This window comes from Rattus norvegicus, chromosome 13 (genome assembly GCF_036323735.1).
Source record: "Rattus norvegicus strain BN/NHsdMcwi chromosome 13, GRCr8, whole genome shotgun sequence".
NCBI lineage: Eukaryota > Metazoa > Chordata > Mammalia > Rodentia > Muridae > Rattus > Rattus norvegicus.
The window spans coordinates 49,857,450-49,928,962 of record NC_086031.1 but is presented as its reverse complement, the minus strand read 5'-3'; the positions used below and the strand labels follow the sequence as shown (position 1 = coordinate 49,928,962).

The following is a 71,513-nucleotide window of genomic DNA, read 5'->3' as shown; positions in this document are numbered from 1 at the left end:
TGAGCCATCTCTCCAGCCCCTTATTTTGCTTCTTGATTCTATGCTTGCACCCTTGATAATTTCACATAGTTTTTGATTCTCTGTAATGAAATCTCATCAGGACTTTATGTCTCTGCAAGACTCCCACATGCACCCCAACCTTCTTCGTTTAAAGGTAAACAATTCTCCTGCCATGGGTTATGGGAAGCCTGGATGTGGTAGAGGCTGCACTGTTGGGAAGTCAACGACCATATGTCAAATGCTACACCCTCTGACCCTAAACACTGTCCCCACAAAAAGAAAAAGAGGTGGCGACCACCTTCTGCTTTTTTCCCTTTACAAATAATATTCCTACCTCAGAAAGTTGATAAAAGTAGACCCACTCAGGTGGACTTGGGCTTGAGAAGCTCCTAGTTCACACTCCAGGAGCTTCCTTGCCCAGCCCTGTAGCTCTAGATGGCTTCAGTACGACCCTTGAGCTCTAAGACACACCCATGGCAAACCACCCTTGCTGAAAGCAGGAAGCACGGTGGTGGCTAGGCTCTTCCCTGAAGGGCAGTCCGGGGGGGAGGAGAGGGGGACCAAGTCTCCAGTGATTGCCCACAAGGTGTCAGGAGTCTTGGGATTCATTTCATTCTCATGACCATCTGTGAGCACGCGTCCCCACATAGTTTCATAGATGTGGAGGTTTGCTCAGAGGGCAAGGAGGGATGCACCCCGCATGACATGGCTGCTAGCAACAGAAACCCAGGCCCCCAGGAATGTGTGCTCACGGTGAGGAATCTAGCAGAGAGAGAAAGCCGATCCAGCTGGCCATGACTATGGCGTCAGGAAACTGATGTCACTGAACAGTCACTCGGCAAGCATTCCAGACATGAAGTGGGATGGCGGTGTCATGGCAACATGGAGTAGACTGCGACCAGTGACTGTGACCATCAGGAGACCTAACTACTGCCCTTTCTCCTCCCTAGGATGACACCATGTTGGACTTCCCATCCTTCAGGAAGACTGTGGGAAGGCAGACGGGCTTGCTGTCTGGGAGAGGGAAGATCCTATGTCACTGTGGTGGGTGGCTAGATTCCTGAGTGGAATCTAATGGACTGGGTTTCACATGCCATGTTCTATATGGGTGGTTCTACTCTCATCTGTTTATATTTTAGGGTTCCTGGCCAAGGAAAGATAGAGAACTCCTTGGGCTCTCTCTCTCTGGGGTCTCTAGACCTCAGGCTCTTCCAGACCCATGTGAGGCCTCATACACAACCACAAGGGGTTTCCTCTGAAAAACAAGCTTGTGAGGCCAGAGATTGCCTGACTCACCCACCATGCCTTCTAGGGCCCTTCACTGGGCTACCATTCTCCATACATGTCGAGAGGGGTCAGGGATGGGGGGAGGGGATGTTTGGCTTGTTCCTATGCTCCTAGATCTTCCAGAGACAGAGTTCCAGGGGGTCTTGTCTCTGGCCTCCTTAGACATTTTCCTGCCTGGGTAAGGGAACCTGCTGAGAGTTATGAAAGGATTAATTCATTAGTTAGTTAATTAATTAATTTCTTATTGTGCGTCTTTGATCCACACCAATCTCCCTTTGATTTCTTTGCGTTAAAAATTGTGCTGTGGGCTGGAGAGATGGCTCAGTGACTAAGAGCACTGACTGCTCTTCCAGAGGTCCTGAGTTCAATTCCCAGCAACCACATGCACCTATAAGGGCTCACAACCATCTATAAAGGTCTCTGATGCCCTCTTTTGGCACTCAGGTGTCCATGCAGACAGAGCACTCATATATACCTATATATTATATGTAATAAAAAATTTTAAATGTTTAAAAAAAGATCTGTGCTGTACAATACCAGACATGGTTAAAGGGCCTGGATTTCAAACATTTCATAGGATCAAAATGTCTCAATAATTTTATATTAAATCTATATAAAATATTAATATATATTAATATTAATATATAAATAAAATATTAATTTTATATTAAATATCGAAATATTATCAAATATCATTTTGGTATATTGACTTATATAAAAAATTAATTAATTTTTGTGTGGCATTACTGGAAATTTTCAAATTGCATGCATGGTTCACATTCTATTTCTTTTGGACTGCCTACAAGCTTGGTCAGACAGCCAGAGCCCAAGAAGTCAGGCTGGACTCACGGCTAGTCGTAGCCGGTTAAAGCCAGTGAAGAGCTGAGCCCAGAGAGGAAGGCTGACTGTGCCAGGCTCCTTGATGCACCCAGTCTGAGGAGGGCCAGGAATGGGAGGGATATGCAATAATCAGAAAGGAGGCCTCTGGTGCACCTTACCATACACCACCCTGTCTCAACACCATGACAGACATATGGAAGTCATAATCTCACTTCTATTTCATGTCAAAAGAAACTGAGGCTCTCGGCGGTTGACACAACTTGCTGGGTCACAGGGAGTAGTAAATGGCAAAGCAATGGTGGGAATCAAGCCTCCATTCTTCACCTCCAGCTTGTCCTGTGAGGCAGTTTGGAAGTGAGATTTAGGACTTCTGTCTCTGAAAGAAAACGAGCTTCACTGCTCAAAGCAGATGGGCAGTCACTTACTGTGTCCCTCTGTCCCGGTCTAGAATCCTGCCCTGCCATTTGTGCTGGGAATTGCTGGATGGCTTTTCCACGATTCTGTATGCAGGACTGGAGTTCAAGGCTGGAATGCCTGTGCTATGATAGAAGTACTAAGTGACCAGATGCATGCAGGGCATCAAAGCCAGGACACAGCAAGGTACCTGGTTCAAAACAAAAGCCTTGGGTTGTGGGTCCTGAGGCCTTGGGCTCTGGGGAAGATGAGGAATACTGGGGCCATTTTATTGCCACTTGCTATGTAATTAATGACTTAATGATCTTTTGGAAGGCACAAGGAGCTGGAGAGACATTTATGACCTCGAGAGCATGACCCCAATTGAGAGCTGAGTCTCTATGCCCTGCAGGTCCAGTGGGTAGAGACATCACCATGGCCTTTGCCTCAGTCCTTATCTCTCCTCTCTCAGGCATGAACAACTCCACGAAAGACTGCAGTCAAAACCAGGGACTGCTCACAGTTGCTGGAAGCTGGTCCCCACTGCCCAGCCCCGTGGATAGGCCATGCAATGTTGCATGGGAGAGTGGACACTACGTGCTCTTATGGGGTGGTGCCAATCACTGCTCCTTTCCCTCTCTGGTCTCAGCACTATGGACTAGTTCTGAAGCTATCCCCTCTTGTCCCCTCACACACAGTTACAGGGCCCCACCTTTGAGGCTTTGTCAGGTACCTCTCTCCCTTCAGCTGAGGCTCTCCCCTCCTCAGCGCTCCGGACGATTACTGGTTTGGACGGTAGGTCCACACACTGCCAGTTAGCTTCTCTGATGTACTCAACCTCCCAGAATACTTTATGCTTCTATCTAGAAGGCTCTTTACCTTTTCCTCTCTGGCCTTAGCTATTTTTATAGCCACAACATAGAATCCACACTCCATCCATAGATGTAGAAAGGGTAAAAGGGAAACAAAGTAAAACAAAAACAAAACAGGTCTGGCCAAAGAGACACCCCCTCTGACCAGCCTGCCCTGTCCCACCAGGCCAAGTCCAAACCTCATGTGCTCCAAAAGCCTCCCACCCATTCTGCCTTCAGAGGGTCAAGAGGGCTCAGTAGAGTCTGTGTGTCCAGCCTATTCCTTAATTTCACCTAGTCTCTGGTATTTCTAAGCTGAGCAGTGACTCTGTCAAAAACTGTTTATTGTAATAAATCACCCCAAACCCTGTAATTCATAGTAAACTATATGAATATTAACTGAAGGTTATTTCTCTAAAGATACAGGTAGAATGGTGGACAGATAAATAGTCTTATAATTTTATGATCATATAATACAATTTAAACGGTGTGGAAGTATTATTTATTTGCATCCATAAATAAGGTCAGGAAAAAAGAAAAAGAAAAATGAAAGCGTTCTTCGGCCTTTGATAAATTGCCTCATAACCACAAGAGATATTTGTTCCTGCAAGATGTTTGACTAAAAAATATTTTAAGAAATTATATTTTTTAAGATGCTTTCATTTCCGGTGGTCTGGCAGATGACCTTGAACGAAGAGGAAATGGCTGGCTCCTTCCGCTTCCTCCCAGCCCCCCTTCTCCCATCCCCTGCATTTTCCCCGCTCAGGTGATTTTTCATCTTCTCAGAAGTTTTGCTCTTTCTATCCCCTCTGTAAAGCTGTGTGCTTGAATGGAGGTGAAGCTCAATGCCAGCCCTGGGGTCTCGGTTCTGGACATCCACGATCAAATCTTTCAGAGCTCACGGAATGAACCAGGACCTTGTGCAGGCTCCACTGTTGAGCCCCACTCCATCCATCCCACCCAGTGTGTTTTAAGGGGGGCCCTCGCTCCTGAGGGTCTGCTGTTGGCTTCATACTGGAACACTACTGACCTGAACTGGCTGTCTTCCATTCTGCTTTGGGGGACATCACTGTCTTCTGGAATGAGGGTCAGTCTGGGCTGAACCTAGGTTTTTCCTCTTGTGTGATTTTCTGGCTGGACACCTGAGAAATTCTTTATGCGCTCAAGTTCAAGAACTCAGACCAGCTGTGTCTCTGCCAATCTCCAGCCTTCTCTGCTGTAACCTGCACGCCTTTCTGTGCTCAGTTGTCCTCTATTAACTACACCCTGAACACCTTTTCTGATTCATTTGCATGCCTTCAGGAATAATGACTATTCTCACATACCAGGTCTTCAGTCACTTTTGTCCTCCAAACTTACTGTGGTCTCTCCTGTTGCTCTCGGTCTCCGCCTTGTTTCCTCTGCAACGATGATGATGGCCTGGGCTTTCTGGTATGTTATTCTGTTCTAGGCCTCGGGTGTCATTTCTAAACCTTAGTGAACATGTAACCTATATATCTAATTATTACATTCGTAATTGTATTTGGTTCTCCATTTGTTTTCCTAAGCCCGTCACCTTCCTTTGTCTCCTTCAGTTTGGTGATGATCTGGTCTTTAAAATCAAATCGCATGAACCCTCTTGGAAACAAGAGACGCTGGGGGTGGGGGGGAGCCTGTATCTGGCTTTGCTGGCTTCTGCTTGGGACCTCCCTGCACCACAGTGGGTCCTTCGCCCCACTCTTCAGGCTGCGCTCCTTCCTTGCTCCCTCCCCGCCCCGCTGTGTGTTTTTACAGTTGATGCACCATTCCTTTTCATATTGCTTATGCTAACATGAGCAGCTCTGTCCACACCCTCCATTTGCTTTGATATAAAGCGGATGAATCACATCTGTCTTGTATTGTTCCCTGGATTGCCTCATGCCTGTAAATCTTGCCTCATGCCTGAGGCCTCCTCAGAAACAAGGCTGTACTTCAGTCCTGCCTAGCTTCAGTGCCTCTCCCTGGCACATGCTGGGCGCGGGCACATAAAACTGGTGTCTGAGTGTGGACAGAGGGGAGGGGAAACTGGAGCAGTGCTAGCTCCTTCTCAGGCCTTAAAGGCTTTCTGTGTTTTAATCTAAATACAGCGGGCTCTGAACAGTTCTGAGAACTTACTGAGGAAAACCTAAACCCATTGAGAAAACAACTTTGTCAAGGGAAAAGAATGGTGTCTAGCACATAGTAGGTGTCCAGCACAGAGTAGGTCTACTATGTGTGGCGGAACGACTTCAGAAATATTCCCCTGAAAAAAATATGATGCACAGGGCTTTGCAGAGCAAGCTGCACCCAGAGAGGATGAAAAGTATAGACATCCCTATGGCATGGCAGCACTAGTCTACGCTAGGGACAGGCAGACTCTTGCAATTCAGTGAGTCCTCATCCTTGGAAGATAGAAATTGAGAAAGCATTGCCCATATCACGGTGGGGGGGCGGGGGAGGGCACCATTGTGAGGAATGCCAAAGGGATTTGGATAGATGCCCAAAAGATCTGAAATCAGGAACTTGACCAGACATTTGTATACCCAAGTTGACAGCAGCATTCTTTGCAGTAACCAAAGGATGGAAACAAGCCAAGTGTCTGGGACAGATGAGTGGACAAGACTGTATGTGCACGCAATGGAATATTACTCCAAAAGGACGGCGAGTCCAGGACATGATATAACACGAACGGGGTTGGATAGCATTTTACGTTAAGTGAAATAAACTATGCCACACAGGTGCTGTGGAGTCTAACATTACAGGTTCCTAAAGTAGCCAGATCACAGGAGCAGAAAGCAGAAGGGACTAGAGAGATGGCTCAGCTGTTAAGAGCTCATACAGAAGACTGGGGTTTGGTTCTCAGCACCCACTTAGTAGCTCACAATCACCAGTAACTCCATTTCAAAGGGGGCCAACACCCTCTTCTGACCTCCACGGGCTCCTGCACTCACACGTTGCACATATATACACTCAGGCACACACACATAAAGTAAATGAAGGAACAACATTTAAATTAACAAAAGAGAAATTAGGATGTAGTTAGCAGGGGCTGAGGGAAGGGATGAGGGTGTTCCAGTGTGGGATGACCAAATGGTTCTGGAGTTGAACCGTAGGCATGGCACGAGCAGTCAAGGATGCATTTGTGGTATTCTTCAAAATGGTTTGGGTGGAATATTTTGCCAAGGTAGGAAAATATTCAAAATGCTAATCGGACTTGAAATTGTATATTCTTTAGCCTCAGAATAGGCCAGGTAGTTAGACCCTTGAAATGTGTCCCCTTCAGGAGAAGGTTGCCGAGGACAGAAGGTAGAGTCTTGAACTTGTTCATCAAGCACTCTAGCCCTGAGCTATAGCCTCAACCTGTGAAATGTACCTGAGGCGTAAAGTCCTGATAGGTATTTTTTTATGTTATCTAACCGGAACCTAAGCAGAGATAGACAATTGAAAGGTGACCAGCAACTAGGCCAGAGGCGCTTGTGTAAATGACGATAAGCCAGACCTAAGAGTCTTCTAGAAACATGTACCATCGTCATCTACGTGCTAGTCCCAGGCTGCAAGCTTAGCAACTTGCCCTTTCCAGTAACCTATATGTCTGCCACAGCAGCAGCAGCAGCAGCAGAAGGGCAATAGAGAGAGAAAGGACCCTTCAGCCCACCCTTGCCACTACCCAGAGCTGTTCCCAGAGTTAGAGGAACTCACGGTGGGAAATGCCAACCCTGCTTTTGACTCCTTTCATGGCCATAGGATTCCCTCATACCTGGACCTCCCATGTCTGGGACTCAACATGACTCATTGTCCACAGAGATTTCAACCACAGGGAAGTGTCCATTGGAAGCACTGGGGAAAGGATGGACACTGGCTGATGGCCAGAGGGACCATGCACCATCCTAAGAGCAGAATGGATGGATCCATCCGGCAAGTGGGGATGCTGTCATTACTGGTTCTCTTCTTCATGGACCAAGCTCCTCCCCCTTTGCTAGAGTGGATCAGGGTTTTAGCTACCATGATTCCTAAGCAGGAACATGCTGCCAGCTTGCCTGAGTGGCTAGCCCGGAATGAGATTCGAAGTCTGGGAAATTTGTTTTACCTTTCTCCTCACCCTCTCTCTCCTTCTCACTCTGCAATGGATTCATGGATCCTCCATGCAAGGCAACATGGTGAAGGGGCAGCCATGTACAGGTGTGTAAGAGGGTGGGGTGAGTCAGGCAGGCTGGAAACCTAAGGAACCCAGAGCATTTGTGTGGCCTGGGTATGTGTTTCTCTGCATGGCGTGTTGCACAATCTGCCCACAATTCACCTCCAAATGCCTCTGTGCCTACTCTTTCTGCCTAGGAAAGGCAGAACCAGACAGCAACAGTTGGGACAGAAACCAGCTCTTCTCACTCCAAGTCCTAGCGTGTCCTCTCCCCAAGCTTGCTTTGAGTTTTCTGGACGATACACCTGATGGCTTTTAAATCTCTTCTGTGTGTCATCCAGAATTTTTTTTCTTCCTTTCCCCGAAGCTCTTCTGTGATTAAACTAACCAGGGAGGTGCATCATCCAGGAAAGGGTGTTGAAGGAGGACGAGAAAGAGACCGGGAGCTGAGAGAAAGCGCTAGATACAACCCAAGCATTCTGCAACCTAGAAACAGGCCAGGGAGGGTTTGCGAGGAGGATGAAGGCTGACCCCTCCTGCAATGTCAAAATCAAGGTGAAGCCCTTTCAGGACAGAGACCTCTATATAGGAGTGCTGCTCTTCACCTCTCACGGTGCAGAAAACCAAAAGTCCCTAGAAAGGGGAGACAGCCACTGTCTCTGGGGACCACCACATCCCTCAGCAGAGTACTCTAAAAATAGGGCAAAGGACCCTTCCCCCAACACCACTCTCCCAGGAGTGTTCATCTGGGCAGGAAGGAAGGAGTACAGGGAACGCATCAGCTGGGCAGGAAGGGTCCTGCAGTGGTTACTCACACGGTGACATTGAAGGCTTCCGAAGAAGACTGTTACAAATAATCCAGTACTTACTTTAAACAGGAAAGTTCAGTTTTTTTCCCCATCGTCATCATCAACAGAACTATGAATAATATGGTAATTTGCCCTTCCCTGCACATTTAAGTATATTATATAAAATGTGCGCATCAGCAAACCTGAACCCTCCTCTCTGGAAACTAAGACCTACGGATCACACCCAAAGGCTCCTAGCCTACTGTGGGGCACCGTGGATCTGGAGACGTGGACAGACTGTGCGCTTCCACACTCTGGCTCTACCTCTCCAGAGGCTTGGGCCCTACAGCTGCTTGCTGTTCATGGCCGTGTGAATGAGTAATGCTAGCCTACTGTCTGACCAATGATGACAGGATAATTAGCACAAACAGCAATTAGGGTAATTGTTCTGTTTAGACACAACCAGACTTCACTGCTACGGGTTGGGAGAGAGTCAGTACCTAAGTCCTATCCACGGGGCTATGCACTGTGGGTTTTGGCTGTCCACAGAATCTGCCTGCGAATGGCTCGGGCTAGGGTAGATGGTTCAGAAGGAAGAAGCCACTGCTTGGGAGGAGGGCCCTTAGATGCATCTCCCAAGCCAAAGGTGGGTGGGAGGCTAGGCTGAATGGGGAATCCCACAAGCTTTCCATCACCATGGAAACTGTCCATCCTTGGTGCCAAGCCTCAGACACTTCAGACAGCAGGTGGTTTCCCAGGGGAAAAGATGTGCAGATCCCCCTGACTCCCTGCCAGCTACACTCCCAACTGTTAGCAGAGACCACAGCTTCTCCAGCAGCTGCACGAGTATAGTCAAGGGACAGAGAGACTGGAGATCTAATCTCCAGGACTGTAGGAAGGTGGGGGATCCTGGGGCCCCATGGGAGGCCTTAGGGCCAAATTAGATGAAGTTCAGTTGTGGGGAGCAAGGGAAGGTGCAGGTGGATGCCTCAGGTTCCCAGCAACTGCTCCATCCTCCATCTTGGATAGTGACTCTGGGGAGAATTGATGTTTGTCATTGTACACAGGATCTCCTGCATCTAGAGCTCAATGGTCCCATCTCATCTTACTCTCCCAAAAGGCATGTGAGGTTGATATGCTCGCCCATTCCCCCCGACCCCCCATTCCACAGGCATGGGGAGTGGAATGCTCATGGAGGATTAAAAAGTGTTAGGACTTGACCTTGAGGCCAGTCCGCTGGTTTCGAGCACCAAGTCTTAATCATATTATGGGAGCCCTTTTGTGTTCGTAGAAGGCCTTGCAGCTTATAAAGTCCTCTTACACATGCTAGCCTATTTGTTTTGTTCCGGCTACTACCCTGAGGACGGTGGTGACAATGAGTCGATGGCATTTTACAGACCACGATTAGCTAACTCGCTCCAAGTGTGCAACCTACAGCATGGCCTACCCCTGGGAGCTTGTTAGAAATGCAGAGCCTCGGGCCCCGCCCCATACCTGCTCCACCACAATCTGTGTTTTAACAAGATTCCTCAGGGATTAGATGCACCTGAAGGTCTAAGAATTACTGACTTAGAGCATCTACGCCCACCTGCTCCTTTTTATAAGCAAGCAAACCGAAACTCAGACAAGGCCAGCGGATTGTCCAAAGTCACACAGCAGATTAGTAGCCAAGCCAGGTCCTGAACTCTGCATCCTATATGGTCAAATGAAGAACAAAGACCTGTATAGAGCAACGCTTCTATCTCAGGATCACCTCTGCCCACCAGCCCTTAGTGCCTCATCAAGTTGGACAGGCTGGCTGGACCCCATTCTGGTCATCTCTAAGAAGATACCAATCCAGAAAAAAAGTAAACAAGCAAAAGTTGTTTTCTGCCTGACACAGGGGAGCCAGACGGCTTTCAGAACCACACACTCCAATGAGTAACCTGTCAGGCCCCATGCTGGCTCTACCCTTGGACAAGACCTCAGTCTCCCCATTATAAAGTAACAAGTGGCCTCCCCAGAGCCTGACTGCCGTCTGAGTTCTCAATGAAAGGCCCACAGAAAGACAAAGTCCTATTATGTTTTGTGTTGTGTTTAATTGTGGCTGTGTTGCTCTGACTGCCTGCAGACATCCCATTAAGTAGGAAAGTATGAAAATGATGGGCCGCCAGGCTGAGAGACTGGCAGTTATTAGAGGCTAGGCCCCTCCGACTTCCTGGCAGAGAGGTGTAACCGGCTTCATAAATTCCTCCTGGCGGAAAAGTGACTTCTCCAGGGCCGCTTCGGTTTGCCGAGAGTCACTGGGCATCATTCTTCTCTCAGTACCGAGTGAAACCAAGCATCAAGGCGAGGGATGGGGGTTCAGGGAGTAAGGGGTTAGCTTCCTGGTACTGGGCAAGAGAAACCAGGGAGTTTCAGTTCATCATCAATATCAGTTTCTTGAGCTCAATTTCTCTATCCTTGGACAAGGTATTTCTCACAAATACTATTCTCTCCCACTCGGAGATGCCATAAGCCCAGAACCATCCATCTGCGGGTCTGTTTCATTTTTCTTTGTCTCCAGTGGCTTTTGCATCCCAGGATCTTCTGTCTGCATGTGGTCTCCTCTATGGCTCAGACCTCCATTCACCTTTCTCTAAGGAAACCCTTCATCTCAGCTGTAATCCTGCAAAGAACCCTTTCCAAAGCTCACCACGCTCACAGGCTCCAGTGGTAAGGGATGTCGATATTGATCAGCGACACAACTCCACCCACTAAAATGTCCCCTGAAGACTATGTCCTCTGGCAGCTCTTTCCTCCCAGAGATGTTTCAAATCGTGTGTGGTGCTGTGTGGAGAAAAACAATTTGTCTGGGGATCACACTGCGCACCTTGAGATCCAGCTCTGCCACTAAGCGATGTTAGCTCTGAGCAAGTCATAGCCTTTCTCCAAGACTCGGTTCCTCATCCTCCCCGGGAGTGGGGAGGGGCGTGATAATGAGGCAATTTGTCAAGGAACCAAGAGGAAGATCCCAGGGGACACAGCACAAGAACCCAAGACCATAAAGCACTAGACAGAGGTAAACGGACGTTCAGGCAAATTCACCTGAACCAACAAGTAGTCTCGAAAGTGTTTATACTCTGAGAATGCAAATGATCGCCCCTTGTAACAATAAAACCAAAATTCTTTGCCCTAAACATCAAGCCTACCTTCTCCATTTCTGCGCTCTCTCCAGTATTCTCTGGTTCCTGTGAGTCCTCCAAATCCTGTTCCCATATCACCAGCCATTCCCAGTGCTCTCCTACCCTCAGCCTGAGCTCCACAGCCATAGAGCCGGGATATCTGCTTAAGAGATCTCAGGAGTCAACAAGAGAGGCCTAGGTTCACACCTCTTGCCACTCAGCTCCATTTTATTGATCAGCTTCCAAGAGAGTAGGAGTGGGGGTGAAACCCTCTTGTGATGAAGGCCACTTGGCCTTTGTTGGCACAGCAAAGGCTCTCAGAGCACGCCAGTCAAGGTAGGACTGGCAGGTAAATAGCACATCCAGAGGCTGCTTTGCTTCCAAAGCGAGAAGCCTCCTTCTCAGCTCTCCTGCTCCTCTCCTCTACGCCCTTAGTAGCTATGAGAACATGGAGCCCAAAGTCTGGAGAGGATTAGAAGAATAGGGTAACAACAGACTCCCCTCAAATCCTCGATGACTCTGTCAAAATAGGTCCAAGTCTTGCCTGTACCCCAGGAGGATCTAAGGTGAAGGTCATCGTGGCTGTTTTCCAAGATGGGGTCTGGTGACAGGGATGTCATAACAACATATGAATGGAATGTGGGTTGCCTAACTAGGCATTTATCAAGCCATTTAAATATTCAGAGTGCAGTAGTGGGTGTGCTGGTGATACAAAGAGCTTAGAGTGCAGAGGGACAGTATGATGTACCAAAGTGGGCAAGGGGTTGGCAATGTGCTATAAGGCTTGTGGGAGGGAGGGAGGAAAAAGGAAGGGGAGGAGGAAGAGGAAGAAGGAGGGAAGGAAGGAGGGGAGGAGGGAGGGGTTCTCTAGTGTGAAGGCATCTTGAAGATTAGGGAGAAGTTTGAAATGGACCCCAATGGACAGAGCTGATTTGGTGGGCTCTGGTGCAATGACAACTATGTCTGACAGAGAGAGCCACAGTGACCAGGCATAGCTCCGACTTAGGGCCAGTAGGTAGGAGACTCTAGGCCCTTGGTTGCAGCCCACAGCTTGGGTGTTACTGAACGTAGGTGGGGGAGGTATTGTGGCTTGTTACTGGTGATCTGAATAAGGCGTCCGGCTTTCCACAGGAGGCCCTAGCTAGCTGGCTGGGGCGGGATACGGACGGGAGGCTTCAACACTCAGCAGATTCTTAGCCTGGCTTAAGGTGCTGCAGTGTCTTGGCTCCCACCAATGCCCATCCATGGCCTGGCAGGCTGCCTGCCCAGCAGCTCAGAGCAGAAGCAATGCAAGGTGCCAGCTGCTTCGGGTGTGGCTGCCGTCTGCAGGCAAGGGCAGGTGACTCATCAAATCACCAGCAAGCTGTGCAGGCCTGGGGTTGGGACTGGGCAGGTGACTGTGAGACAGAAAGAAGAGTACAGGGCCCTGCTGGGCTCTCAGGCACACACCCCACGCTTCTACTAGATGCAACTCCCACCATGGGCTGTGGCTCCACCTCCTGAATACTAACGATTTTCCCAGCATAAGACATGACAAGAACATTATAGGATCAGTACTTCCAGCTCAAGCCTGTTCCAGGCACTTTACTCCCTTCCTTGCCTCTGAAGCATCAAGTTTATCATTCCGTCCCCACCCCACCATCTACCAAACAGGGAGAAGGAGACCAGTGCCCCTGAGGTTGGAGGAGTCAGGGTCAGAAACTGAGGATGACATCATAAGCTTACCTCTCCAAGTCTCTCCACACCAACTTGCCAATTACTGTAAGTCAAGGGCTTGCTGGGTCTCAGAGGGCCCCTCCACCTCCCAAGTATCCCTAGGTAATGGCAGGTCGCTGATGATAGAAAAAGAAGTCTTTCACAGAGGGGAAAGGACAAGAGGCAGAGACAGTCAGAGGGAGACTATGAATGGAGCCTGGAGACATTATCACCCGGTTCCAGGAAGGGAGGGAATGTTTGAGGGACCTGCCATCAAGAAGCAAGGACCAGAGCAGGGCACACGGCCCTGGGTATTGTGGAAGACTGGCAGATAGATAGAAGATGGATACTGCTGGAGGAATAAACACGCCCTTCTTAGCCCCTTGTTATGCTTCCTACTACATACCTACAGTAATTCCTTGCACTGTGTAGTGTGTGTGTGTGTGTGTGTGTGTGTGTGTGTGTGAGAGAGAGAGAGAGAGAGAGAGAGAGAGAGAGAGAGAGAGAGAGAGAAGAGAGATCTATTTATGGCTCTAAGAACCCTGTGAGGAATGTTACTAACTTGATGTTACCAGTGAAGAAACTGAGGTGCAAGAGGTTAAGTGTCTTATCTGTTGACTCTAGAACTCCGTCCTTGTATTTCCCGGGTCCCTCCTAGAATCTATTCTGAAATGAGTTTGGGCATCTGGGTGAGCCAGGGAATGACCGAACCCTGAGGTCTACCAGGGGATCACAGAGCAGGACAACTATCTATAGGTTGAGGCAAGAGAGAAGGTGGGGCCTCGGGAAGACAGTGTTAGGAGGAACTAGTAAAATCTGGGTTGGCAGAAGGGCAGGGCACAGTACAAGTCTAGTGCTGACAGTTGCTGTCAGTCAGCGCTGGACTGAATCCTTGCTACTATTCATCATCTTCCCTCCCTGCTGGCAACTGCCCCACCCACCCCGCCCAGAGAGACCAGAAGGGCAGCTCTGAGGCAGTCCTGGTGGCCCAGAAGCCCTCAGTGCACACCCTGGCCTCGCCTTTTAGCTGGCTAGCCCAGGAAATTCACCCAGGACCTTCTGCCCAGCCCCTCGATGCCTGTCTTCTCCCTGCCTCTATCAGCCCTGCCCCTGTGCTCTTCCTGGACAGAGCTGGACTGTATATTTGCCTACAGGGACAGGGTTACGTTCTAGCCCTGGCCATATGCTCTCTCCCCACAACTGCAGGGTTTGCCAAAGGAATGTGGGCATGCCCTCTGCTCTTTCTAGCTTTTTTTTCCACCATGGCTGGGGGGGGGGGGTTCTGTATGCCCCTATAACTTCCAGGACCAGTGTCCTGCAGCCTGTTAAAAGGTGGCCTATGGTCCCTCCATGAATCAAGGTGGAGTCTGGTCCCTTTCTGGTCTGGTAACCTGAGAGAAGCCGAGGTTGAGGGTTCTAAAAGAGTCCCCTAAGGGTTCCCATGAGGCATGATTTATTGGAATCTTGGTGAAATGACTTCTTAGGTGGGGTTTTCTTGAGGTACCCTGGACAAAGCAGAAGTTAAGTAAATTCTGGGTTCCTGGAATACATTTCCCCTAGGATCTGAAAAAGACAGGCTCCTCGTGTTTACACGGACACCCAGAGACACGGGCTGGGAAGTGGGCACGCTTTGTTGACACAAAGACTTGTGGTGCACTGGGCTCAGCTGCTTCAAGAGTCCGGGAAGGGTCTACATCTGGGGCTGTCTGTGCCCGAGATGGAAGGTCATTCCAAAGAATCATAAGGCACGTGGACGCCGATGATCAGCAGTGTCCTGCCCTCAGGTGGCTCAAGATCATGAAGACTCACGGGTCTCGTGCAGTAGGGCAAGGTATACGGACAGGGAGACACGATGAACTCCAGGTGGGAGACTGCATCTGGCTTGGGAATCACTCTTCCCAGATAACAGGAGTGAATGCAGCAACAAGGAGGGAGGTCGGAGGGTTTGTCACCACCTTGATTGCTAACACGGGCGAATGGCTCGCTCTTACTCTGAGAAAGTTAAACTAGACAGGAGTTTCAGAATCCTACACTTCCCATAGTGGAGTGCCCACCAGCGATGTGTGGCTACCAGGTGCCTGAAATGTGGTGGGGTTTGGAGTTTTAAATTTCATGTAGATTTAACCGATTAAAGCAACAGCCGCCACAGACAGACAATGCCCCCACTGTAGGAAGTTCTTCAGAACAGTGCTGCTGTCTGCCCACCTCAAGCCTATCGCCTTCCTGACACGGATGTACAGGTCCCCAGGGTATGCTAGACTTTGCTTGAAGCTCCACGAGACACAGACAGCTGCCTCGGTGCTTCAGGTGTCAGCCCGGTGGCCTTCTCTGTCCCGGTGGCTACAGTTGTCTCCCTGGAGTCTATCAACACTCATGTTTCCCTCACGGTACCTAATATGACTTGCAGTAATTTTGCTAGCTCATTTGATAGTTTGCCCTCCTGCATCCCTTTAGAACGTAAGCCCTGTGAGATGCAAATTGGATGTTTCTTATTGTGTAAGTTCCAGGGGTTGGCGTGGCCTCTGGCTCACTTTAGGTAGGACTCCATACACTTAAGTGCCTGACTGGGCGTGTTCCGTGCAGGGGGAACAGCATACATGGGGGGAAGGCGTGCGGACAGGCATCAGCACAGCGATGACGGGAAAGCAACAGAGAGCTGGAAGAGGAACGGAGAATAAGGGTCGGGGAGGAGGTGGTGTGGATGTCCCAGGGAGGTTGAGACCTGAGTTGGACAGCACTCGAGAAGCCCGCTGTGTGGCTGAAAGACTTACAAGAAAAGGCTTGAGAGCAGAGCCAGCCCAGTGGCCACTGTTTTAGAACATGGGACAGATGCAAAGAGTCAAGCATAGGAGCCCAGAAAGCAAGAGTGTTTCACCTTCCTTATCCCTGGGGATACTGTATCAGTTTGGAGATGGAGACATATGGTGGAGATGACTCACTCATCTAGTAGAGCTGCTCCAAGCAGGGAGAAGCTGCACCCATCCCTGTTAGAAGTAGCAAGATCCCAAGAGGCCTCTGAGCCTTTCCTGGGCCATTCTCCATTACTGCTGGGGCTTCCCCATCCCCCATCGCACAGTAAGCAGTTGCTCAGTGAACAATCGTTGACTAAATGAACTCACATTCCACCAAGCCCGCAAGATGTCCTGCTCTGGTGAAGGCGGGGAGGGAGTCTTGAGTGTCCAATTCACAATCTGGGTCAACTTAACGCCGTAGGGCAAGTGGCAAACAAAATTAGAGGTCCATTCTTACTCATTTCTTTCAATGACTTGGAGGATGCAATTTTGCTTCGACTGTTTAATAATTAGGTCAAAATAAATTTCCTTCAGGAACACGCCATTCAGTTTCCAAACTCTAACCGATCCACAGAGTTCTCTCACCAGCAAAGGCGTGTTCAACGGTCTCCTGGAAGTGTGCCACAGAGCTCCGGTTGACCCACATCACCTCCTCAGCACCCTTCAGACCTTAGCAGGGTTCCCTTCTTTTCTGTGTAATTTCTGAAATAGGACCCTACACGGGAGGAAGAGGGATGGTGGGAATAGGCGAATACCCCTCATCTGGTCCTCTAATGGTGACTAGAATGTTCCTTGTTCCCTTCTCGTAGCACACAAGACCTTGGCTTCACCATTGGTTCAGCTTCTAAACGTGTTTCCAGCATGAAGACTAATGCCTTTCAGAGTGGTTCAGGGGTTCAGGGATTGGATAAAGAATACATTCAAAAGAAGAGTGTGCTGTGGTGCACGGGGCAGAGTGAGGCGCTGAGAAGGGCTGCTCGGTGCTCCCTGCGAGCCCTCACGGGCTCTCTCTCTCACTCTGTTGGGAGTAGTGGTAAAAAGCAGAGCACTGAACAGAGGACCGGAGATCCCCCTTCTCTATAAACGTCACAATGCGATCACAATTCCGGGGCTACGTGAAGACCCATCAGATCTGCCCCTCAGTTTACAGATGTGGTGCAGGAGACCGAGGATGTCACAGACACAGTAAGAGACACCATAAAGGAAAATAGTGACAAGCTTGCCTAACTTCTCAGTGCTGGAATTGTATATACAATATTATATATATACATATATATGTGTGTATATACACCTATACATATGTATACATACATACACACATGTATACATACACATAAAATATACACATATACCTATATACCTACATATACACACACATATATAATATACACATATACCTATATACCTACATATACACACACATATATATAATATACACATATACCTATATACCTACATATACACACACACATATATATATGTGTGTGTGTGTATATATATATATATATATAATATAAAACTGAGGTGTTGAAAGGGTTCAGAGCCCACTGCTTGATAAAAAAAAATTGTAAGGAAGCAGCCAAGTAATGCCACATTCTGGATCCAGTTGCTTCTGCTTGGCCTTGCTCTGCCAGTTACTAATTGGGTAACCTTACAGTGCCTCAGTTTCTTCTACTGAAAAGGAAAGGTGGTGGTGGTGGCACCGAGTTCATAGGATCATTGCAAGATGGCATGGGCCACATAAGGAGGACCCAGAACCCTGTGTGTAAGCACCAGGCTCGCAGGAACACGCTCTAAATGCTGCCTATTGCTATTCGGTGCGATAAAAATAGTGTCAATACCCAAATCACACAGCAGGAGCTAGACAAATTGAACTTTACACCCGGAAACAGTCTTTAAAGGTTATCAGCTTGGGCTTCCACGGACTTGATTTTCATAAGAATATGAGCTACTCCAATCACCTGCTTCCGGTCCCTGTGTGTTGCAGAAGATAGTAGAATTATCATTATTTAAAGACTCCATTAAGGTTTATTATAGCTAACACGTTAGGTCTCGGGTAGTCCAAGTGTATGATATAATGGAGTGCATTTTTATAAGCTGTTGTGTGTACTTTATAGTACACTTGGGCCCTTATGGAAGCAATGTATACAGCATTTAATGCCCAGTTTATAGGACTTTTAAGAGAGGCTGGGTAGTGGGAAGGACAAGCAATGGACCAGGAGCCACCAGACCTGGTGCCACATACTGGGAGCGGGAGCAGGCTGCCTCTCTTCTTACCGTGAAAGTATGTGGCCAGGCTGTGATGTGTACAGCCGTCTGTGGCTAGATGCAGAATCTCACAACGTGGCGGCATGGTTACAATGGATTGAAGGTGTTTTTACCTTAGTCACTAATGGTGGCATGTTTGGGCTCGAATCTCTTAAGGGGTTTTTGGTTTTGCCTGTTTTGTCTTAAGAACACAACCCTCAAGTATTCCGCTGTCTCTAGGGGAAGCCATGATCTGCTTTATAAAAAATCTGCTGTGCAGGTGGCTCCCGTGAGTGTCGTCTGGGGAACAGCCAAGCTGCACCCACTTCTCTGTAAGAGAGGTGACGAGCTTCACGTGGTTGCAGTCGGTCTTCTTGGCCGCTCCTGGATGCCTAAGTAACAGCCGGTCTCCCTTTGCGATTGCCCCTTTCTCTGCAGATTAAAGGAGCAAGCTGCAAAGGACTTTTGTGGACAATGGGCTACAGTTACACCTGAAGGCAAGACCAACAGCATTCACTGAGACCCTCAACCTAAGCTGACAAGACGTCACTGCTGTGCACTCCAGTGTTGGATATCCAGAACCAGAGGCATCAAGAAATGCATAAGATATCTCCAGATGGCTTGCTTCAGTGGGCAAGGCAGGGTGTGATGCCTTTAAGATAGATGGCCATCAAGGAGTGCTTCAGAGGACTCAGCCGCTGCTACACCAGAGTCACTGATGTGGGCTCCCTCCATAGCTCGGGAGGGCACCACATGCTTGGAACACCCCACACACATCCCAAGCTTGTGTGCTCATAGAGGAGAACACACACAGTCCCTGACCATAGTGGGGAGTTTTAGGGATGAGTCAGCTTCCAGTGTTTCAGTGAGGGTCTGAGTAGGCTTCAAGTTAGTGTTTATCTTAACTTCTCATTGGATGCCCACCTATTGGATGCCAGGCATTGGTGTGGGGGGTAGTATATGTCATTTCAGAGAAGGTCTGTTGTTAACACGAGTTCTGTGTTGGGTGTATCCACAAGTGACAGTGTTACTTTGTGGGTTGTTTGTTCTCTAAGTGTTGCCCTTCTCCTGCCCCTGCCCCTGCCCCTGCCCCTGCCCCTGCCCCTGCCCCTGCCCCTGCCCCTGCCCCTGCCCCAGACTTCACTCCCTTCAAGCTAAAAGCTGCCTCAAGTGAAAAGCAGTCCTCTTTGGCCAGTGGTCCAAGAGCCATCAGCCATCAGTCTGAAAACCCCCAAGGAACAGGGCTGGTTTCTGCCATTACCTCAGTGCTTGAGAGGCACCTCACTTTATGGGGGAGAAAAGGGAGAGTTGAGCTAGAAAAGCTCCCTTTTCCTCGACAGAGATCCCCCATCGGTCCTTAGCTGAGCACACACTTTCTCCTGGAGCCAGCAGGAACAGGACCCAGGGGCGGCTCCCCTGGACCTCACGTCGTCACCGTCACCGGGAGAGGAAGGACCAGCCTGGGAGCTTTGCACACCCGGCACTCACCCCCCCCCCCGCCCTACACACACACACCCCAGCGCCCTCCTGGCAGCGGCAGTGCCCTACAGCTCGCGTCTGAGCGGCGGCCTGCGGAGTGGGTGGCGCAGGGCAGGGGTGGTATATCCTGTCTGACGGAGGGCGGGTCCGGCCAGTGCCTACTGAGGGACGAGCCGGGGCGGAGGTGCCAGGAGCAGCAGCCGGGAGCCCTCACGCGGACCAGCCCTCTATGGCCATAGGGAGCCGCTGAGAGGAGAACACGCGCTCACACCCCGGCTCGCACTCTTTGCTCCCCTGGCCTGCGCTCGCACTCGCGGCTCCCCTGGCCCGCGCCTCCCGCCACCATGAACCACTCGCCGCTCAAGACCGCGCTGGCCTACGAATGCTTCCAGGACCAGGACAACTCCACGCTCGCTTTGCCCTCTGACCAGAAGATGAAGACCGGCACGTCGGGCAGGCAGCGTGTGCAGGAGCAGGTGATGATGACGGTCAAACGGCAGAAGTCCAAGTCTTCGCAGTCGTCCACCTTGAGTCACTCCAACCGAGGTAAAGGGCGTGCGCCCTTGGGATGGTGCTTCCCTCCCGATGCGCTTCCGTCGTCGTAGCCCGCCCCCGACGGGGTCTGTAAAACGTGCCCACCTCTCAGCAATCAGGCCATGCCAAAGGGTGGACCCGGCGGCCTCCAGGGTTACTCACTGGGGGACATATCTGGGAGTATCTTTCAAGTCCTAAATCCAGATGGCTCTCTTTTCCCAATCCTGCTTCAGGGGTACCTGAATGGGAGGTTTCCTACCATCTTCAAGTGTCTGTCCTGAAGTTCCAGACCCGGGTGCACTCGCCTACCTCTCCCCACCACATCCTCTCATTCACCTTCCCCAGGCTTTGGAATCACCAGAACCTTTAGTCTCTAGCTTGCATCCAGGTGGAGAGGGACAGCATCCCGAGTGGAGGTGGTGTGTGAAGGAGGGAAGGGAGCATCTAAATTACTATGGTGAATTTGGGTTCAGGAGAGGCATTATGTGGTTGGGAGGTAGTCAGGGAGCACCTCACTAGTCCCTGGGATCCTCTGCTATTATACAAAGACTCTCTAACCAAACCAAAGATGCAAATCTGATTAGGGGGCTATCATAGGGCCCCACACAACCAGGAAGGAGGTCCCAGTTCTTGCTGTCTTTCTCTAATCCTTAATACAGAGAGAGCCCCCTTCCCCTGACCCAGCTTAAGTAGAAAACAGTGTCAAACCGGAAATGAATTCAGTGGGGTGGGCACACTCCCAGTCTCAGCTGAGGCCACTTCACCAGTTCGGGCTTCCAGTCCTGTCCTTGTCCCAAGTTGTGTTGAGTGACAAGCCCCAGTTTGGAGGAGGCCAGGAAAAAGGACCAGGTCCCTGAAGCTGAAGGTGGAAAGTGGACCTGACAAGGTGTTAGAGGTAGGAATTTTAGAGTAAAAGTTTCCATGCAAAGGATTCCCAGTAAGAAATATGTCAACCTTTGGTTATTAAATATCATTAGCAAAAACTTGAACATGTTTATTTTTTTATTATTTAGCCAAATTGAGTAAAATGCTAATAAAAGGGCACACTGTGAACCAGTCCAGGTCAAACAGGGCACGATTATAGAGACCTGGGGGAGAGCAGTGAGGGACAAGGAAAAAAAGAAAAGAAATAGATTTCTGTCAGTCCTCCGGCATGCCCACAGGCCCACACTCTCCCCAACATGTGTTCTTTTTCCTCTGTTTCCTAGTGACCCCTCGGTAGAACTAAGGAAGAGAAAATGGCTGTTGGACGCCTCTGCCACCTCCCACACCACAAAGCTTTGCTGCTCTCATGCCCTTTGCCCGTTTGGGTGCCTGGCTCCTCTCCTAACAGATGTTCCCTCCCTTGCCTAACTCCCCTTTTATTTAATGCCTTTGTCACTGCTTACGGGGCGGGCGTCATTTGAAAGCAGGTTTGGAGTGATAAAGGGCCTCCTGGAGCCACAGCCCAGGGCACAGTTTAAGGCCACCCACTCCTCTCTGCTTAGTGCTTAACCTCGTCCCTTTCCACCCCTGCTCTACCAGTCTTAGCTCCCCTCGTAGAGCCAAAAGAATCTCAAACTGGAGTCAGGGTCAAACATCCCTTCTCCCTACCTAGCAGGGTGTTCCCTGACAACTGTCACCTCAAACTACTCCTTCTAACGTGGGCTTTGTGGGTAGCCATCTGATGATGTCTCTACCACATTTCCCCCAAGGGGATTCTGCTGGGCGAAGGCTTAGGGCTGACCCTGATGCCTCCTCGTGCATACTTGTCCAGAAACTCTCCTGGGACTGGCCCTGTAGGTGTGTCTGCTCTATCCTCAGCCTCTGGGGAGGTTCCCGAAGGGGGCCAGTTCTCCCAGCTGGCATGGGCGGTTGGGGCACTCAGAGCTGGTACGTCTGGTTTATCTGGCTTTGTTTTCGTCAGATTCGTCTGTCCTCTTTATCCGAAACGCCCAAGTGCTCTGTGTCTGCTGCACAGCCATTCTGCGCTCTCTTTCTTCTGGCGATTTCCATGCCAGGAGCCTGCTTTCCATACTGACAGAGACCAGTTGGCAGCCATGGGAGGTCTCTGCTCCCTGGACAGTTGAATTCTCACATAGTCTCCACCTGGAGCAGAATGCTGGTTTCAGTAGGGTCTGGAGCTCCTTGCCTCATATCTAGAGCGTCTTCGTTAGAACCCACACTCTAAAGAAGGCTGGCCCCACCCAAGGGGTTGCTTGGCAAAATGGCCACTGTTCCTGGTACCCTTGGTGAACAGCCAGGTGAAACTTACCAACCGCCCAGGTGGTTAGAAAAGGCTTTTCTTTTTTTCCTCAGACCCTCATCCATCAGGTCCACCCTTGTCACCTCGTACCCTTTAGGAAGAGGGTTTGAGCTGTTGAGGGCTGGATGAGGAAACTGCAGCATTTTAACACACCTACCTACTCCCTCCTTGTTCACAGTAGGCCAGATCCTTTCAGCTTGGTCGTGAAGTCCCCAGTGGGGGGCGAAGACCATGCAGAGGGAGGGAGGTTGCTCTCTACCCAAGGGAACTGTCCATGAAGTGGCTCTCACGTGTTCTCAGGGAATCCCTTTGTGTGTCAGAGTATTAAGTACTTGTCTTCCTGACTATGTGGGAAATAAGCAAATGGTGATGTGGGGGTGGGGGTGTGGTCATGGTGGTGGTCGTGTGTGTGTGTGTGTGTGTGTGTGTGTGTGTGTGTGTGTGTGTTGTGAAATCTGTCCAGCAGGAGATCTTTGCTAAAGAGTATTCTTGTTTCTAAGGGTGGGAAAGGCTCCCCTGGCTGTGTCCTATGAGGGTGAAGGGCTGACAAGTAGTTGGACCTTTCAGATGTGTACACCTCATTTGGAATCTCTTCCCACAGCTTATCCCATATCTCATTTGATTCAAGCACAACAGCAGCCACCACGACACACAGGTCACACACAAAGTTCCGTCAAAGGAGCTTTCTTCTATTGCTCCTTCCAAGTATCTAACAGGACGAGTGTTTGAACTGCCTCATGTTGGCGGCTTAACTGTCTGTGAGTCTAAATTCCCATCTTGGGCCAGAACTTCCTCCTTCTCCCTGTCGTGGGTATTTCCCACTACAGTACAGACCCTTTACTCCCCGGTGAGCAGAGATCGGAGTGTGGCTGGATTTGAGGAGGTGTCTGCTCAGCCTCCAAGTTTCCCGCCTGCTCAGCCTCTGCAGTCTCATGCCCGCTCCTGCGAACTGTAAAAAGGCGGCCTTGGGCGGCCCTGCCTTTGGTGACTTGCGTGTTTGTATTTGTCTGTGTCTCAGCATGAACTCCTGCCAGAGGAAGGTTCTGCTCATTCCACCCTTGAAAGCTGCCCTTTCCTGGACACGGACTGTGGATAGACATCACCGTGGGGTTGTTTTCTCAGGCACCAAGCTGAGACGAGAGATGTTAAAGGGTATTTGTGTTTAAGCTTGTTCCAGAGGCAAAACATACTAATTAAACTTCAAATGAACCAATTCTGTTTCTTTACCGTGTACCTTGGCTTGAAGTGGGGGTTTTAGCCAATGTTTCTGTTAACCTGTTACAACACATGCAAAAATGTGGACTATCCCAGGGTGTTTTGTAGCAGAGGCTGTTTGTTTCCCTGGATCCCACCCTCTGCTTAGCTCCCTGGCAGAGTTTGTAAAAATACATTGGAGGTAGAATAACAGGAGCAGTGGTCACACCGCCAGGTAACCGGTGTGGGGCACTGCCTGCCCACCCAGCCTGTAAATACTAACATGCCATTGATTCTAGGCTTAAGAATTTGAAAAGTGCTACAGTGTTCTCATATATAATAAATAAATAAATCTTGAAGAATTTGAAAAGTGCTTCTGTGATGGGGTGTGGCTTCTAGAAGGTTTACAGTGTTTGACCCTAACAGAATAGAAGGATGTCAAATATTTTTATTTGATATTCTCTGTAGGTGTGTGTTATATGCATGTACATGCATTCTTCATATGAATATATTTGTTGTAGACATGCAGTTACTTTATATACATGGACGTGCGCAATTACATACATACACATACTATAACATACATAAATATTCACACATATGCACACACATACCCAATACATGATGCATATATATATAGATATATACACAAAACAACACACACATGAACATACACTTGCATGCAAACATTTAGAACATGAACACACACATATTTTACATTATAAACATATCTCCACATATGAATACAGGAATTTGCTACACATATCTATTCACAGATACACAACACATCCCATGCATACACATGTACAGATACGCACTTAGCACATAGCGTAGGCATGTACACACACCACACCTTGCAACTTGTACTGTGGCAAGAGCCCAGCTTGGCTGTTACTATTTTCTTCTATGCAGTCTTGGACAAGTCAATACCTTTCTCTGGGTCTCTGCAGCTGTTAGGAATTGGGTAAGAGCATATCAAAAGTGCTTTGTGCCCTTTGGAAATAGATTTAGAATTCTCTCCCTCTGTAAAGACTTCACCCAAACTGCTTGTGGCTGTCTTTCAAAAAGACTTAAGACTTCCTAGTTGTTTTGTCTCTCTAGTAAATATCCTAGCTAGCCTACAAAAATAAAGTTCTTGTCAGCTAATCTCAAACTTAGGTATGGGTTCTAAAAACCCTAGGGGATTTTTAGAAAAAAAGTACCCAGGTCCTGCTGTCTGAGGATCTGATTTAGTCGGTCTGAAAAAGTTGGCACTCTAAAACCTTCATTTGCTGATTATACCATATAGCAAAGTTCAGAATTATGATCCCGGTCCCCACCCTGACTCATGTCAGACGAGCACAAGGAATCCCTGTACCTGCTACACCGTTCACTCATTCTTGCTCCCCGAGAGGAGTGGTTGCCATGTGATGGGTTTTACTCCTCACCACAGCTGAGTTCCCCCCTAACCCTTCCCTACTCTTACCCACCACGCTGCTTATACCAGGCCTGCTCCACAGCGTGGGCCTGTGCTCTACCTATGCTGTGGGTTCAGCTGAAGCCACACAGATTCTATCAGATAGAACGGGCACCATCAGAGCTGGTTTTAACCATTGTTCAGCAAAGCGTGCAGGAACCTTAGGAGGCTGAGGAGAGGATGCCCAATGGGGGCAGCACAGTGTGTCTTGGCCTTTCTATTGTGTGCATATGCCCAGGAAGAAGCCAAGAGCCACTGCCAAGAGCGCTTGAGGAAGGTGCGCTGAACTCTTTGCTCTCCCTGGTATCCTGGGAGCTCTCGAGGAGGAGAAGCAATTGGCTGTGCTCCCTGTAGCTAGGAAGAGGCCCAGGGAGCAGACTAGGGCAAGTCCTCCTGGGATCCTTACCCATCTGTTCACACAGCGAGAGCGAGACTTCTTCCCGCTCTTGAATATCTTTGGGGGATAGTGTCTCACGCGTGTCTTCCAAGAAGTTCTCTCTGTTGCCTCATTTAAATCCCTCTTGCTCTGTGTCTACTTGTGGGTACCATGGACGAAGAGGGCTCTGGGGCAGGGGTGGTTAAGAACCTTTTCCTTGGGGCTGGGTATTTAGCTCAGCGGTAGAGCACTTACCTAGGAAGCGCAAGGCCCTGGGTTTGGTCCCCAGCTCCGGAAAAAAAGAACCAAAAAAAAAAAAAAAAGAACCTTTTCCTTTTTTTTTTTTTTTGGTTCTTTTGTTCGGAGCTGGGGACCGAACCCAGGGCCTTGGGCTTGCTAGGCAAGCGCTCTACCGCTGAGCTAAATCCCCAACCCAAGAACCTTTTCAAAGCTGAAAGACTGTAGCCTTCTTTCTCAAGCTCTTTATACTGAGGAATAGATGAGCTTGATTTAGGTATGGACGTAAGAAGAGGCATCGACCTTACGGAGGATAGCTATAGACTCCCAGAGAGGCTTCCTTCTGACAAGTCTGGCTTAGCAAAGGAGAGAGGTTTAGGAGAAGGGAGATCGAGGAGTTTCGGGTGCCCTCTAACCCCTCAGGGCTGCCTGTTAGCCAGACGGGCCTTGTCCTGGGGATCCTTGTGATAGAGAAGCTTATCCTGGGGATGGAGGTGGGGTGCATCTAGTTTAAGTATAAAATCCCTTGCTTAGAGAGCCCCCAGCTTTCTGGAAGAAAGGTATGCAGGGATGCATGGATGGATAGACACACGGACACAACACAACACAGATAGTCGTATAGACTCCCAAGAAATGTACCAGCCAGCATAGAGTAAGCGTAGCCGTTGGACGGGGTCTCATGCTGTTGTGACCGAGGTTTAGGGTATTAAAATATGGGTGGGATTGTCTGTAATTTACAGGGTATTAAATGCAGTCAGGGGGTTGGCTCAAGAAGAGAAAGAATGGGGGCTGGGGATTTAGCTCAGTGGTAGAGCGCTTACCTAGGAAGCGCAAGGCCCTGGGTTCGGTCCCCAGCTCCGAAAAAAAAGAACCAAAAAAAAAAAAAAAAAAAAAAGAAGAGAAAGAATGCTTCAAGTGCTGTGGGCGTGGCTGTTTGAAAGCTTGAAAGTGGAAAGGGATGAATCGCCCCTCCCGTGCTCACCTGCCTTTCAAAGATTTCGTAGCTGGGAAAGCTTGGGTTGCCCATGGGACACAAGAAAGCCAGCCAGCCTCATCTAAGGCCCAGAACAGAAGGCGAGCACAGGAGAGCTGTCCTCAGTGCCGTAGATTATCTGTCTTGGTTCCGCCCAGTGAAATTCTACATTGGCATGGACTGAGACAGGCAGCTCACGCTGCTTGTCGATCAGGGAAACTCTTTGATATTCTAAGGCATTGGGTTCCGTTGGGGGTTGCAGATGCGTCCCGATGATGACCACGTAGAGATGGCTGCCAGCTTTCGCTAAGCAGCCAACATCATTTTGTTCATAGCAAATGAACCTGTGTAGAGAGCAGTGAAGGACAGTATGGTTCAGAGGGGTAACTGGGTGTTTAGATATTCTCCCTTTACCTCCACGAGGTAAAGAATCTGTCTCAAGGACATGGACTTGGACATTTATAATTTCGTACAGCCTCCTCTCTTGTTCCAGTTAACACTGCCCTCAAAGAACATTTGGGGTAGAGGAGGCCCTGGTTGATAGAATTCTAAGATTCTAATCTTATTTGGCATTAAATGGGGGTGTTGAGCCTCTAGGTGCCAGAGTACCTTTCCTACAGGGCTGACTGGACAGGGGAGGGAAAAGTCCCAAAATGTCCAGCTCAAGCCAGTTTGGCCAAGCCACAACTAGAGCAGCGCCTTGTGTATAGGATCCCTAGGAAATCAGAGCTATGATTCAGGCCCTGTAAAGGTGCCTGGAGTGTCCAGTGCTAGACATAGTCAGGCATGAGCTGTATACGCAGCAGATGCAATCATGGATAGCCAAGAAAGGTTTCCTAGGTGTAAGTTTTGTAGAAGTGGTGAACCCAGGAGAGGAGCGAGCTATCATGGTTCCACTTGCAGAGGATCAGTGTTCTTGCTGTTGAACATGTTTACAGGGGGCATAGCTTACTACCCAGGCTCCCTGGGGGCTCCCTGGGGTCAGGAGAGAGAAAGGGTGCGGGAACAGTGCAGTTACAGAGAACGCTCACCATTCCTCCTGATTTCTAATGGGTCACATCTCTAGATTCCTCTACATCTTTGCCACCCCTACAGCTGTGTATCTTCCTTCTGCCAGAAGATCTGTGCTGGCTGGCACAATGGCTGCCTTGGTGTCACAGGGAGTCAGGTAGCTCCCTGATTGCAGAGAGGTTTTGAAGGGTGCCTTCCAAGGTTGCCCAGAAGGAACCGAGCAAGTGAGAATTAGGGCTCAGAGTCATTTCCACCCGAGTCACTTGGAGGCATGGGGACTAGCTCTAGGGAGAATAGAATATCTCATCTTCTGCTTCCGTCTGTCCCTATGTCCTTTTCTGCCTCTATAGCACAGTTCCTACTTCGCCTGGAGGTTGTATAAGAGGACAGCCAGGCTGGTGAAGGGCATGGGAAGGAGAGAAGTTTTATATGACCTACAGGGATCAGGTCATGCTGGTAGATTCTCTCTCACAGGGGTGGAGGCCTGGGTGGGAGCCTCCAGGAGATGATTCTTCAAGTAGGAGGCCTCCCCGGGGCTTTGTTGTAGTATCTGTCACCACCCCAGAGTTTCCATCTGGAAGTAGCTGGCTGACCCTTACCTGCCCTTTGGGAAGAAATGCCTGCTCAAGAGAAGAGAGCCAAGCAGACACTGGTCTGCCAAGCTTCAGAAGAGATGACAGACACGGACTGGATCAAGGCGGGTGAGACCTGGATGTCAGCTCCTTGGAGTCCTGATTGCGTCTGTGCCTGCCTGGGACCCCCTTCTCTAGTGGCTAAGTCCACAGCCTTCCTCCTGTTCCTTATGGCAACACGGTTTGTCCAGAGGAGCAGCTGCACTTTGAACGAGGTCAGGAGCAAACTTACCATGTCTGCAGAGGGCTGGGAGTAAGTCAGAGGCTTTGTGGGCCAGGCAGAATCCAGGACTTCATTTTTAGGGGAAGGCATGGACCTGAGCCCTATGGGGTGGGATTTGGGGTTCTATGGATGGACAGCCTCTGGGATGACCCTGAGGCAGGAGGCAGAGGAGGTGGGGTCAGTCTTAGTTGTCAGTTCTTGAAAGTTCTTGAAGTTTCTCTGGACGCATCAGGCATGTGTCCCTATAATCCTATAGCCATGGACTATATGTCCATAGTGTATGGACCATTTAGGATACAGAGAAGGCAACCTTTACAGAAGAAAAAGAAGCTGAGGCCCAGAAAGAGTTTATGAGCCAGACCAGGACCAATTTTTTTTAACACATTTAGGCTTCTGGGGGAAACTGTCACAGCCAATATGTCCTACATCCTGTCACCCTCCAAGAAGAGGAATTGGAGTCAAAGGAAATGTCCTTTGTGATGAGTCTTGCGCTGGGACAGAGGAGGTGGCCCTAAGCAGGATGCTGGCCCAATTCTGAACTGTCTATCTTGTTCTTGTTCCCAATTCAGACAATCTAGTTCCCCAAAAAATGACCTGGAGTTGAGTGGATGTGGCAGAAGTGGAAGGGTTAATGGATGAATTCAAGGGAGGTCAAGGTCCAGCCCTCCTCCTTAGACAGGATTTCTGATGGGGGGGGGGTTCCAAGGAAAGGAATGCACATCCCTCTAAGAAGGCCTGCTTGCCTTTACTCCCAGAGGCTACCTTTAATGAGTGTGAGCAAACTTTGCTATGGCTACAAAGGCCAGAGAACCATTTCATGGAGTTTCCAATGTAGCCAAGGAAACAAGACAGCCGGTGGCTCATGACTTGGGGTACAGCAGCAGGATCTATCAGAGACTAGAGAGATTCCTCTGAGCAGGGCTGCTCAGTGAGGGCTTCCTGAAGATGAGGTCTTGATCCTGGCTTTGGCAGATGTATAGAATAGGAGGAGTATGGCTCAGGAGAGAAGGATTCATCATGGTGAATGATATGTCACCGTGACCAATGTTTCATGACATAAAGATCTCAAACAGACCAGCTTACTGGCTTGAAGTTGATGCTGTGTTGTAAACACCGCCCTGCTTCCTGCCATTCTGAAAAAGAGAGAAGGAAGATGGGTTCCTGCTCAAACCCCAAATCCAGCCTGCTTTCTGTGATTCAAAGCCACTTCGCCGCTAATAACCCTAATGACACTCTGTCCTCCCATAGAGCCTGTCATTTGTGGGTCTCCAAGCACTGGGAAAACATTAATTAATCCTCACTGGCCCTTTGAGGTTGATCATTGTTCCCCGTTTACCAGCCAGAGGACCTCAGAGGAGAAGGAAGGGGCAGGTTACCGGATCCTCTGTGGGGGCTGGGTTCAGGTTTGAACTCACAGTCCTGACAGAAGTGGACGCTAAACAGCTTGCACTGCAGTGGGGCTCTGACCTCGACGCTCTGAACCTGAAATGTCGGGATCCTGCCTTTCTTCCCCAAGTGGGCAGCTCCTCTTTGTGGAGCGCGGACTTGTGATTCCCTGGGCTGGAACTGCTGTTCTCCAAGGCTCTCCAGGACAGCTCCTACCCTGTAGGTGTCAATGTCTCCCAAGGGGTCTAAAAGTAAGCTGGTGGTTCTTTGCAGGCCATGGCTATGGCAGATATGGAAAGATATGGGCATGGCCAGCAGATGACAAGCCATTCTTCATTCTTCCCCAGGAACTCTGACTGTTTTCCTCCACAGAGCTGGTGGACCTGGCTGTGTGTGACACCATGGGAGTAGGGATTGGTGAAGATGACGATCATCCCCGTCCTAACCTTCCTTCTCTGCCCTCCAGGTTCCATGTACGATGGGCTGGTTGACAATTACAACAACTATGGCACCACGAGCAGAAGCAGCTACTTCTCCAAGTTCCAAGCAGGGAATGGCTCCTGGGGATATCCGGTAAGGAACTGCTTCCATCCTGAAAGTTCTGGAACGTTGTGGGCATGGTGTGGGGTTCCTGGTGGTGAGAGCTTTCGCTGGTTGCTCAAAAAGAGGAATGCAGACTTCAGTCAGTAAGTCAGGATTGCAGATCTGACTGGGGCTGTTGGCTTGGCCACTGCCTCATAAGGAGACAATCTCCTTCGATGCTGATTGGGTATTTCTGAGTAGCTCATGAGAATATTTTAGAGAACACATTTTTAAGAGTCTATTTCCCAATTTTTCTGACTTGATCAGGATGTGTGAGAAGTTCAAATTCTGGGGGTTCTTTGTAGACAGAGGTTTGTGTTGGGAATTGTGAAGCATTTTCTCTTTTCATGTATACTAGTGTGCCCAGAAAGTCCTCTGAGACCAGGAGAACACATTCTGCACAGCGGCTTCTGCAAAGGCGGCCTCCTAGGAGTAAAACTTTGCTTGGGTTTCCAAGTCAGAGAAGTTTAGGTTCAGACTCGAGCTCTGCCATTCGCTGACCTTGTCTTTGGGTTTCAACTTCCAGGACTCAAGTTCCTCACAAGTCAAGCGATATAACAAGGACTTCTTGGGTTTATTGGCAAGAGTAAATGAAGTGATATACATTAAAAGCAGATGACGATTTGCGAGGTTTAAAAAAGTTCAAGTGGGTGGGGATAATTCTAGATCCTTTAATCCTGGTTCTGGCTCTGTCTTCCTCAACTCCCTCTACCCACCTATCTGTTTCCTGAATCTATGGAGGCAAGCACTATGCCCAGTGCTGTGCTGGGTGCTCTGGATACAATCATGTGAACCAGTACCTGCTTTGTCCTATTCCAGAACCAGGGATACCAGCCTACACAGCACCCAAGTTTTCCCAGAGTCCTCAAGTTCCATGCTTTTGTTTACTTTTGCTAATTTCAACATTAACCTGCTTTGTTCTTGGGAACTCTTTTGTGAGGCTCCCAAAACACTGAACGAACCAGGATAAAAGATACCATCTCCAAGCAAAGCTGGGTCTGGGTCTTCAAAGGGGTGCAGGATCAGCAGTATTTGTTTTGAACAAATGACCACAGAGGCCACTCCAGGTTGCTGAAGGTCCTGGGGTCCTGTGCAGGAAGAGTGGGCAGTTTGTGAATTTGGTGTTCTTTTACTGTGGCTTGATTTCCTTTCTTTACCTGGATCTCTCATGGATGTTACGGACTGCAGACGAAGGAAAAGAATGAACTCAGTCTGCTACAAATTCATCTCTCTTCCCTTTTTTGGTGTGTGGGGGTCATTTATATTGACTGTCACTCTCAGGATAACATAAATTTAAGGGATCAAACTGAATAAGCTTGCAGAGCACTCATAGATGCAAAGGGGCTTTAACACAAAGGGTGATGTCCAGAGAGATTCAGAAACTGCCTTAGTGATGTAGAATAAGGGGATTGGATAAAATCCCCAGAAGGCAAACAGCTGGACCTGTTGATCCAAGCGAATAATCATGCTAATCATATACATGCTCCGAGTGCCCAGAGCAGGCTCGAGCTCTTTCTGCTCTCCGCTGAGACTCTGGATAAAATTGGTAAGGTCAGAACATCAGTTCTCCCCTCCACAAAAAGAGACTGATGCTACCAGTTTTTCTACTTCAGGTGTAGATCTCATGCTACACTAACCGTGTTATCAAACGAAGAGTGTAACCATGGAAATGTGGGAGGACTCGTTTCTAAAATACCTCATCATATGGCCCATGCCTTTCTAACACTTTCTTATACCTAATTAACTCAACCCTTGGCTGTCTCACTTGCCTTTAATGTTCCCAAACAGCCCCCCCCACACCTCCCTGCGCTCATTTTCTGACAACCACTGAAAATCCCTTTCCTTCCCCGAGTCCCAAGGCCCAACCCTCTTCACTCCTTTGCTGGCAACACTGCAGACATGACTCATGACAGGGTAGCTGCTGAGGCTTGCCCCGTCTCCTCTCAGTTCAGGAGAGGCTATGGGAACGGGGAAGAGCTGAGCACACACGAGGATTTGGCAGAGGGAGGGGGCTGAGTAGAGAGGAAGTAGAGTAATTGATATTGGAGCCAGACGTATAATCAGCCGCACACTGAGCACAACCGAATGGGGTCCATATTTAGAGAGGAGGAGAGTGGGAAAACAGTCATAGTGATCTGTGGTGTGAGAAAACTGTGTACCCGTGGGATTTTTCCCATGGTTGGTACAACTGGCGTGGAATGTTGTATGTCCCACCCTCCAGTGAAAACAATATGGCAGCCCGAAGCAGGGAACACAGGGAAAAGGGTGTGGTTCACCTGCACAGGTCTCGTCAGCGTGTTTTCAGGAGTTGCTGAGAGCTGGTGAAGAGCCACGTCCTACATTCTATTCATTCGGTGGGTCAGCCAGGTGGCATTGAGCAACTGCTGGGCACAGCATCACGTGACCCACATTGCAGATGATACTGCAGAGACTCACTTTGCCCTCAGTGAACTTCTAGTCAAGCTGAGAGAGGCAAAAGTCAACAGAAATAGATAAAAGACAATGGTTTCTGGTACCGGAGAATTACACCAACATCCTGCTCAAATATTTCTAGAGCCTGTAGATGTTTTTAAACGGAACTGTTTTCAGTATGCCTTAGAAGCCTTCTAGGTTCCAGAATTAATTCCTTATGATCCTTTTAGATCAGAAACAGTATTGCCTGCTCTGATTACTTCATTCTTCAGATTTGATTGTGGTTCCAAATATCTCGCCATTCCCAAATACTAAAGGTTCATCACTAGTGAGTAAATACTCTCTTTAAATATAGAGTAGTTAACAGAATAGAATAGAATAGAATAGGCAACTCTAAAAGAAAATTCTAACTATATTTTGAAATTAGTAGTGTTACTTTTTAGTCTGTATCATCAACAGCCTTCTAGTTAAAACTATTTTGCATTTTATCAATGACCAATTATATTACAAGTTTTAGGAAACAGAACATAAAGAGTCTTATAACTAAGAGGAAGTAAGTCTGACATACAAAAAGCACCCACGGTCTTAAGGAAAACGGTCCAAAGCGGTCTATTGCCTCAGCATCACTTTACAGACTATGGGGTCACTCTAGCCTCCTTCTTCAGGGACAAAATATCACCTGCAAGACAGCCCAAGAGTCCTGCAGGCATCCAGAAGAAGGAGGACTCTGTGACATGAGGCAAAGAATGTCCACAGACCTGACACCTCAGATGGGCTGACTGCACCATCCCAGTTCTCAGAGCCAAACCAGTAGACAGAACCAGTAGATAGAACCCCAGTGGGTTTTACAGATAGGAAACTCAAGCCCGGAGATAATAAATGATTCCCTGAAGGTCACACAATGCCTTATGGTATGGTGGCCTAGATACCTGACCTACGACCTGCTCACCTGGGAAGATTTGTTTTCCTTATCCTAGGTCTTTACACTTTGTGAAGTTGATTGTATCCGTCGCCATAGATTTCTATGTGTCAACAATGCGGCCATGTTTGAGGGACTCACAAGAGGTCTACAAATTCAAACCCTTTCATTCCTCTCTTCCCCAGACTTCCAGCCAATTCTTCTCTCCTTGGGGGAGTCTAGCCAACAGGAGAAGGGAGGGAATGGCCATAGTTTCTCTTCCTAGACTTGCTTGGCAATAATCATTAATGGGGAAGTGATAGTAAACTTATGAGGTAAAATACAACAAAATAAACTATCTGGGACATAATTGAAATAATTTTTAATATATCTGTTTATTATTTATTTATTTAATGTTCATTGGTGTTTTGCCTGTATGCATGTCTGTGTGAGGATGTTAGAGCCCCAGAACTGGAGTTACAGACAATTGTGAGCTGTCATGTGAGTGCTAGAAATGGTCCTCTGGAAGAGCAGCCCTGAACCGTCTCTCCAGCCCCAATTTTTGTTGCTGTTGTTGTTTTGCTTTGTTTTTTAAGACAGGGATTCTCTGTGTAGCCCTGGCTGTCCTAGAACTCACTCTATAGAATAGGCTGGCCTCAAGCTCAGAGATCCTCCTGCCTCTGCCTCTGCCTCCAAATACTGGGAATAAAGGCATGCATCACCACCACCCATCTCTGAAAAACATATTTTTAATATGAGATTGAAACACAGCTCTATGTCCTGTGTCCTAAGGTCTGTCATCCCAGGCCATTCCTATAATTAAAACAAGTCTCCATAAGAACTCCTCTACTGGGCTAGGAACCCAAGAGGAGTTACCTCGGGCTGCCTCTGTTTCTAGTTGGAAAATAGAAGCCTTTCGTCCCTCTTAATTATCCAGATAATGGGTCACTTAAAATACCTTTCTCTGGTTCGGGTAGACCAGGATGAAGAGACAAGAGAACTGAGACCATTTGGAAAGCACAGATATTCTATTCTAAAGCTGTAGATAGGCACTATGGTATGGGTCTGTATCAGATGAAGCTGGGGCAGAGGTTGGCACAATCCTCACTCGTGTGCACATCAGAGCTATAATTCTCCTATTGTTGAAGCAAGAAGCACATTCTGAGCATTGAATTATTTTGAGAGTTTGTCAAGTAAAGTGGTGTTTGGATGTCGATTGAACTTGACCATCCTTCCCAGGATCTGCTCTATAGAGGAAAGAAGTTATGTGGACCATAGCAGCCAGTTCCTAAGTAGGATGAGCCATGGTGGCTGCCATATTGAATCACAGATATGCTCAATTAAGTCCAGCTTGGCATTCCTGAAGCGAGGCTCTCCAGGAACATAAGGAGAGTCCTGGATCATTCACCTAGCCACTTACCTAATTGATGCATCTGTGCTTGATGTTCCCTAAACGACAGGGTCTTGTGGACTCTGCACTAGAGACCTTCACTCTGAAGCGAGCCAAACCTGTTTATTGTGGGCTCAAGGCAATCTGTAGGGACTCCTGGTAATGATAGCAAAACAATGGCCGTCTCAGGCTCCAGTGGGAAATAGTGATTCCATGCACAGTGCCCTCTAGGTTGGTGGTTCCCCTCTGTCAGAGTAACAGTGTTGGGTATGCAAAGGGCTGGGTTGTGCACTGTGCAGTGTAGAGGGGTTGCTAGAGAAACATGGCGGGACCTCTTACCCTAGGAGTTAACAGAGGCTGCCTTTGCTAGTCCACAGTTAACAGAGGCTGGGTCTCAAGATAGCATAAGCTTGTCTTGGCCTTCAGTCCAAATCCTGGCCCTCCCCCTCATTATCTCAGTGACTCCAGGCTTGTTCTTAATCCGCCGAGCCTCCATCTCTGAAATGTGGGGAATCTCTTTCTCACTGTAGTAGGAGTATGACATATTCGATCAGCACTGCGAGGCCAGGATTGTAGTCTCAAAGGCACTGGTGGAAGAGGGGGGCCCTGAAGTGGCATTTTTTCTTTCAACACAGAATAAGGATATTTTATGAGCTCCTTGCCAAAGCTTAACACTCCGCAGGCCTTGAGAGTGCCCTCATGACTCAGAGCTGCAGGGCTGAAACCAAACCCGGGTGGCCCTGTGGTTGGCGCTGGCGCAGCTCCTTCAGCCCAGAGGCTCTGCTTCAGTCTCCCAGGTGATTGAAGGCTCTAAGCCTCCTTCCTGCTCTCTTTTGAGCATCTCTTACCACCAAGAAAAGGAGGTTAGTTAGCTCTTGCCATGGCTGGAAGATGTGGTAGGAGTTCATTAACTATAGCCATGCCAAGGGGTAACGGAGGCATAGCATATAACACTGCTAATGTAACTACCCTGACTTAAAAGTTCAGGCTCACCGCCTTCCCCGCCCACTCTTCCCATTGCTAAGTGCCACTCCAGGTGTGCAAGCTGGGATCCTTTGATGGTGCCTGCTGGCCTTCGCCTTTTCTTGCAAAGTCCAGGTGAGGGAAGATAGAGTAGACTCCGACATGGATCCTCTAGGAGGGAGCAATTGATGGATTTGCCAACTCTGTGTCTCTGCTGCCAGCTCATGACTCACTCCCACCAAGCCTTGAGAGATAGGAGGGTCCCACAAGGGCCCCAGGCTATCACCCGACAAGAAGAGACAACGATCCTACTTGCCAAAGGACAGAATGTACCTCAGAAAGCAAAGGAGGTATCCAAAGGAGTTGATGGTGCCTAGAGAGGGGTAAATGTGACTTGTCTCTGACAACTAATCAGTGCTACAAGCATGCTCACACCACAACAGTGGGACTTCATCTGTGACAAATGTCCACATCCAAGGAGTCCCTGCACGGGGCCTCCTTGACAAGCCACCATCAATCAGAGTGGCTCTGTTTATACCTAACAAGTTTCTAGGTGGAGCAGCTTCCATTGTATGCGTCTCCCTCCACAGCTGACTTAGCTATCCGAGTAGCACGCACCTAGCTGAGGACCTCTCAGCTCTAACATCCATAGCCTGAATCCCTCCCTGTGGAAAAGGAGTAGAGGATGCTCACTAGGATCTTACCAAGATAGGAGGACATGGTCATTACGGTATATAAGTGAAAATGGCATCAGTGAGTATGAACTTCGGATGGGGGACCAGACAGGCCTCTAAGAGATGCTAAATGCTGGACTATGTGAAAAGAGAGGAGAGGGTGGAGAACACAGCAAAACCCTGGGGCTGGGACTGAGGAGAAGGAGTACTGCTGTACTTATCAGGGAAAAAAAAAAAAGGACACTACCCCACGGGGTAGCAGCTTGTGGGTTGCCAGCTCCAGGGGTCTCACAAGCCCCGCTGGCTTTCTGCAGCCAACCCCTTGGGACCAAAATTCACACTGCCCCTCAAAGTGGATTGAGCATGTCTACCTGCTCTCCTCCCTGATCTACTTGTTCCCATGGGAGTGGGGGTGCTGTAGGATAGATGAGTGACATTTTGTTAGGGAAGGAGCAGGAAGACTGGGTGGGGCTAGCCCAGGGCATGGCCAGCAGCCCAGGACACTGTCACCTGCAGTAGGCCCTTCCCAGAAAGTCCCCAGAAAAGAATGTTACTATTTCCTAGGACAGCAAGAGCTAGCTTCAGCTTAATGGATCAGCTATGGTTTCCATACCATTATTGCAGAGCTCCAAGTTGGTGGTTAGACTGGAAGAATCAAGGCTTAGGCTGATTCACCAGGGCTCCATTCCTTCCGTCCTTCCTGACTAGGGATTAGGAGGCACATAATAAAGCGGTAGGCACTGAGCATGGGTCAGGGTTGTCTTCTAAAATGGAAGCTTCCAGAAGATGTAGCCATTGCTTTCTTCCCCACCCTCACACACATTCTACGTACAGCCTCTGGATCGTTAGAGGAATGGTGTGAGGAATCGAGTAGAATCAAGAACAATAAAACGAATGTCTTTAGTTTTCTCTAGAAGTGATTGGTAGAGTTTTGTTTGGGGCCCTTCTGGGCGAGGGGGTGGGGGTGTGGGGAGCTGACAAGAGGCAATGGACTTAACCAGCATGCCGGTCTTTAAAGTCCTTACGCTGTGGTTAAAAACAAAGAACAGATGAAATGGCAGCCTAAGAGAGGATATAATTAAAAGCTAAATTCTACAGCACATTCTGACTTCAACCTCAATGGGCCTCAGTTTCCTGGTCTGTAAATGAAAGCTGTCAAAGGCCAAAGCTGGGTTGTAGGGTTTGGGGATGTGTGGCCCTTAGGATCTGAATTATAACAGGTAGGGACTTGTAAGACTCTCTCACCCCTCTGCCTCTCTGTCAACTCACAGAATGTGATAATCCCTGGGATTAAGGCTGTATTGCGAATTTACACAGAACATTCCCGCTTTTTTGTTCCCTGACTCGATCCTTGGGTATCTCTGAGATGGGTGGGTAACCAAGCACTTTGATTCTGGTTTGATTTGCAGGGGAATGAAGTGGCAGGAAAGTGTAGGGGCTTGCCCATTACCTCACAGGTAGAGTTGGCAGAACTGAGTCTGAAGCTCAGTGGTCATGAAGGGAGTGGTGAGCCTGAAGTTTGAGGAGAGACAGGAGCTGGGAGACAGGAGCTGGCAGGAGATGGGTGGTGACTCTCCCCTACAAGGGAGCTCTAAGCCAGAGAGTAGAGACTAGAAGAAGGACCATAGACCAAAAGTCATTGAGGGGATCTTCTGGTGCCTTTACTGGTGAGAATTTTCCTTTTGTCACTGAGCCCAGAGAGACAAATGCAGTAGCATTTCCCAGGTGGGTGGAAGAACTATCCCCACCCTTTGCTAGGGTGAGGCTCAGCTTTCTCCCCCAGGGCCCTGGCAAGTCTCTGCGAGGCCTGCCTGCCTACTTGCCCCAAGAGCGCAAACTCAGCTGAAAAACAAAATCAAATCTGGTTGTGGAGAGGCGGGGCGGGGAGGGGATGTGGAGAGAGCAGCTTGGGGGGGGGGGGCACCCCTCCACCTCCACCCAGTGTTCAGGGTGTGGCCTTGAAGGGAGGAAGACAGGGCTGAGCCAGGTTGGCCAGGACGCTGTGACTTCAGTCGGGGATGAACAACCTACCCCAAACCCAGAGCCTTCTGGGGCAGTGTTGTGATTGGAGAAACTGAGGCTGGGGAAGCAGGCCGATTGACCGGCATACTCAGCCAGGCAGCGGGGAAAGCCAGCTCTCCTGACCGGAGTTCTTGTCACATGGCTGCGTTAAGCCTCTCTTTGCCAACATTTGCCCTAACATTTCTAAAACTCCAGTCATGAGCAGTTAGTATTACAGTTTATTAAAAACCATCATTCCAACTATTACTTATTTTTCAAGGAATCACTTTTAAACTTCAGTGCACTTCCTTTGAAAAGAAACTGCACACCCCTAACGTCAGACGACACAAAAACAGCATTCTTTGGCTATTAAAGGAAGGGTAGCCATGACCTTTATAACCAATATCAACACTGTGAGACAGAAATCTATTTGATGCTAGCGAGAAGTGTTGGCCCCACTGGAAATTCTGTGTTGTTTTGCTCTAAAAGAGATGTCGGTGAGTAACAAAGAAGCATAGGGACTCACCCCTAGGCTTCGTCCAAATGACCATCAGACTGGAAATGCAAGCATTGCTCCGGGCTTCAGTGACGGTTACTGCCTATGTCCTTGAGATCCCTAAAGTTCTCTCACAGCCATGGTGCATGGCGAAAATATGAGAAGGTTCTGAGTCATAGGATAATCATGTGTGATGGTTTTCCCACAATGACTCCCACCCAGGTCATGAAGAGATCTGAGAGTCAAGAAAAAATAGCACCCAGGTGGAGCCCTGCCACTCCATAAAGCCACCAGCCCCATGCCCAGCTGAATACTTTTTTGCCAATGGAGTATGGGGAGATGAAGTCTGTGACTCAGTGCCTGCCAAGGGCCAAGCTCTGTGGAATAAAACCTCCTTTGGGACGGGCTGGAGAGATTGCTCAGTGGTTAGAGCTCTTCCAGAGGTCCTGAGTTCAATTCCCAGCAACCACATGATGGCTCACAACCATCTGTAATGGGATCTGATGCCCCTCTTCTGGTGCGTCTGAAGACAGCTACAGTGGACTCATAAAAGAATAAAAAAAGAGGGTTCTGGAACAACCCCCCCCCAACATCTTCTACCTTCACCTAAAATCCTAACCACCTCTTTGGAGACCCAGTAGGGTAGACAGAATGGGAGTACTCGGGGAGCAGCCGATGGCCCATATTTTCCTCTTAACTACCTAGTCTTGAAGCTGGGTGGCCCAAGATATCCAAACTCATAGAAACCGAGCAATAGTTAGCTGACTCTAAGAGATTCCAGGGTCTATCTCTCACTACCAACTTTAGCACTGGCGGCCCCTCTGTCCTCCACATAACGTTGGTGACCCAGCAGTATATTTGGAGCAAGGCGTGGTATAAGGGAACGAGTTCCTCCTCCCAGTTGCTACGATCATGGTCCCGCACAGAACACACCAGCTGTAGCCATCCCAAAGTCTCCTTTGTCACTGGTGTCCCTTGGGCCAGAGGGTCTTTTCAGTCCTGGTCTTTAGGCCGTAGACTTGAATGACACCAATGAGCAGCCAAGCTTGTTACTTCTTTTTCCTTTTCTTTCACACCCCGGCCCATATACATATGAAGCAAGCCTTCTCCCACTGAGTTTCCCTCCCCAAGTTCTAGTCTCCTTTTAAATATATTCAAGAATCTGTCATAATCCATCAAAAGAGGAAAGGCAGGTACCTCCTAGGCCTGGAGTCTTTAAGTTTCGGTCTAGCCAATAGCTAGAGACACTTTTGATGTCTCAAAAGAGGGCCACCAAGGACAGAAGCTGTTTGCTTTTCTCTGTTTGTTTTATTTTTTGTTTTACTGAGGTAGTTCTCACTATGATGCCTAGGATGCCTGGAATTCACAAGTCTCCTTGTTCAGCATCTGGAACATTGGGATGAGAGTCATACGACACCATACTCTAGTGTCTAGTGGCTAAGTGAGAGAGACCACATATATAAGAGAGAGAGCCAAGAGGCCTCAGATGTGAGCAAGGAATTTTCAAGTTTTTCCCTTACCTAAGTCTACCTGTGGAAAAATGTATTTCTCAAGTGAGCAGGTGGGAGGTGCACAGGATGGATGTGTGCTTGTGTGTGTGTGTGTGTGTGTGTGTGTGTGTATGCATGTGGATAGTTGTGTGTGCATGCTTGCATGTCCATGTGTGCACACACATGTTCATTTCCCAAAGGGGTGATGTTTTACCCTCGAGTTGGGGATAAAGATGGCCATTTACTTCATATGAGGTTCTTGATGATCTAATCAGCAGGGAAGGCTTGGGATCCTTCAGGGTCTTTAGAGCCAGGAAAGCAAGTTCCCTAGGATATGTCTCCTCCACAAAATCTTTGTCCGTCTTCTGCACTGAGAAATACATACAACCCTCAGGGCCACTCAGCCTCCCCCCCCCCAACATTCTAGGACAAGCTGGGGACACTGGATGTGAGAGATCTATCTGTACTCTGCTGGGCAGCTAGCTCACACTGCAGTGCTCCACTTACTCCTCCCTCCCTGTGTGAACCCATCACTGGGACAGCAGAGTGGGCCTCTGAGTTCAAAACCCAGAATCCATGACACTGCTGTGTAGAATGACTGAGGCTCCAACTTGTCTGAGGTCATGGGAAAAAGACAGCCGAGGGCCAGATTTCCCTTTTAGAAGAAAACATGGGGGACTGGAGAGATGGCTTTGCAATTAAGGAAACTCAACTGCTCTTCCAGAGAACAGGAGTTTGATTTTTCAGCACTCAAATTGCACAGCTTAAAATTCTCAGGGACTCCAGTTCCAGGGAATCTGGCACCTCTGTCCATGTAAGCACCTGCACTTGCATGCACCTATCCACACATGCGCGTGCATGTGCGCTCTCTCTCTCTCTCTCTCTCTCTCTCTCTCTCTCTCTCTCTCTCTCTCTCTCTCTCTCTCTCTCCACACTTTTTAATCTTTAAAAAGAAATGTGTATAGACTGTCACATCCTTGTCCCCAAACTCACTCTGACATCGACACAAGCTACAATAACCCTACTGCTCCAGGTGTTGGAGGAAGAAAGAGAGGATCTGATCAAGCAGGGAGCAGGGTGTAGAGATGGAGGGCACCGTAGCCGCTGTGGCAGTTGGTTCTGATAGCAGTTGGCAGCTCAGTTCGATGCCTCCCACCATATAGGAGGAGACCCTAAGGACTTCTCACCTCCATAAGGAGGACTTGGGATCTACAGCCAAGGAGACCAGGTCACAGGGACACTGGGTGTCTCTAGAGAGAAAGTCACCTCCCAGAAGCCTCTCCGGCTACTGACCGGCGTTTTGTAGTTCCCTCAGTCCTGGGCTGCGGCCATCTTGATGCTTCGGGAGATGAGTCTTCAGTTGTCTGCAAATGTTTCTCAGTACCAACGGGTTGCTAAGCGCTCACAGTTTCTGCTCCTCACAACTCATGAGACACTGACTTATTGACAAGTTTTCTCACAAAGTCTACATATGCTTCCAAGACAGGCACCCAAACTGTTGTCTTTTACATTTTAAAGTGGTTTTTTTTCTTTAAGTGACAGTCCAGGTATGGTGGCTCACCCCTATAATCCTAACACTTAGGAGGCTGAGGAAGGGTAATTATGACTGGACCATGAGGTAAGACTGTTTCAAGCAAACAGACAGACAGACAAAAGTCGGTAACAAAACATATCTGAGCCCTGGAGCTGGGCTGTGTTGGAGTTCTGCTGTCTTCCCTCTTCTCAGTAGATAGGAACTGGTTGTCAGTGTGTAATGGTGCACACCTTTAATCCCAGCACTCAGGAGGCAGAGGCAGGTGGATCTCTGTGAATTCAAGGCCAGCCCAGTTTACAGAGCAAGTCCCAGGACAGCCAGGGATATACAGGGAAACTCTGTCTTGAAAAAGCAAACCAAAGCAAACCAAACTGTAAACCAGATGGTACTCTTTAGGTCATAGGCCTCTCTCGGGTGCCTCTGAGGTGTCCCTGAGTTTCAGGCTGTTGGTGATGGTGTTGTGGGTGTGTCTCTTCTCTGCCTTTGAGGACTCCAAAAGGGGCACTCCCACCCCAGCTCCCTTCAAGGACAAGTGACACCACTTTCTGCCTGGATGAACATCAGGGATTCTGACTGATGGGGTTGTTCTCACAACCGTGTGCCAGGAAATAAGAAACCCAGCCCAGGCTGGGCCCTCTGCTTCTCAAGATGAGTCAGGGACCGGCACTCTCCCTGATGAAGTCCCATCTTTTGTGACTCAGGCTTCAGCGGCTCCCCTACTGGCTCAGACTGGTACATAAGCAGCACCCTATGCCTTTCAGAGAACTCTCTATACCTTGGGTCCTATGTGTCCCCCTTGGGTGCCTTGTCGGTAGAAGACCAGAGTCTGAAAGCCCTCAGAAAAGCTCAGCAGAGTGATCTGCATATCAGATGTACCTTGCTACTCAAGAGTAGACAAAACCCTATAAGATGTAAGACAGCTTGTTGTCATTACTGTGTAAGGGTCCTCAGTGGGCACAGGCAGGCAATGGGAGTTGCTAAATAAACAACCATGGAGCCTGTCCTGGAAAGGCTTTCTGTTAAGGTCCTTTCTCTAGAAAGCTCTCTCCGGGCCCACAAGGGATGAGGATTCTGTGAAGTTGTATGCATACTGGCTTTCATGAGAAGGGCGTGGGGAGATTCCCTTGCTGCTGAACATGACCCTGTTGGACACTCCACTGGGTGTGTGACTTGCCATGCAGGGAAGGGTGTGTCCTGTGGCAGAGCCAGTTTGGCCAGCCCCACCTTGTTGGCAGAAGCGTGGTTTCAAAATGGGCTAATAGCTGGGGAGACGGACACTTTTCATCTTGGCCTGCCCAGCACTTACAATGCCCCCAAAGAGGTAGGTCATTTCTGTCTGCTTACGCAGAACTGAAATAGAACTTTCTGGGATTGGCCACATATCAGCTATGTCCCAGGTCAGGGTAAAGTGTCCTGAACTCAGCCGAGTACAGGCTGTGACTCCCATATTGCCCCACTCAAAGTTCCTCCTATCCTCCTCTACCAGCCCATTCATTCATCTGTGGGGGACCCCTGGGCAAGGAGGTCATGGGGAACCCAGCACTCATTGGCAAATGGAGTCTCCATTCCCAGGAGAAATTCTCTAGAGCAGCGTGTGTGTGCTGGGAACCCAGCCCTGTGCTAGGCACAGTTAAAATGCCTATGGTTTGAAAAGCATGGAGGAATGACAGAGCCCTACTGTTGTAACCAGAGAACAAACAGGACCAGGGGAGAGTGGGTGGGCAGCCAAAGGAGTCCAACTATGGGCATCCAGGGCTAGGAAGGGGCAGGTTTGTGCAGACACTTGAGAGCAATGTGGGGTTTGAAAGAAGGTGGGCAGAGAGTAGGTGAAGCAGGGGGTCAGAATGTGTCTGCTGTTAAGGGATAGTTCGAGAGGGTGTGTTAGAAGGGAAGAGATGGCTGGCTAGGGGGGCCTAGGGAGATAGAAGGGGTAGGGTCAAGTTGATGCGCTTGCCTGGTAAATAGCAGAGGTACAGTGAGCTCTGCTGCTAGGTTGGGACTAATGGAAGCTTTGCCTGAGAAAGGCGTGTGTGAGTGAGTGTGTGAGCATGTGAGTGTGAGTGTGTAAGTGTGAGTGCAAGTAAGTGTGTGTGTGTGTGTGTGTGTGCAGGGGCAAGGGGGGTCCTGGGGGCTCCTGGGAGGAGTTAGGTGGTGCCCAGGAATAAACTGAGGAAAATTAGGAATACAGTCCAACAGGTAGCAATACAGAGGAAGGAAGCAGAGAGTACAGTCAGGTGGGTACCACCTCGTCCAGAATGGCTGCTTACTGTCCAGCCCAATGACTTCAGCAAATACGAGTTTCTTGGGCCTTTGGAGCTTAAGAAATGTATTGATCTGCTCTGATCCAACTCACTCCTGAACTCGCATTCCTTGCCTACACAGTGGCAAGTGACTAGTGGGCTCCTGAGAGCTTCCTACTCAAGGAGGAGCTGGAAGAGAGGGACCATCAATGTGGGTTGAAATGCCTCATTGGAAAAGAAAGTATTTGGGGGGCAGGGGCGTTAAAGGCAGAGCCACTAAACAACCTGGGGGCTTCGCTAGCATGATGAAGAAGTGTCTTCCTCCGACACAGGAACAGCCACATAAGGAAACAACTACCTCCCGGCACAAAGCCTGTCTTCCCTTTTTGAGCAGGTGACTCTCTAATGACATCTGCAGCATTAGGAAGAGGGAGGGCAGAACATGGGCTAACTATGGGGAGGTTTCTGGCCAATGCAGTCTTATCTGGCTTGCCTTGGACTGTGGTCACAAGAGCCGCCTCCCAGGAAGTCCCCAGATGTTCCAAATGGAGAAGGACGTCTCTGCACCCACATTCTGGGCTTCAACTTACTCACCTAGCCCAGCCTGTTGACTAAAAATGGTCAGTTCTGCTCCCAGGAAGTTGAGTTTCTAGTCTGGAATGTTTTGATTCATGGACTAATCCCACCTGAAGTTTGAGTTTCCCAAGAAAGCATGAGACAGTCCTGCATGCAAACTGGGGCGTGTGTGCTCCTGTGAGTGTGAGTGTGTGTGTGTGTGTGCATGTGTGTGTGTGAATGTGTGTGTGCATGTGTGTGTGTGCATGTGTGTGTGAATGTGAGTATGTGTGTGTATGTGTGAATGTGTGTGTGCATGTGTGTGAGTGTGTGTGTGTATGTGTGTACGTGTGCCTGTGCGTGTGTATGTATATGTGTTTGTGTGTGCATATGAGTATGTGTGTGTCTGTGTATGTGTGTGCGTGTGTGTGCATGTGTGTGTGAGTGTATGTGTGAATGTGTGAATGTGTGTGTATATGTGTGAATGTGTGTGTATGTGTGTGCGTGTGCCTGTGCGTGTGTATGTATATGTGTTTGTGTGTGCATATGAGTATGTGTGTGTCTGTGTATGTGTGAATGTGTGTGTGTGAGTGTATGTGTGAATGTGTGAATGTGTGTGTATATGTGTGAGTGTGAGTGTGTGTGTGTGTGTGTGTATGCCCCTTTGTATTCAAAGAGGAGGAGGCTGCCAGCGATCCCTATCTGAGTGTGGGGGTGTGGCTGGAGAGGCATTGGCAGCAAAACTCTCCCACCTGCTGTGGGCACAGGTGTCCATTCATTCTCCTCTGGCTGCAGCTGTTTGCTTAAGACTTAGAGACAGTGTTTGGAAATGGGGGTGGGATTGCTATCATTTGGAGCCTGGGGGCAGGGCCACCACAAACATCCTGTGATGTTTGGGCATCCAGACAATGAAGATGTGTCCTGCCGCAGATGCTAGGAGCACCCATGTAAGGAAAGTCTCCTCCATCTTGGCAGAAAGCCTGCCAAATTCAGCATGGGACTCTGAATACTGGGTATCTTCTTCCTGGGCCTGTTCCCCCCCCTTATGGATTATCTAGAACCTTCTTTAGAAATGGTGTGGGTTATTTAAACCCCTTAGCAAGGGGCTGAAGAGATGGCTCAACTGGTAAAGTGCCTGCTGTACAGGCTTGAGGGCCTGAGGTTAGAGCCTAGCACTCACTTGAAAACCAGGCACAGCGGTTCAAATCTGTAATGCCAACAGGGGGTAGGGGGACAGATCAGCCAGCGAGACTAGCTCGGCATGAATCCATGTTTAGTGACAGAACTTGTCTTAAGAAATTAAGATGGGGAGGGGCAGCAGAGGGGACCGGAGAAATAGCTCAGTCAGCAGATTTATCATCATGCCAATATGTGGACCTGCATTTGAATCCCCGGTACCCATGTAAAAAGATAGGCATGACAGCATGCAAGCATCATCCCAGCATTAGGGAGGCAGAGACTGGAGGCTCCTTGGAGTTCAAGAGCATGTATGCACCCCTCGGCTGGCTCCTAAAGGCAGCCATCGTGAGAGTAAGAGAGATGCAGATGGTCCAAGCCCTGGTGTCACGTCCAGTTCTAACTTACAAACATTAGTCTCGTGATGCCTAATGACCCTCTCTGTCACCAACACTCAGGATCTTGGTTACACAGCTGGAGAATCTCAGATATAGTGGCTTTAAGCCCCTGGCCTAAGGTTGCCCTCTAGGAGGCATCTGACATCACCAAGGCAGTGTGACTCTAGTCTGTGCTCTTGACGGTCACATATCCTTCTGAGGCATCCTAACTCGCTTATGCATGAAGAAAGTTTGGATTCCCATGCCACCGCTGCCAATTCAGCCTTAGAGGCTGCATCATGGGCCACCTGTGCAGGCAGGACTAGAGGCAGTAAGTATGATTTATCTGAGCCTTGGAGAGCATCCAGGCTTGTGTAGAGTTAGGAGGGGACAGTGTCCAGCTGAGTTTTTCTCCTGCTCGCCAAAGTGACAGCAAAAGGCACAGGTGAGATGAGAGAGAGCCATCTCCAGATGTCACATTCATACAACCCAGCGCTGTGACTTTAAAAACTAAGGCGGGGCTCCCAGGAATGGATGACACTACTGGGGTGTGGCTGTTGAGAGGGGTCCTCGCCCATTCCCTGGGGGCAGCCCACCTCGCTGAGACTTGCCAAGGCCGCCTGCTGCTCCTTTTCCCAGCACTGGTTGCAGAGCCCAGAACCTCTCTCGGCTTAATCAGCAGGATGGCGTCTTTGCTGGGTCTGGGCCAGGAGAGCATATGCACTCCTTGTCAGGTGTCTGAGATGACGTCCAGGTGTGTCACTTACTGAGAACAAGGGAGCTCCTGTTGCCTTCCCCTTGGAAGCCCATGGGGGAGTGTTCTGCTTCCCCCATCACCAAAAGCACCATCTGCCGCCTTCCTGCCTGATCGGGAGGCCTCTGTAAATTTTGCAAAGAGTCATCAAGGAGTCCGGTTTATGTCCAAATGCCAAGAAAACCACCGGCTCCTCCAGCTTCTGCCTTAGCATTGTTTGTGTCTCTCCCAACTCCCACAGGCCAGCTCACCGTGTGGCAGGGTGGTTTGACCCAGTTTGAGGAAGAAAATTGCGCCCGCTTGGTTTGAGTGAAGGGAGAGTACCTGCCTTCACCAAGGTTAACAGTATATGGCTTCCTGGTTTTGGACACCACTTTCCAACTAGTAGCTTGACACCGTTCTTTGGGGGAACCAGACCAACAGCCCCTCCTTAGTCCTGTGTGGCGAGATCCAGTGTAGATGGTAATTGCTGGTCACACAGCAGCCATCCCTGCAGACAGACACACAGTTTGATCCCGTTTTCTCTCTTCTCTTAGGGTTGGGTGGGCAGCCTCTGGGCTGGACTTGGACTTGCTCATCCCAGCAAAGGTGACTCCCAAGTCGGCACCTGTATGGGGAGGTTTTATCAGGCTCAGTGTTGATCCTGTTGTCTGAGAACAAGTTCCAGCAGGCCAGACCCGCCAGCTTACGGGTCTGGGAAAGTCTTCTGTGGACAGTTCAGTACCAGAGCTGATTCCCACCAAGCCTCTGGGTTTGCAGGCTCCTCCCAAAGAAATAATTCTCTGTTGGACTTACAAGACCCTTAGGGATATCTCACGGTTCATGGTACATTTTCCCTTCGGATAAGTTTCTGCTCTGCGTCTCTCCCAGCCAGCCTGATGACACAGCCCAGAGGTTTCCCTGCACCCACCCTGTACCCTATACCACCTCTGTGTGCACAGGGGCTCCCTAGCTAGTAGCTCAAATAAAATAGACATTTCCAAACATGTGCACGAGCTGACGCCAGCTGGACCGGTCAGCTGCTTTGTGGGATGGCCTAAGTGACAAGGCGAGGACTTGGGACAAAAGCCCGTGGGTGCTGCTCATGCTGAGTGGCTGTTGGAGGACCCCTCCTCTCTGGCTTGCAGCCCCCATCTTAGACTTTGCCCATTGGCCAGATCAGTGGTATAGAGCTTCCTTTCACATACTCCCACAATAAGTATATTTGCAGGGCTCAGAGATGGCTCACCAGCTAAGTGCACTCACTCACTGCTCTTCCAGAGGACCCGGGTTCAATCCCCAGCACCCACATGGTAGCTCATAACCATCTGTAACTGGAGTTTCAGGGAATCTGACAACTTCTTCTGGTGCCTTCTTCTGCACTAGACGTATGCGTGGTGTATAGACATGCATGCAGGCAGAACACCCATGTACATACGATGAGTTATTTTTCAGAATTTAAAAGTAAAATACATTTTACATTGCAACTCAGAATGTATTCAATGTAGCACAAAACAAGTTATATCTCTATTGTCCTGCACTCTGTATTGTATGTTTTCCAGTATTTTTCTTTATTCTATACTTGTAATAAAGGTGGACATATCTGCTAAAATGATCTCATATTCCACAGCAGACCACAACCTGAATTTGGGGGAAAAAATGCCTAAGGTTCCTCTCTTTGCAAATTTTTCCAGATCCTCTGAACACTGTAATGGGGCAAGGGAGGGCTACCTCTGTGGACAGCTAGATCCAGGCTCCCAGTCAAGAGCTAGACTAATCCTCTCGCCCCTTTCCTGTCTAGATCTATAATGGGACCCTCAAGCGGGAGCCTGACAACAGACGCTTCAGCTCCTATAGCCAGATGGAGAACTGGAGCCGGCACTATCCCCGAGGGAGCTGTGCCACCACAGGCGCTGGCAGTGACATCTGCTTCATGCAGAAAATCAAGGCAAGCCGCAGCGAGCCTGACCTCTACTGTGACCCGAGGGGCACACTGCGCAAGGGCACACTGGGCGGCAAGGGCCAAAAGACCACCCAGAACCGATACAGCTTTTACAGCACTTGCAGCGGTCAGAAGGCTGTCAAGAAGTGTCCCGTGAGGCCGCCCTCCTGCACCTCCAAGCAAGACCCAGTGTGCATGCCGCCTATCTCCTGCAACAAGGACATGTCCTTTGGCCACTCAAGGGCCAGTTCCAAGTGAGTGCTGCAGGGCTGTGGAGGGGACAGGTGGGAGGTGATCTGCTAGCCTGGCTCACTCTGCAAGGGTCGCTCACTCCCAAGGAGGAAGGGAGAGGCTCAGTCTGTGTTCTGACTTTCCTATCGACGCCTGGAGGAGTCTCTGGTCTGATGGACCATGGATCTAGAGGAGCCTTAGAAGCGAAAAGGCCACAGAAGCTAGACATTGTGGACACAGGACTTAAGGGTGACCAGCTATGAACAGAGGGTGGCAACAGAGAGATTAGCAGGCTAATTGCTGCCACACTGTGTCTCTCGGATCGGCAACAGCAGTGCCTGGGAAAGTGTTAGAAATACTTATTTTCAGGGCTGGAGCAATGACTCAGCAGTTACCAGCACTGGCCACTCTTCCAGAAGACCCGGGTTTGATTCTCAGCACCCACGTTTGTGACTCGAAACCATCTATGAGACTCCAGTTTCAGGAGAGCCAATGTCCCTTTCCAGCCTCCAGTTATGCAAGTGGTACGCAGATACTCATGCAGGCAGAATACCCACACATATAAAATAATTAAAATAAGCTTTTGAAACTAAATAATCATTCTTGGACCCAACACAGACATCTGGAGGTCCTAGCAATGTGTTCTCTCTCTCTCTCTCTCTCTCTCTCTCTCTCTCTCTCTCTCTCTCTCTCTCTTTCTGTGTGTGTCTTTGTCTCTGCCTTTCTCTGTCTCTCTGTCTCTATCTATCTCTGTCTCTCTCTGTTACACACACACACACACACACACACACACACACACACACACCATGAAGAGAGCCATAGGCACAGGTACCTTGGGCCCACAGTAACATTAAACCTACCTTTTGAGGCTCAGAGCGGCATGAACCTTCCACTGTTTCTTATGACCTAATAACAGCTACTCACTTATTGGGCAGCTATTTAGGGAGCATCTACTCCACACTCTGTGTGTCGAGCATAGGAAGCACAGCCATGCTGGCAGCCCAGGGCAGCTCTGGAACACATTCTTGGTGACCAAGGTGCTGTGTGTCCCTCCTAGTCCAACCCCTTTCCAGGCAGACCCTGGTGAGGGGTAAGCAAAGGCCAGAGACAGCAAGCTTGCCCCAAGGCCACACATCTGGTTCTCTACCCTGTACTCTTTCCTATCAGTCTACACTGTTCTGAAAGAAAGCATAATCCAGTTTAAAGCGGACCCCTTGAAGCACAAGATGTGCTTAGTGTATCTTGACGTACTTACCCCTTGAAGTACATAAGATGTATTTAGAATAATTTGTGAAACTCTTTGGGAGACTAATCATGGCGCCATCTGCCCCAAAATGGAGGTTTAGGATTGAGTGACAAGCCACGCAGAAGGGACACTTGACTGATGAAGAGAAGGCAGTGCCTCCTCGATAGAGAACAGGTGTGCAGCTATCCCAGGGCCAGAGAATTCTACCCCTTGAGTAGAATCCCCTTCAGAAACAAAGTTGGATGACCCTAGCTAAAACTATGGCTATTCCTTGAGCACCAGCTAGGCCAAAGCGTCAGTCTCATAAAAATGAAGAGAGGGTTCCCTCTGCAGATGCTGAGGACATCGGTGGGGTAGGGCTGACCACAGAGGGTCTGTCTCTGCCCTCTGGGCCCTTTTCTCTCCACTTGGAAGGAAGACACACTCGGGTGCAAAGGCTGCCTGTGGCTGCACACCGTGGCAGCTCAGGGAGTTCCCAGCCGAGGACTCCCTTCCTTAGAAAGGCTTCCTGGAAGGGAGACTCAGCAGGCCTGGGCTAGGCCTTCATGCCTGGAACTGAGGTTGCCTTGCTACAACCAACAGACTCTTGCCAGAGTCTAGGGAACGTGCCAGAGGTTGCAGCGAAGCCAAACACTCAGTTAAAACGGTGAACTAATAGACATTTGCTGTGGTTCAACCTAATGCACGAGCTTGAGTGACAGTCTAAGCAGTGGGCATGAACCTGACCTATGGAGTGGATGGTTTCTGAGCTGTAGAACAATCCAGTGGGCAGGGTTTTAGGACCAAGTCACAGACTGTACTATGGTGGGTGGAGTGGCTCTCTAGCCACTAGTCCCATGAAAGTGATCCTAACACAGACAAATACAGTGACTGTCAGGACGTGAAAGACTGAAAGAGAGAGAGAGAGAGAGAGAGAGAGAGAGAGAGAGAGAACCTGGAAGGGAAGTCAGGCAGTGATGGCACACACCTTTAATCTCCAAACTTGGGAGGCAGAGACAGGATCTCTGTTGAGTTTGAGGCCAGCCTGGTTTACAAATCGAGTTCCAGGACAGCCAGGGTTCTGTTACACAGAGAAACTGTCTCGAAAAGACAAAAAGGAAAAACCAGCCAACCAGCCAAGCATCTAGCTGGATGTGGGGAGGAAAAGAGACAGAGTAGACAGGCCTCTCACTTACTCTTCCAGGACCAGGAACAAACACAACCACAGGATAGATGAGGAGTTCCCTCTCAGGAAAGAGGGCCAAGTTTGTGCACAATATGAAGATAACTGTCACGTATTGGCCTTAGCCCCTGAGAGCAATCTCGTACCACGAGAGGGACACCCAGCACACGGCCGTTTTCCTTCCTTGTAGGGAGCCATTCACAAGATTTTCTCCAAGACAGCCTGTCCTTTTCAGCTTCCCTAGAGGGCACATGGAAGCCGTGGTATTTGAGTGTATGAGGAGGAATGTAGAGAGCGTGCTCACTGGAGTCGCCATGTTCACGCTGTAATGCCCTGCACCCTACTTTTTCAGGATCTGCAGTGAGGACATTGAGTGTAGCGGGCTGACCATCCCCAAGGCTGTGCAGTACCTGTGCTCCCAGGACGAGAAGTACCAGGCCATCGGAGCCTATTACATCCAGCACACCTGCTTCCAGGATGAATCTGCCAAGCAACAGGTAACCGGCCGCATCCCTTCCTCGATGGTGGGTCCTGAGTGTGTCAGCCTGGGCCCCACCATAGGAGAGGAGTGGACGCTTGAGCAGTTGGATCCCAGACACTGGGATGGGGAGTGCTCCTGCCATTGCAAGAGCAGAGTTTCATCTTAACCTGCAGAGGAGGCCTCCTGTGTGGACTTTGGATGGTATCTCCCCCACTGGCCATTGCTATATGAACTTTCCCTAGTGTGATATAAAATAAACAGCTGTCACTCCCTCCCACTAACAGTGTCCCGATGATAGACCAACTGCCCCCCGACAGTGTCCCAATGACAGAGCAGAATACCCATCCCATCAGAACACAAGCTGCCATGCCAATGGGTTTATTGGGCTTATTTATAGAGCGTGGTGGGTGAGTAACTTACAAGAGCTCAAGTGACCCCAAAACAAGTCTCGTCCTGGCACAGATGTGTAGATGGAGACCCCCCTCAATCTTCATCTAACCTTTCACATACTATTTACTCTGTCACCTCCAGGATCTGTGCACCTTGGAAAGAATTAAATATCTCTGGGAGGGAGGTGTGGGAAGGAGTGGCTGGACTCTCAAGAGTCAATGATTCTCTCCATCCCCACCTTCTAGTAACAAGCCCGATCTTTAAATCTTTAATTTTTATTTACTCATTTATTCTCTCTCTCTCTCTCTCTCTCTCTCTCTCTCTCTCTCTCTCTCTCTTTCTCTGTGTGTGTGTGTATGTGTGTGTGTGCCTATCTGTCTGTCTGTCTCTCTGTGTGTGTGTGTCTCTCTCTCTGTGTGTCTGTCTCTCTCTGTCTCTCTGTGTCTCTCTCTCTCTGTGCCTATCTGTCTGTCTGTCTCTCTGTCTCTCTCTGTGTATGTGTCTGTGTCTCTCTCTGTCTCTCTGTCTCTCTGTCTCTCTGTCTCTCTCTGTCTCTGTCTCTCTGTCTCTGTGTCTGTCTGTCTCTCTCTGTCTCTGTCTCTCTCTGTGTCTCTGTGTGTGTGTGTGCCTACCTGTCTGTCTGTCTCTCTCTCTGTCTGTCTGTCTCTCTCTGTGTGTCTCTCTCTATCTCTGTCTCTCTGTGTCTCTCTCTGTCTCTGTCTCTCTGTCGCTCTGTGTGTGTGTCTGTCTGTCTCTCTCTGTCTCTCTGTCTCTGTCTCTCTCTGTCTCTCTGTGTGTGTGTGTGTGTGTGCGTGCGCACGCACACGCGCGCATGAGTGTGTTTATGAAGTGGTCAGAGAACAACTGTCAGGATTCAGTCCTCCAACTGTGTGAGTTCTCCTACCTACTGTGTGCATCCTAGAGGTTGAACTCAGATCATCGGGATTTGGGACAAGCACTTCTACCCTACCCACTGACCCATCGCCCCAGACCTCAGCAAACCCAATCTTGAGGGTCTCTTACAGGCAGCTGCAGCTGCTGCAGGGTTGGTACAAACAGCAACCCTGGTCCCAGTGGGAGGATCGTGTCCTACAGCAGCCACGGAGGAGTCCCAGGGCTCAATGACAGCCATGAATTTCACAGACACCCACTCCCTCAGATTCCACTAAAGGATATGACTATTTCCCAGCCCCCAACTCCCTCCCTCCCAGCCCCTCCCCTCAGTGAAAACGGGACTCATTTATGCCCCCGCACACAGTTGGCCAGCTAGGAAAACACTTGCAAGACCACTTCATAAACACACAAACAGCTATGTGTACCACAAGTGGCTTCCAAGAAGCATGGAGGCCGTTTTCATCAAAATTTCTACCATGGGAGAGTTTCTGTGGCACCTTGTATGTGTTTGCCTCACCTTGGGATTCTGATGTACACGGAGATCCATCTTCTCCTCTGGCCTTCACTATGCTCCGGAGGAGGAAAAGATGGCTCCAGACAGAGGAGAGACTTGCTTAGGGCCCTGAGTAGGAGAGGATGGAGCTAAGCTCTGAATTCAGGGTTTCATGTCTGTGTCAGTCCCATAATCTCATTGCTGCATTTGTTTGTGGCTGACTTGTACGCTCCTGAACTGATTTTTGTTTTGGTCTGAAAACCAGTTACTTTGAGCAGAGAAAAAATATCCCACCCTCCCTTCCTTTAGATGATATATAACAACTCTCTCGGCAGGTCTATCAGCTGGGGGGCATCTGCAAGCTGGTGGACCTCCTCCGCAGCCCCAATCAGAATGTCCAGCAGGCTGCTGCCGGGGCTCTGCGCAATCTGGTGTTCAGGAGCACCACTAACAAGCTGGAGACCAGGAGGCAGAATGGGATCCGTGAGGCTGTCAGCCTCCTGAGGAGAAGCGGGAGCACGGAGATCCAGAAACAGTTGACTGGTAGGGTATTACCGAAGAGAAACCGGGGTGGGGAGTGGGCAAGATGGCAGGCTGTGTCTCTAGCCCATGCTTCTGGGCTAGGCTGAGGCACAGCCGGGTGGGTGTTACTGAGCCACAATTCAGGGGCTCCATGGCGCTGGCTTCAATGGAAATGGTGGCACCCAGATGATCACCTGGGGCGGCGTTCACCCTTCGGAAGGCATCCTCAAGGCTGGGGTGCAAGGGAAGGAGCTTTAGGTAGGGGGTACTGGGATTTGCGGGTGATAAAAGGGGAGCTAAGTCCATGGGTCGGGGTGAGAGGATCTCAAGGGATGACTGTTTACAGTACACTTACCCTGTATTCACAAAGTACATGAAGCACTCGAGATGGGGTACAGGGTGGAGAAGCCACCACGAAGACCTTGAATTAGACCAGAGAAGACAAAAATGTTCAGAGTAATAAACTGATAAGAATTCCTAGACCCGCTGTCACGGTTGATATTCTCCATGTATGGTTTCAAATGGAAAACAGAGAACATTGAGCAGTTCTGAGTCCCAAAACATATGGTTAAAAACCGCTGAGCAATTGACTGCAATTCAGGGGCTATCCCTGTGCCTGGTTCTTACCTGGGCAGAGAACTCTGAGATGTTCTCAGACCTCACAGAACCTGCAGTCGACATGGGCACTGAGCACAGGATCATGAGGAATCAGACCATGGTCTGATGGGCCAAGCCTACCTGGAAGGTGGCCATTTGTCAGAGCTAGGACTCAGGGCAGTATCACTAGACCTCAGGTTTGCAGAGCCCGCCATGTTAAGCTGACTGTGTCTGTGTGCAGGGCTGCTCTGGAACCTGTCTTCCACTGACGAGCTAAAGGAGGAACTGGTGGCCGATGCCCTGCCTGTTCTGACTGACCGGGTCATCATCCCTTTCTCTGGCTGGTGTGATGGTAACAGCAACATGTCCCGGGAAGTAGTGGACCCCGAGGTCTTCTTCAATGCCACAGGCTGCCTGAGGTGAGAGAAAAGGGTGTGTCAGATCTTTCCGCTCAGGCCCTCCCACAACCAGCCCCCATTTCAGCCAACATCCAGCCAGAGTAGCCTCTGCTGGCCTGGCCCTGCTTTCTGTGGGCTGGCTCCAGGACAGAGAGTCAGGCATTACCAATGTCTGTGAGTCTGGCTATGCCTTGCAACGTCCCGAGAGGTTCTAAATAAAGGACAGCATTGGGAATCTAAGAGTAGAAATGACCTGCTTTGGAATAGCCAGACTGGCTCAACTGAAAACCCCTCCTCCGCCCACGGAAAAATGTACTTCTTGTGCTATCTTGAAGAACATTCTCATATTCGAAAGTTTACTGATTGGCTGCTTGTGAGTCACCTCCCGCCTGAGAGCAGAAACCTTTGCCATGTTCACTGGCATGGAGATGGTGCTGCTTTGCCCAATGTTGTTTGAGTTCCAGAGCAGGGTGTGGCAAAGCCCTGGTGGGGTCTGGATATTCCTGCTCTCAGAGCTCCGGGATGGCTACCGGCATGGAGTACGGAAACCATGGAGCAAGGTCCCCTTTAGGGTCTCACTTGCCACAATGGAATTTGTCCCCCAGAACTTCTGAGAACTTCCAGAGTAGGGGTGAAGTTAGTATTCGCTCTGTGTCTCCCGTTGTGCTTCTCCCAACCAGCCTCCAGCCATGGCCTCCAGGCTGTGAGACAAAGAGGCTAGGTAGATGAAAAGTCAGAGTAACTAAGGACTTTATGGGGCCACATGACTGCTGGATGTGACAGCGCACATACACACACACACACACACACACACACACACACACACACACACGCACGCACGTACACACATCCTGTGCATGCACCATACACACCACCTTAGGCAGGAGGACCCACAGTGCTTGGGAACGAACACATCTTCATTAAAGACAACTACATCTGGACCCCAGGTTAACCCTTATGGTCTAGCACCTCCTCAGATCTGCTCTGCTTCCACAAAAAAAAAAAAAAAATACAAGCAGCAGCTTCTAAACGCCTGACCCTCATATGGCCACTAGAGGGCAGGAGCTGGGCCGCCAGATGCGGTGGAGCTCTTGAGGGTCTTGTTCCTGGGGCTACAGGACAGAAACAATTGAGTTCAAAGGAGACCCCTTTCAGCCGGGGCCAGGCAGACCTGAATGAATCTTTTCCTTCTCTCTTTTTCTTCATTTATTTTTCTCTCTTCCCCTCTTCTTCCGGCTACAACTTTTATATTCTGCACTGTGCTGTCTGCCGCTCTTCACTGCGCATGCCCACTGCACTCTGCTCATCCCTGCCCTGCCCTCTCATCACCCCATCCACATCCTCCTTCCCGGTTCTCTCTCACAGGAATCTGAGTTCAGCTGATGCTGGCCGCCAGACTATGCGGAACTACTCTGGGCTCATTGACTCCCTCATGGCCTATGTCCAGAACTGTGTGGCTGCCAGCCGCTGCGATGACAAGGTGAGGGTGCAGGCCCCTGGTGACCCCTCCATCCCCAATCCTGCAGTCTGTGCCCATAGCTGCAAATCCCAGGGCCACACACTTAAGTCGGGGACTCTCCTAGTCCTGATATTTCTCTCCCAGAACCCGTAAGTCAAGGTTATACTTTCCGAGTGCTTGTGAAATCTGTCTCAGAGACAGAACACGAGCAGAGGCAGGAACAGTGGAGGAGACATCTGGAACGTGCTTGGGCTCGGGGGACCACATTGTTCTTGTGGTGCTGAGGCCACAAAAGTATTCTTAGGGGCCCCGTTTCCTTTCTGAGATGAAACTTGTACCAGTTTCACCTCCAGAAACACCATTGGAAGGTCACCCTCTTGCCTTCTCTAGACTTCTGGATGCAGCAGCACGCACAGATTGAAAAGCAGTTTGTGAAGAAAAAATAAATAGAGGCTGGGATACTCCCAGCACAGCTGAGCACAGCTCAGGACACAGAGGTCTAGTCCGTCCCCACACCCAGGATACCAGGGACATCAGTGAAGGGGGATCTCTGTCTCTTGCTTCCTTCTATGGAAGCGATAGCAGGTCCTCCAAGAACAGCCTTGTTGTTAAACTGCAGGACAAAGAGCTTCCCTTCCTCTTGCTCTGTGCACATCTCCTTTACCCAGATAGCCCCAAAGCAATAGAAGTCAGGTTCACCCTGGTCCTAACAGGGACCAAGTGCTGATCTAAGCGTAACTCCCAAGCCCTACCCTGGAGGCTCACTGAAAGCAAATCAGCTGTGAATCCAAATGCTCCTGTGAGGTCCTCCGAGTCCAGGCCTCACTGTCGGTATGCAGGCAGCATCTTTAATGCTGGAGGCTATGGGGTGACCATGGGAAGAGGGGACAGCAAAGACTGTAGTGACCAGATGCTTTGAAAAGCCAGAAGGAACTGGGGCTGGAGAAGACGTTTTCGTCTTCTGCCCCCCATGTGGTTGGTAGCAGTAAGTGGTCACTACTGCTTGCTATGTGTGCTATGTGCAAGGCTCCATGATTGGTCCTTTTCGTGTGCAGTTGCCCCTCAGTCACCATAGACGTTGGTCCAAATTCCCATGCACACCTAATCCACAGTCTCAAGCCTTTCCATAAAAGGAACGTATAGAGGGTATATTCACATATAACCTGTTCACACTCCTTTGTGTACCTTAAATCATCTGTAAGTTACTTAGAAAACCTAGTATAATATAAAGGCCAAATAAATAGTTGTTAATAATGCCTAGAAAGAAATCTATATGTTTAGAAATGCCTTTTAAAAGAAAACTAATTTCGATTTGTTGATTCTGTGGGTGCATGCAGAACTGAGGGCCTAGTGCATAATCTACTCCACTAACCAAGAGAAGTGAGGCTCGCCCAGTTTACAATTGAGGAAGCTGAGGCCCATAAAGGTGTGGCAGGTCGTACAGACTCAGACAGGCAGGAAGTAACAGAGGCTGGGATTATGTCCTATTCCCAGGGTGCACCTGTGAGTTCTTTCCAGACTGACAGTGGTACAGGCCATTCTGAATACTCAGAGTAGGTGGCGGGCCCGGAAATCTGTTGGCACAGTACTCAGGCATCTCTCCTTGCCCCCAGTCTGTGGAGAACTGCATGTGTATCCTGCATAACCTCTCATACCGCCTGGACGCCGAGGTGCCCACCCGCTACCGGCAGCTGGAGTACAACACCCGCAATGCCTACACCGAGAAGTCCTCCACTGGCTGCTTCAGCAACAGGGGTGACAAGATGATGGTGAGTAGTGCCCACCGTGGAGCGAGGGCCCCTCCCCAAGCACCCACCAGGTCTACCTTCCTGCAGCCCTCTCCTCTTGGAACCAGAAAACAACCCTAAGGATGGGTCCTGGTCAAAGCCTTGTTCTTGGAAGGATACTACGATCCAGGAACTGCAGCAGGGAACCCACACGGGCTGTAGCAGCCCAGGCCAACCTTTCTGCAGGCCTCCATTCTTCTTACTGTATAGTGAGACAACCATCCTTCTCTGCCTGATCTTTGAGCATTAGAGAAACAGTAGAAAGAACTCTTACCATCTTGGGCAAAGGTTCCTAGCACTTCCTGGGCCTCCTAAGAAAGACGCTATAGACGAAAGCCAGGATGTAGAAGCCAGGTTAGCCTGGACATCCCGAAGTAGCTAAAATTCTCAGCATCTTGCTGCCAGCCCCTAGTGTGGCCTTACACAATTGGAGGCCCAGGGGTGATGCTGCCCAGAACATACTTCTGAGATGCTCCCCAGAGACCATCTAGAGATCCATAGTCAGTTCTCTCACTTTGGGGGTCCTGGGATGCACAGAAGAAAGAGAAACATGGGGGCAGTCTTCCCCTATCCTTCCCAACAGAACCCACAACCTGAAACTGGGGGAGAGGCAGAATGCCTGGGTATGTTATATCATCAGGCTCCTCACTGACGTGCTGTCTGTCTACAGAACAACAACTATGACTGCCCACTCCCTGAGGAAGAGACCAACCCCAAGGGCAGCAGCTGGCTGTACCACTCAGATGCCATCCGCACCTACCTGAACCTCATGGGCAAGAGCAAGAAAGACGCTACCTTGGAGGCCTGTGCCGGGGCCCTGCAGAACCTGACCGCCAGCAAGGGCCTGGTGAGGATTCCCACCCTCCCATTTCCCCAGCCTTTGCCCCGCATCTCCCACCAGACTATCCTTTCCCGGGCTGAGTCTCTCAAACATATCTGGCTCTGAGTAAGCTTGGAGCTACAGGTGGGAGCATGTTGGGCCTTGGGCCAGAGCAGTGACAGGGACAGACATCCTCCTGCCCTCTGAGAACTTCTGGGTAGTGCCCACATTATAATCTCTTGCCCTTGGGGCTGACCAGTTGAGCCGTGTATGCAGTAGAGGACATTTGATGAACTGATAGGTAAGTCGAGTTTGAGGAACGGGCAGATTCGGAGAAAGTGGTGCTGGAATCAGCCTGGAAGTTTAAGGGTTAGATGGTGTAGGGTAAAACCAGAGGGTAGTTGGTAGTTTCTAGCTGTTGTTCCCTAGATATAGTTAGGACAAAAGAGACTTGGGCAGTAGTAGACATGGGTAACCTGAGGTCAGGTAGCTTCCCTGGTTGTGAGAAGGATGAGTCTGGAGTCTCAAAGGACCCCAAACTGGCCTACATTAGGTCTTACCAAGATGTCAGTTTGAGATCCAGATGAGCAGGCTTGCAAGGGATGCCAGTTCCACCTCTATGTGGACCCAAATCCTTTTTAATCCATCTTGGTCTCGGGCAAGCTGTCAGTAAATGTGGACTGGACTCTACAAAGAGTGGAGACTTTGAAGACGATAACCAGATTTTTTTCAGTTGTCATTTGCCCTTGGCCATGTGGTTTCACGTAAACAGATACGGAGAGAGGTGTCTGAGATAGAAGAGTCGAGAGAGTGAGTGGGAATGGGACAGTGCTAGTCTAGACACGAATCCTGAATCACCATGACAGAGAGAAATGACCCTTTCTCTGCCTACCCACATGAGTCTCAGATTGACCCCACCAGGCACAGGGATGGATACACAGGGGCAGGTAAAGTCTGACCCTTCATAGTTACCTAGTCCTGAGCAATTTTGTCTCCTCCCAACTTGCTGATGAAAGAGAAAAGGCTTAGGGTTTTTTGGTTGGTTGGTTAGTTGGTTTGAGGTGTTTGTTTGTTTGTTTTTGCTTGGGATTATCTGCCTCTCCACTAACTATGGTACCTGGAGGCCACAGACCAACTCCTCCTTGGATCTTCTCTCTTAGATGTCGAATGGTATGAGTCAGTTGATTGGAATAAAGGAAAAGGGCTTGCCACAAATAGCCCGTCTCCTGCAATCTGGCAATTCGGATGTGGTGCGGTCTGGGGCCTCTCTGCTGAGCAACATGTCTCGCCACCCTGTGCTGCACAGAGTGATGGGTAAGAGCCCCTGTCCTCTCTTCCATCCACACAGGACACACAGGCCCGTGCTTTCTAGAGCCTTCTAGAAGGTAATCCTCAAACTGTTCCATAGTGCAAGTATGCTGGGGCTGGGGGAAGTTGGCTCAAGAGAGGTGTGGGAGGGAATTCTCACCTTACAGGTGAGTCTACAGAAATCCATCTGAATTGGAGTCCCGGTGGGTCCTTGAGGGGCTACCTTTCTTGCTTCCTGACCCCATTCCTCAACTCCTTTCACTATAGGGAATCAGGTGTTCCCAGAGGTAACCAGACTCCTCACTAGCCACACCGGCAATACCAGCAACTCTGAAGATATCCTGTCCTCTGCCTGCTACACTGTGAGGAACCTGATGACCTCGCAGCCTCAGATGGCCAAGCAGTACTTCTCCAACAGCATGCTCAACAATGTCTTCAACTTGTGCCGCAACAGGTGGGCAGAGGAGGGACCTAATCCCCACCCCCTCACCCCCCAACACACAGTAGAACTTAGGGAGCAGAGAACAGGATGCCTAAAGGAGGCAGGGAACAGGAGGAGGGAGAGGTTCTAGAAGCTGAATGCTAAAGGGCTGTGGCTTCTGCCCCAAGTCCTTGACATGCATAGAGGGGACAGTCTACTCCTTAGCTGAGAGACATGCGGGACTCTGGACTATCTGAGGGTCAGCAGGAAGCACAGAAGAATCAGGGCCAATTATATGAGAATGTTTTTCTTGCTTTGTGGGACTCTTTCTTCAACCAGGGATAGAGAACCATCTTCAGAGGTGTCTCCAGATGGGTGGGGGGTGTGAGATGGTCCCACTGGGTGATGGCTCAGGCTCACTGTTCCTCTCAGAGTTCCTCTTTCATATACTCAGAGCCACCCCACACCTCTGGACCCTAAAGAGGCGGGTGGCAAGGGAAGGGTGTTCCTGTGTCACCAGGACTCTCATCTCACAAACTCACCTCCCACCTGCATAGTGCCTCCTCACCTAAGGCTGCCGAGGCTGCCCGGCTACTCCTGTCTGACATGTGGGCCAGCAAGGAGCTGCAGAGTGTCCTCAGGCAGGTAAGAGCATAGACCAGCAGCCCTCCTGGCCAGACCCTTCCCACACTTGCCCTGCACTAAAGTCCTAGCGGATTGGGAAGAGAGAGCAAGATTTGTGCACCTCACAAAGCAAGGGGAGGCTGACTCAAGGGGAGAGTCAGGAGCTGATTTGAGCATCGTGAGTGTGAGCAGGGCTCTGACCAGAAGATCTACCTCAGGTGTCTTGCATGTTGGGGGTGGAGGAAAGACGAGAGAGGCCCAACATGAGAACACTTAGACCAGTGGTTCTCAACCTTCCCAATGCCATGACCCTTTAGTACAGTTCCTCATGTTGTGGTGGCCCCCAACCATAAAATTATTTTCATTGCTACTTTATAACTGTGGTTTTGCTACTGTTATGGATAGTAATGTCAATACCTTTGGAGATAAAAGTTTGCCAAAGGGCCAACTGCTGACTTAGAGCAGGGTAGCAAGAAGTTGGGACAAAGGGAACACCAGCCATTTGGGAACACAGTATGTCCTAGAAAGGTTCAGGGCTTAGTTATGGTGCCCTTTCGATTTCGACTAAAGAGTTTGCCCATGTACCTTTGTCTCTGGAGAAGCACTAGGCCTGTCCTCAGCCACCTGAGACCCAGAAAAGCCAACTGTCATGGCACACAGGAGAATCTCTAGGAGATACAGGAATTCAAAACCATCCTTGGTGTCTTAGTTATTGCTGCAATAAAAGGACATGACCCAAAAGCAAGTTGTGGAGGAGACACACACAGGGCAAGAACCTGGAGGCAGGAGCTGATGCAGAGGCCATGGAGGGATGTTACTTACTGGATTGCTTCCCCTGGCTTGCTCAGCTTGCTCTCTTATAGAACCCAGGACTACCAGCCCAGGGATGACACCACCCACAATGACCTGGGACCCCCCCAACCCCCCATCAATCACTGGCCAGGCTCCTGACCAGGCATCAGGCCCCACACTGCTTGTCCTATGATGAATCACGTGTCTGTTTCTCCCCTTGCAGCAAGGTTTCGATAGGAACATGATGGGAAACATAGCTGGGGCCAACAACTTCAGAAACTTCACCTCCCGGTTCTAAGAAGAGAGTGTGCAAGCAAGTTCAACTTGCAGGTGAGAATCGGCCTGCCCCATGGCAAAGGGGTGCTTCCAGATCACCACTACAGCCTCTCGGAGTCCGGGCCTGTGCAGTTAGGAAGAAGCATCATTTGGCCTAACAGGCAGTTGGGCTCTGACTAACAGGGTGAAGAAGACAGCCATGGAGAACCCTAGCTGAGAAGACAGGTGGTCCCATCACAGGGCATTAGGGATACGTAATGTTTTATTAACACTGGAAGGGGGTTGGGGATTTAGCTCAGTGGTAGAGCGCTTGCCTAGCAAGCACAAGGCCCTGGGTTCGGTCCCCAGCTCTGGAAAAAAAAAAAAACAAAAAAAAAAAAAAAAAAAAAACACTGGAAGGGCCAGGAGTCTGGGTGGGACCACTGAGGACAGCTGTGTAGGTAACTCACTGCGCAAGCCAGGTGGTGCCATTCACAGGTGGGTTACATAGTACGCAGTTATGTGCCAGTCTGGGTTAGGTCAGCTGCAGCTTGCTTTCCTTCTTATTTCTTCTAACTCTTTTGTTTATGTGTATGGGCATCTTGCTTACACATGGATTTGTAACTTTTATTTTCCTGTAATATTAAATTGTTATCTCTGAGGCTAACCTAGGCCTAGTCCTGGAAGCTTCTATCTTTGATACAATCTTATCCAAGCCCAGAATGTTTTCAGCCTCTGAGACTTGCTGCTGAATAAGCTCGCCCTTGTTCTTTCTGAGCTCTGGCTGATTGGCTCAATTCAGTCGGTCTGGCTCAAACTTCTCTCCAAGCTGACTGACTCAATCTGGCTTCTCTCGCTTTCTCCTGAATTGCTCTGCTTGGCCTCAAATTAACTCTAGTGAATTGTTCTAATCGTCTGGCTCCTTCTCATTCTCTGGCTCCTTCTGTCTTCACCTGTGTCTAGCTTGTTCTCTCTCTGCAACCTGTCTCTGCAAAAATGGCCTTCTGTCCTGCACTCTCCCGTGACTAGCTTCCCTTTCCTCTCTTTTCTGACGAGAGTCAAACTCTTTCTCTGATTCGTCACTTTGTCTGTCACTCAATTAGACATCACTTTCAATCATTGGTGTTTCCTTCTTCAAACTAACTTTACCTTCATTGTTTTTGACTAAAGGTATTTCACTAAGGGCATATCTGTATTCCAGCCAGATGGATTGAAGGTGTGTTCTAAGGCTGAGCTACTCCACAACTAGAAACAGCTTTGTTTTTTTCAGTAAATAACACAATCTTAGGATTCACAGTGTGATCAAATATCCTGTAACAGCCAGGTGACCAAGGAGACCAGAAGAGAGCATCAAATCCTCTAGAACTGGAGTTACAGACAGTCGTGAGCCACCACGTGGGCACTAAGAATCAAACCCTAGTCCTCTGGAAGAGCAGCATATGAGTTTAACCACTGACCCATCTCTCTAGTCCCTCCATCCTTCCTAAAACCCATGCTGATTCTATATGTGCTTAGAGTGGACAAGCTTCGCTTCCAGGTGATGCTTCTAGAGACAGGAAGTGCAAATCCTACACACTGTCAAAGCTTTGCAAGCTAAGCACTCACCAGAATCGACTGGGATGCTGGCCTTCCTTTCGTCTTAGCAATTCTGATCTGATAGCCCTTAAGTAGCCCTGAAGTGAAGCACAGAAAAAATTTATTTTTAAGTGGCTATTCAAAGGGTTTCTCGTATAGATAAGCCAAGAACTTAAATATCGAAGCAGACACATTTGAGAAGGCGTGAGTGAGAAGCGGCTTGCAGTACGGGTCAGACCTTCCGGTGTGGCAATGTCTCCCTACCTGTATGTTGTGGTTGTTGGGACTTTAATCTGCAGCCTAACACATTCTAGGCAAATATTCTACCAATGGCTTCTAACGCCTACCCTCCTTTGTTTATATTTTGTCCCGAGATAGGGTCCTCCTATGTCTCCTAGACTAGCCTCAGACTTGTTCTGTAGCCTAGGTTGGCCTTGAACACGTGACTCTATTGCCTCAGCCAAGTGACTAGTACTACAGGTCTACACTGCCATGCCCAGCTTTCACTGCCCTCTAATGTGATCATTTCTCTTTCCAGAAAGACACGACCCAGCTGAGAAGACCTCAGGCCTTGAGGATGGGTAACCTGCTCCATCCTGGGCAGTATCTGGAGACGTTCAGATGCAACCAAGAGCAGCCTGAAAACTGTGGATGATGGAAATAATTTTTGATTCCTTTTTTTTTCCTTAGGGGAACTGGCAGGCTATAGGGTTGGGGAGGTTGGGTGGGGGGACTTTCTTGAGTTAAAGGGGGCTTACATCTGATGTCAATACTTTCTTCTCTGAGAAACAGTATATATATAATGTGTATAATGTAAGTATGTGTGTGCGGTATACCTGTGTGTGTCCACGCATGTGTTTGTGTGTGTGTGTGTGTGTGTGTGTGTGTGTGTGTGTGTGTGTGCGCCTAAAAGCATAACCAACAAGTGAAACAGGCTGGGTGTGCAGATCCTTTGCAGTTCACAGGCAGCACGGGGGACTCTCGGTGTCTCCCTTTATAGACACATGGGCTGCACCTACATGAAAGTTTTAGCCAGTGGAGCCCCAGACTTCAGAGAGTCTGCAAGCAGCTATTTTGGGAGAAAGGAAGTAAGAATAGCACTGGAAGCCAGAGCTGTGGGGATGACTACTTGTGTTCTCTCGTCTCCTCAAGGGGATGGGGTGGGAACAGGTGGGCACTGGGCACCTGCCTGCTCAGGCTTCTCACAGAACAGGAGAGGAAAACTGGAAATTATTTGCAATGTGCTTCAGACCCCGCTTGCTGAGTGTCAGGTGAGGGAGTGCTTGGGGCAGGGAGAGTGACCCAGAGGCTGACAGAAGGGAATTTGGATGGATGAACCATGAAAAGGAAGTGTCCTGTTAGGGCATCAGCTAGCCCACATCCCAGCCATTAGCTTCTTTCTTCATGAACGCTGGCTGTCCTGTCTGCACTCTGTCTCTGTGAAACAAAATGCCTAGTGGGGTAGAGGTGGCCAACCCCAGGGACCCAGACTTCCCACTGCAGACTGTATTACCAAAGAACTTCTGAGAACCACATGAGTGAGCCTGTCTGTGTGAAGCTCCCTGGACGGATGACTGGGTGGGACAGCGCTCAGCCTTCCCCCTGGAGCTCCTCATGTCTAGGCTAGTGCTTCTCCGCTGGTGTGGTTAGTGCTGAGTGGACAAGAGGGATCAGGGCCACACCTCTCTCGAGGAGGATACAGAATGCTCCCTGGCCCAGCCCTCTTCTTACCCCAGCTGTAAGACCGAAAAACCCCTCTGTGGCTCAGGGTGGCCTAGTAAAAGATCTGTCCATTGAGGGTGGAGGTCAGATACATGAGACATTGTCCCTGAGGGGTGTCCTAAGTCATCTATCCGGTGTACTCTGGCACTTTAAGTCTGCAACATCTTTCCCTGTTTGGCTCATATGGGAATCTGCCTCCTACCTCACCTTTTCTCCAATACCAGTGTGGGATGTTGTCCCAGCACACTCTCCTCGGGTATGCTTCCTGTGATCTCCCTTGACAATCACTGGGATCCAAAACAGTCTATTTCTTAAAACATGCCATTGTCACACTACTCTGTACAGACAGTGTCTGAAGGAAGCACTTAAAGTATAACAATAAATAAAACCTACCATACCCCTGCCCCATATAGTATATGTCCACCCAAGAAAGGATACCCAGGTCCTGGGCTGTAAGGACTATCCACTTACTCAGTAAGTTTGAGAGAATCTTGGAGAGTGCTCAAGTCACCAAGTGAAACTGTTAAAGGCCCTGAACAATGACATTCCCACCCAACACCCCCAGCACAGTCCTCACTTCCTGCAGCCCATGGGCTGTTCTCCTTTCCCTGGGAGGAAGATTTGTTGGGCCCACGCTTTGCTTTGGGGATGAAGCAGGTCTTAGACACCAAGGGATCAGGCCAATTATGGTAACTTCTTCCATGACCTCAAGCTGGCCAGGTAGGCTGGGCCCAACATATGCCTGTCATTCAGGGGCAAAATGAAGAGGACTTATGAGTACATTCCTAGAAGCAGGGAGTAAGGGGCTGGCTGGACTTTATCCCAGACCTGTCTTCATGTTTTAAATCAAATATGTCTCCTACTTCCATGCCTAAAACAGGTCACAATTTAGGACCAAAGGACAGAGGCCCTGTATCTTCCTTGACTTTTGCGCTTGCTGCAGTGTCTGGGACCCTCCGTCCAGCCCTCATTCTCCTTGATCCATCTTGTATGTTTCCTTGTATGATACATCATGTATTTGCTTTGTCAAAATATAGGAAATCAATAAACTGCTTAGTGTTTCTTTGAAGTTTTTCAAGCCTTGTATTATTCGGGATACTGTTCAGGGATGAAGGGCCTTCTCGCCAACATCTCGGCCTACTGACTGTGTATCAGGCAAGGGTTGAAAATGTCACCCAAGAGTGTTCACAGATTCCTGATCCACTGTAGTTCGTGTGAACACCGTGCTCCAAGATTCAGGGTTTGCTGTCCTAATTTTCAAGTAGGCAGGGCTTAGGAGGGAACAGATGTGACTAATGTCACCCAGGTTACAAGTGGGAAAGTCATTGTGAGCACAGCCCCAGCCATCCTGGCTGGAGGAGGGAAAATTTCAAGGGGGAAGACTTAGGAGCTCAGGTTCCCAAAATGCCTGTGCCATGTGGGTTTTATGTCAGCTGCTAGTGATTGTGAACAGAAGGAGGTAGAAGACCCCAGGCATGGTATCGGCTAAGGGCCATCATCATCTGAGAAAATCAGGGGTGCTTGGGTTGAAAGGGAAGATGTTAGGGAAGAGCTTTCCCCATCCCGGAGGAGTCATGACTAACAAGGCCTTCGTTATAGCACCCTGGGGTCTCATGGTGTCCAGTAACGGCCAGGGAGAGGGTGCTGAGGACCAGGAGAGGACTATGGTTCTCTGTGACCCACACTATTAGATGCACTAGGCTGGGGCTTCTGGAAATGCTGTGGGGACCTGTGAACTTGTACTGACTGCAGAAAGCAAGTCAAATGCAAAATTAGCAAGTGTCGTCTTTATATTTTCATTAAAATACAATCGGAGATCAAAATCACACAACTTAAAATGTACACACCTCTGACCGTCTTCAAACCGAACAGCAAGAAATGGTACAGGACCAGCTGGCGAGCCTTCCTCAATCCTCTCCTGCTTCCACCCCACCCCAAGGAGAGCATGGCACCGCCTGGACTTCTAAGATTATATTTCAATTTGGTCATCTTGAACTTCCTATAACGGGTGCCAGTGCTAAGTCCTGTTTCATTCTAGCTTTAGCTCAATAGCACATGGGTAAGATGCGTCCATTCCTGGTGCATGCCCAGGGGTTGCTGTCCCTACACAACCATGCACACTGCAGAACGCACACACTGCCATCGTCTGACAGCTTTATGTGCCCATGTTTGGAAGCAGTTTATAGACTCATTGACTCGCTTTCTCAGAACTATTACATACGATTACTGGGAAACCATAGCAGTGTAGAAATTCAGTGTTATACTAGATGTGGGCACAGAAGTGCCAAATGACTATAAAAGTCCTCATCCAGCTGCCCTTAGCCAAGTGAGTGGCAAATCCTTTGGGGAACAGCCTGGTGAGCATGGGAGGGCTTTTGGGTCCAGGATTGGATAGGGAAGAACAAAAGAGACTGGAAGGGCACAGGACATCTAGACAGTGGGAAGGAAAAAGCTTCAAAGACCCAGAGGCCAAGTGTCACAGAGCCCGTGTCCACACAGGTCCACATGCCTGACCTTGAAGCCAATTCCACTTGTTCCTCTTGCAACTTACCTGGGGTGGGGCCAGAACCCCCCACCCTCAGGTTTCAGCGGGCTGAAGCATCCGTCTCTAAAAGGCAGTGCCTTCTGCTGCCAGCACAGCTGGAAACGTGTGAACAGATATTGGGCAACAGTCTTCCTCTTTGAAGAGCCACACAATGACCCTTTCACTTTCAGAACCTTGGGGCATTGTTTTCTATTTGGATGTGTGCTTCGCCTTAGTAACCCAGGCAGAGCTCGGAGCATCAAATTCCAATCAACAGATAAAAAAAAAAAAACACTGAGAGAAAGTGACCAGCTCAGTCACACAGGAAGTTTACAGAAGTACCAAGCCTGGACCAGACCCAGTGCTCCTGAGTCCCGATATCAGAACACGATAGGGAAGACTGCGGAGGAAGCAGCTGTCCTACACACTATCAAAGCTGTGATGAATCAGGGTTCACAGAGCCCGAGACAGCACAGGATTACACGTCCCATGAGGCGCGGTTGCTGTGCAGACATGCAGGAAAATAAAAGTTCTGATTCACAGACTGGCTATCAGATGCCAGGAACTACAGCATGCATCATCTAGCCCAGAGCTGGCTGGTTTGGTTGGTTAGAATATAGAACTAATGAGCCAAGGGCTTCAAGGCAAAGAATGCTCCATGACCCCAGTATGTCTTCTCCACCCTCACTAGTCATCCTGCAGACACCTGCTGGGTCAGCACGTGTGTATGTCATGGAGTGATAGGTTGACCATCTTGAAGAGGCATGTGGAAGCTGAGGAACCTCCTATGGTGAGGGGGGGGGCAAGGTTAGCAGAGAGCCCATGCCTTATGCTTCTAACATGCTATTGTCTCTGTTAGTCAGACACTAAGAAATTTTGCAGTGGTAAGAGATAGAATGTTTCCACACCAATGCATAAAACTGGATGTAATAGTATATGCCTGCAGTCCCAGCACTTGAGAAACTGAGGCAGGAAGATTGTGAGTTCAAGACCAGTCTGATATATAAACTAAGACCCTGTCTCGAAACAAAACAAAATAAAACAAACAAACAAAAACACACAAAAAAAACTTCAATACTGCTTAATTAGTAAGTAATTTTTAAGTTTTGCTTCTGCTGGGCATAGTGGCACACATCTGGAATCCCAACTTTCCCACTACTAGAAAGACGGAGACTGAAGATTCAAGAGTTCAAGGTCATCCTTGCCTACAAAGTGAGTTAGAGGCTAGCTGTGGCTACAGTGATGGATCCTCTGGGACATATTCTAGCACTCTGGGGCCATTAAACTGCAACCAACAGATGGAGACTTGACCACTTGGTCTGTGGGCATAAGCAGGGGGAGTGCCGATACAGGGACCACAAGCCTCAAGCTTCAGCAAGCCTGAGTAACTGCTTCCATGGGGATTCCTGTCATCCATGCAGCTATGTGCATATGCGAGGTCTGGTCATATTGTTTGGGAGGAGGGAGAGAGAGGGAAAGGGTTAGGGAGAGAGAAGGAGAGAAGAAGAGAGGAGAGAGGAGATCTCTTCATGCTGGCCATCCCTATTGTTTTCCGCCCTGGGATCCAAGGATTGTTACCTGCCAGGGGAACTCTGACAGACTCCTCCAACTCTGTCTGTAACCTTGATATGGATCAGTTCCAAAGGAAAGACCTGGAAGCCGGATAGTGAGCCTAGCATGCACCTCCTCCACTGGCATCTGTGATAACAGCTCCACCCTCCACATCCTGCTGAGTATCCAGCTCTCTCCTTTGTTGGGGCTGAGGAACACTGGAAGCCAGGCAGAGTGAACCAGACAGGACCTGTGTGTGCTGTGTGCTGTGTGCTGTGTGCTGTGTGTGTGTGTGTGCGTGTGTGTGTGTGTGTGCATGGGGGGAGAGGATAACCTCAAAGCGGCCAGGAAACAGGCTATCTACAAAGGGGTTTTCTCAATTTGAAAGAGGCTATGGGGAATTATTTTTGCTGAGAGACGTTTTTGAAGGACAAGAGCCCCTTTCCCAGACATTTCTTGAATCAAGAGAGAAATACGTGAAGCAAATGACTGAGACCCAGGATGCCCATCCTTGTCTCAAACCCAGGTAATCGAGCTCGTGTAGTGAGAATTTTGGCTTCTAAGAAAGAAAGAAACAAACAAACCAACATTGTATGTCCTTGCCTCATGCTCTAGCAGGGGTGTGATTTTTGACAGCTGCAGATAGTTTCAAGTGTGTGATGTTTGGAATTCTCAGAGCGTTTCAGAGGGTAAACGAATACTAGAGCCCAACGGTGGGGAGCTGCTGGCTGGCTGGTTGGTGGCTGGATGCTGTTGGTTACAATTTGTCAAGTACTCATGGGCGAGGAGACAAAAAGAAGAAAATAGATATGCTGGCAGTGAAGATCAAACTTAACCCAAGGAACTCAATGCCCCTAATCAGCAGGAAGTAGTCTAGTGACATT

The 71,513-nt window shown here is 49.4% G+C and overlaps 1 protein-coding gene across 1 annotated transcript; it reads left to right on the top strand.

The window, feature by feature from the left end:
- Positions 1-19,800: 19,800 nt before the first annotated feature.
- Positions 19,801-67,623, top strand: Pkp1 (plakophilin 1). The gene is given in 14 exon segments (NM_001394216.1): positions 19,801-20,193; positions 30,381-30,487; positions 49,237-49,631; positions 52,369-52,513; positions 54,610-54,817; positions 55,635-55,812; positions 57,157-57,271; positions 58,864-59,019; positions 59,708-59,884; positions 61,018-61,171; positions 61,433-61,619; positions 62,144-62,231; positions 63,226-63,332; positions 65,371-67,623. Coding segments are annotated over 13 exon segments (2,187 nt in total). The 5' UTR covers positions 19,801-19,991; the 3' UTR covers positions 63,301-63,332; positions 65,371-67,623.
- The last annotated feature ends 3,890 nt before the right edge of the window (positions 67,624-71,513 follow it).